General features: G+C 38.6%; 4 protein-coding genes across 4 annotated transcripts; all 4 read right to left on the reverse strand.

The window, feature by feature from the left end:
* Nucleotides 1-27,379: 27,379 nt before the first annotated feature.
* Nucleotides 27,380-28,999, reverse strand: LOC141719048 (patatin-like protein 1). The gene is made up of 5 exons (XM_074521432.1): nucleotides 28,812-28,999; nucleotides 28,520-28,707; nucleotides 28,253-28,409; nucleotides 28,000-28,161; nucleotides 27,380-27,907 (listed from the first exon to the last, which is right to left on the reverse strand). The coding sequence occupies exons 1-5, from the start codon at nucleotides 28,968-28,970 to the stop codon at nucleotides 27,380-27,382; spliced, it is 1,194 nt and encodes a 397-aa protein (XP_074377533.1). The 5' UTR covers nucleotides 28,971-28,999.
* Nucleotides 29,000-37,196: 8,197 nt separating this feature from the next.
* LOC141718865 (uncharacterized) lies at nucleotides 37,197-37,709 on the reverse strand. Its single transcript, XM_074521241.1, has one exon. It carries the CDS (start codon nucleotides 37,707-37,709, stop codon nucleotides 37,197-37,199), a length of 513 nt encoding a protein of 170 aa, XP_074377342.1.
* A 922-nt stretch (nucleotides 37,710-38,631) lies between these two features.
* LOC141718866 (uncharacterized) lies at nucleotides 38,632-39,384 on the reverse strand. The gene has a single exon (XM_074521242.1). The coding sequence runs from the start codon at nucleotides 39,382-39,384 to the stop codon at nucleotides 38,632-38,634; it is 753 nt and encodes a 250-aa protein (XP_074377343.1).
* Nucleotides 39,385-48,958: 9,574 nt separating this feature from the next.
* LOC141718867 (patatin-like protein 3) lies at nucleotides 48,959-51,254 on the reverse strand. The gene is made up of 5 exons (XM_074521243.1): nucleotides 51,020-51,254; nucleotides 50,729-50,910; nucleotides 49,961-50,117; nucleotides 49,716-49,877; nucleotides 48,959-49,617 (listed from the first exon to the last, which is right to left on the reverse strand). Exons 1-5 carry the CDS (start codon nucleotides 51,203-51,205, stop codon nucleotides 49,090-49,092), a joined length of 1,215 nt encoding a protein of 404 aa, XP_074377344.1. The 5' UTR covers nucleotides 51,206-51,254; the 3' UTR covers nucleotides 48,959-49,089.
* Nucleotides 51,255-72,089: the final 20,835 nt, after the last annotated feature.

A 72,089-nucleotide genomic window follows, 5' to 3' on the forward strand; every position in this document is an offset into this window, starting at 1 on the left:
GTGAGAAAAAAATTGATGTGTAGGCTGTTGTGAAGTGTTTGTTTATATAGGCAAGAGAATGCCAGGAGATGCAAGGAAATTTAATGCTGACAGGTAGAATTAATTCTACCTCGTCTCCCTAAACTTGGAAGAAGAAAAACAGTCATTGGAAAGGTAAAACAGGGTTTAATGCACACAAGAAACAAGTAAGAATTACTGTGCATGTACGTGTGCCACTATCCCTAATTATAGTGACTGTTAATATTCCGCCTCAACATATTCTGATTTAAAATGAGACAGTTTTTAGATTTTATCCACAAATAAGTCAATTAAAGGATCAAAATTTAATATCAAAACTTAGACTTATATCAGAACTTAACAGTTATCAAAACATGATTTCTTAACTCGAAAAATGAATGCCTATCTTTGTAATTTTTCACACAAATTATGATATAGATTCTTCAGAACTTAATCATCAGTACGTTCAACAGAACTTGTCCTCAGAATTTATGCAATGTGACACATAAACTGTTCATCTAAAATAACATAGATTACCACAGTAATTTTCATCATTCATATGGAGTGTTTAGTGTATGCATTAAGCTAAATATTATAAAAGGAGTAAAGTCTGATTCACTTCAGTACATCTTAGAAATAAGGCATAACTAAAACTTTACTAAAAATCTGTCATTATTCTGAAACCTACTATTGAATGAGTTCATGCTTGAGTCCACCTCAACTTTTTTGTGCTAATTTTGTGCATCTTTTTAAATTCCATTTTACAGTGGCTTCTCAGTGTAAGTGAGTCACGACTGCTTATCAGAATTTATGCTATTATCAGAGTATTTCTCCAGTAATCATAGAGTGTGAAAAGTCACCAAGAAAATATTTTGCTTTTCTGATGCATATTACTTTATACCAGCAATGCACTTGGGTCGTCCTTTCCACATCTTTACTCTAGATCTCAAAGGAGTACCTGATTTTAATTCCTTGATTCTTTTTCTTTTTCTTTTGATAAGTGAGGTTTATCAGCACTTAGTACATTCAACAGATTTACTAGCATCAGAACTTAACAGATGAGAAGCATTATTCTAGTTTGTGACTTAGTAATAAGATAGACAAAGTAAACTCAACTAAGCTCAATATCAGAATTTTCTTGTGTCAATAGATTTCCACATAAATAATTACTTCTAACATGTGATCTCTAGTATATTGAAGACTACTAGGTCAGCATCTAGCACAGATATCCTCATAGGATAGAATAGTTACTTAAACAGACATATCACTATCAGAGTTTAGAAAGTCATATCAGACACCAGTCAGTACTTAAGCAATATTCAATTAAGCACAGAATACACAAAGAGAGTAATTTCTGTAAATACTGATAATAAAGTCTGATGCATCAGAACAAAACTAAGCAGATTTAGAGAAAGAACCTGAAACCATTCCAAGTTCATTTACTAATCTTGTAAAAGTAGCTTCACACAGTGGTTTTATGAAGATATCTGCTAGTTGTTGATCTGTTGGAACAAAGTGCAATTCCACTGTACCTTCATCCATATGTTCCCTTATGAAGTGGTACCTGATGCTGATGTGCTTTGTCATTGAGTGTTGAACTGGATTACCTGTCATAGAAATAGCACTTTGATTATCACAGTAAATAGGGATTTTGAAATATGTTAACCCATAATCCAGTAACTGATTCTTCATCCAAAGAATCTGTGCACAACAGCTTCCTGCAGTAATGTACTCTGCTTCTGCAGTGGATGTGGAAATTGAATTTTGTTTCTTGCTAAACCAAGAAACCAATCTGCCTCCAAGAAATTGGCAGCTTCCACTTGTGCTTTTCCTGTCAATTTTACAACCTGCAAAATCTGCATCTGAGTAACCTATTAGTTTAAAATCTGATTCTCTGGGATACCACAATCCCAGATCAGCTGTTCCCTTAAGATACTTAAAAATTCTTTTCACAGCTTTTAAGTGAGGTTCTCTTGGATCTGCTTGAAATCTTGCACAAAGACAGGTAGCATACATGATATCATGTCTACTAGCAGTTAGATAGAGTAGTGAGCCAATCATACCTCTGTAATCAGTAATATCTACTGATTTACCAGTATCCTTGTCCAGTTTTGTTGCAGTGGCCATGGGAGTGGATGCACTTGAACAATCTTGCATTCCAAATTTCTTCAGCAAATTTCTGGTGTACTTAGTTTGACAAATAAAAGTGTCTTCTTCATTCTGCTTGACTTGAAGGCCCAGAAAATAGCTAAGTTCCCCCATCATACTCATTTGATATCTTGATTGCATCAGTTTGGCAAACTTCTTGCAAAGTCTGTCATTTGTAGAACCAAAGATGATATCATCAACATATATTTGGACCAAAAGTAAATCCTTTTCATGGTTGAGGTAGAACAGTGTTTTGTCTATAGTTCCTCTGTTAAATCCACTTTCCAGAAGAAATTGAGCTAAAGTCTCATACCATGCTCTTGGAGCTTGCTTAAGTCCATAAAGTGCTTTATCAAGTCTGTAGACATAATCTGGATATTTGGAATCTACAAAGCTTGAAGGTTGTTCAACATATACTTCTTCCTCCAATTCTCCATTGAGAAAAGCACTTTTCACATCCATTTGAAAGACAGTAAACTTTTTGTGAGCAACATAAGCCAAAAATATCCTTATGGCTTCCAATCTAGCAACTGGTGCAAATGTTTCATCATAATCAATTCCCTCCTGTTGAGAATATCCTTTTGCAACCAGCCTTGCCTTATTCCTTGTAATTATGCCATCACTATCAGTTTTGTTTCTGAATACCCATTTTGTACCAACAACAGATCTGTTCTTTGGTCTTGGCACTAGGGTTCAGACTTTGTTTCTTTCAAATTCATTTAACTCTTCCTGCATTGCTTGCACCCAATCAGCATCTTGAAGAGCTTCTTCCACTTTCTTTGGCTCAGTCTGAGAAAGAAATGAATTGTAAAGACATTCACTTAAAGTAGTTGTTCTAGTTCTGACACCTGCATCAGGATTTCCAATTATCAAATCAGGTGTATGTGATTTAGTCCACTTCCTTGCAGATGGAAGGTTTCCTCTAGAACTGGATGCTCCCCCATGATCCATGTTGTCTTCATTAACATTTTCTGATGCTCCCCTGAAACTATGCTCTCTGAGTTGGATTCTTCAGAAATTAGATTTTCAGAACTATCAGTACTTAGCTTATTAGAACTTGATGAATCAGAACTTGAAGAGCCAGATGTATGTTCTGATGCTTCTTGAGATGTGGTTATATCTTCAGTATGCTCCCCCTGCATAGGTGCATCTTCCTTTGGTGTAGTCACCACAGTTTCAACGACATCAGAGTTTAATCCATCAGAATTTGCAGTATCAGGATTTAGATTGTCAGGATTTTCAGTATCAGAATTTGAGTCTTCATTTTCAAATCTCAGCTGATCATGATCAATAAAATCTTCAAGTCCAGTAATCTTCTTATCATCAAAAGAGACATTGATAGATTCCATGACCACTCTTGTTCTCAAGTTATAGACTCTGAAGGCTTTTGTGGAAAGTGGATATCCAACAAAAATTCCTTCATCAGCTTTTAGATCAAATTTAGATAGCTGTTCAGGATGAGTCTTAAGAACAAAACACTTACACCCAAATACATGAAAATACTTCAGATTTGGCTTCTTTTTCTTCACCATCTCATATGGTGTCTTTCCTTGCTTGTTAATGAGTGTTGCATTTTGAGTAAAACAAGCAGTCTGCACAGCTTCAGCCCAGAAATAGGTTGGAAGCTTTGCTTCATCAAGCATTGTACGTGCAACTTCAATGAGAGTTCTATTCTTCCTTACAACAACTCCATTTTGCTGTGGAGTTCCAGGAGCAGAAAATTCCTGCTTGATTCCATGGTTTTTGCAGAACTCTTCCATTATCAAATTCTTGAACTCAGTACCATTATCACTCCTTATTATTTTCACAGAATCTTTGACCAATTTATCCAGTTGCCTGACATGATCAATCAAGATAGATGCAGTTTCACTTTTAGTGTGCAAGAAATACACCCATGTATATCTGGTGAACTCATCCACTATGACCATAGCATATTTCTTCTTTGCAATAGACATGACATTTACTAGACCAAATAGATCAACATGTAGTAGGTGATAAGGTTCAAGAATTGATGATTCAGTCTTGCTCTTGAATGAAGATTTCCTTTGTTTGGCCTTCTGACAAGAATCACAAAGGCCATCAGGAGCAAATACTGACTTTGGCAGTCCTTTCACAAGATCTTTCTTGACCAACTCATTTATATTGTTGAAATTTAAATGAGAGAGTTTCTTGTGCCAATTCCAGCTTTCTTCAATTGATGCTTTACTCATCAGACAGATTGCAGAACCATCAGTATTTGTTGAAAGTTGGCTTCATAGATGTTACCACGCCTGTATCCTTTCAGAACAACTTTGCCTGTAGATTTACTTACAACTTCACAGTGTTCTTCAAAGAAATCCACATGATAACCTCTGTCACAGATTTGACTAACACTCAGCAGATTGTGTTTAAGTCCTGAGACCAGAGCTACTTCTTTAATGATGACATTCCCAAGATTGATATTGCCATATCCCAATGTTTTTCCAATGTTGCCATCTCCATAAGAAACACTTGGGTCAGCCTTCTCCATAAAGTCTAATAGCAGGGCTTTATTTCCAGTCATATGTCCTGAACATCCACTGTCCAGAACTAGGATGTTTTTCCTGTTGCCCTGCAATCACAAAGACCACTAATGATTAGTTTTAAGGACCCAGACTTGCTTGGATCCTTTGGCCTTATTAAGTTTGTTAACATTTGCAGCGGATTTAACATCAGAGTTTATGTTAACATTTTTCTTATCAGAATTTACACTATCAGACTTTGAATCAGAACTTACACTAGAAGGAACAATGGGAACTTTCTTTAAAGAAGGTTTAATTTGATAATAATCATAGTACAAACTATGATATTCCTTACAAGTATAAATGGAATGCCATAAACTACCATATTGAAAACAAGGATTTTGTGGCTTATATCTAACAGACTGACTCTTAACTCCTGACTTTGAAGGTAAGGAGTTTATGTTCTTATTCTTCCTGCAAAAAGAAGCCAGATGGTTAGAACTTCCACAGTTATGACACGTTTTCCTAGGAGCTTTAGGAACAGGCTTATAATCATTGCTTTTATTCACACCTTCCTTTCCATTCCTATTTTTCCTAGGTGATTTTACCTTGTTTTCATTCTTAACATCTTTCAGCTTATGCTTAAGCAGCATCTTAGTTATTAAGCCTATGTTTACTTCAGTTGTCTTTTCCTGTTTTAGTTTGTCAGAAGTTAATTCCTTTTTAACTTCTGATTTCTCATTATCAGACTTTACAGCTACAAACTTAACAGGTTTTAACTTTGGCTTTTGTTTAACAACTACAGGCTTAATATCTACAGTTCCTTTATCATTCTTATCCTCTCCATAACCTAAGTCATCTTTCCAGTTTTCACTACTTAATATATTCTGAGTTGTTCTGCCAGAGTTAGTCCAAGTCCTGATAATCTCTCTTTCCTTTTCTAACTCAGTTTTTAGAGATTCATTCATTTTTAGCACTTCATCCCTAAAATAAAAAACATCATCTCTATCTTTCTGAGTTTGATGGAACATAGCTAACTCCTTTTCTAAGAAATCATTTCTTTTCTTACAATCCAGGTTTTCGGAAGTTAATCTTTCACATGTTAAAGTTTGATCTCTATAACTAATAAACATGGTTTTAAGATATTTTCTCAACTCATTAATATCATCAGTATGAAAAGCATAAGTAGTTTGAGGTACCTTTGATTCAGCAGCTTCAGAACTGCTTTCAGCACTTGCCTTATCAGCATTTTCCATCAAGGCATAATTCTCCTCACTTTCAGAATCTGAGGTGTCTGTCCAGTTTTTCTTCTTTGTGACTAGAGCCTTACCTTTGTCACTCTTCACTTTCTTGTAATCAGGAGATATGTGGCCTTTCTCACCATAGTTGTAGCATTTAACATTTGTATAATCTCCTCTGTCAGACTTTCCTCCTCTTCCCTCAGATTTTCTGAAATTCTTCTTATCAGAACTTGCGCCTTTCCTGGAAAACTTTTTTCCCTTCCTGAACTTCCTGTATGCAATCTTTGTGATTCCTTTCACCATAAGAGCACACAGTTTCATCATCTCTTCATCAGCATCTGTCTCAGGCAAGCTTTCAGATTCTGAGTCATCATCATTTTCAGAACTTGATGACTCAGTATCAGACTTTGTGAAAAGAGCTTTACCTTTGTCTTTCCTTGAGGTAGCTGCTTTGGGGGATTCTTCTTCAGCCTTAAGAGCAACTGCCCTTGCCTTTCTTCCTTTCCTCTTGCTTCTTTGTTCCATCTCAAATTCATGAGTCTTGAGCATTCCATAAATTTTATCAAGAGTTGTTTCATCAAGATTATAGTTGTCTCTTATTGTTGTTACCTTCAAATCCCAGCATTCAGGAAGAGCTAACAGGAATTTAAGGTTTGAATCTTCAAGATCATACTCCTTATTAACCAGTGACAAATCATTTAAGAGTTTGACAAATCTATCATATAAATCAGTCAATGACTTATTAGCCTTTGAGTCAAAGTGTTCATACTCTTGAGTGAGTATTGTCTTCCTGTTCTTCTTAATCGTATTAGTTCCCTGACATCTTGTTTCCAGGGCATCCCATATCTCCTTTGCAGTCTTGCAGTTTATTACCCTGTTTGACATTACATTATCAATGACACTATGCAATAAGTGTCGTACCTTAGCATCCTTAGCAATTGATGTGATATCTTCAGCAGTGTAATCACTCTTCTCCTTTGGTACAGTCTTTGCTGCTTCACCTGCAACTGCAACAGCGAGCTTGGTTGGTTTGTGAGGCCCTTCCTTGATTCTATCAAGATATTCTGGATCTGTAGCTTCCAGAAACATGGTCATCCTCACCTTCCATATGACATATTCAGATGGTCTCAATATGGGAACTCTGTTAGGTCTCAATATGTTTGTAGAAGGGGGGTTAAATACAAACAATACCGTTTAATCGAATAAAATGCGGAATAAAAAAGTGAAATAGAATTCAAGTTAAATAAAATTATTATTAAACTTGAAAGGTGTTACAACAACGGTATCGTTTACAAGGGATTAATCTCAAATCAATTATCATAAATCTAGAATAAATTCAACATGAACTTTTTCTATTTTTGCAATAAAAAAGATCAAATGCTATAAGCGATTTGAGATTAAGTTCTAGGGATTTTGATCCTCTAGATTGTTACACAAGAACAAGATAAATAATTCTAGTGGTTTGGATTTAACTTTACAATCTAGAATTTTGATCTTGAATAAAGCAGATGAAAAATGAAATGATTTGCTTTTGTTTCTGCTGTGTTCTTGACTTGTGTGTTCTGTGTGTTATTAGAATGAATGTCTTCTACTTCTTTTATCAAAACAGCCGAATGGAAATGAACTGCAATGACAATCCCTTGGCTCAGCAAGACAATCGGTAGAACTATCTTTAGAGCTAGCAAGACAATCAGAATGAGCTAGCAAGACTTTCGGTAGGACAATCAGATTGTTTTTGCTGAAAATAAATAGATTTAAATCCTATAATAATTCTGGTAAGACAATCCTTTTGAATTAGCATGACTTTCGGTATGACTATTGATTGTCATACCGATTATCATACTAATACAATCAGTTGTCTTGTTGAATTAAAACAGATTATTAAACCAATTTAAATTCTGAAAATTCTTAATATTAATTCAGAATTAATTATTCAATTAATTCAATTAATCAAATAAATTAATCTTTGAAGATATAATTTATTTTCTTAATTAAATTATATGACTTAATTAATTAATAGAGAATTAATACTAATCTTGAGCAACATCCATTCTTCTGTATATCTTCTGAAAATGACTGAAATATATGAATCAATTCCACCACTTCAATGTTGACACTCGATGTACTGTCTGGTTCATGAGTGACTAACTTCCGTGACGTTTCTTCATGCCTTGACCTTGATACTCTTGATTTTCTTCAGACTAAATCCTTGTAATTAATTGATACCTTGACGAGATCTCTGTCACTTGGTTAAATCTACAATCTTGATTTATATCACTGAGGCTTGATCAATTACTTAAGCTTCTTCCAGTAAATCTTCAAGTCTGTAGATGAACAATGTTTCTTAACCCTTTGACAGATGTTACTTTGTGAGATCTCTTCGATGATAGATCCACTATTTACTTATTGCATTCTTATTTGAGTTGAGTTAAATCCTCAAATAAACAAATAGGCTTAACATATGCCTTTCAATCTCCCCCTATTTGTTTATTAGACAATAACAACAAATACCTAGAGGATAACTCAACTAACAAATAAGAAAAAGATATAAACAGTAATGCAAAGTAAATAGCAGAAATGTTCTGGATTATATTTAACATTTTCCAGATTCCAAAAGAAATTTTCAAGTGAATACAAGATAGATGTTCCTCTAGCCTGAATATATAACTACATTAGTCTATCTTGATTCATAAAGCTCTAATCATATTACATTGAGTTTTGAGCTAATTGACTTCAGTTGTCTTCTCTTCTGACTTCACCTTCTTCTAAAACTTGAAGCAACTCCTTGTCAAAGACATGATCCTTTTCTGAAGTGAAGCTTGCTGGTCTGACTGGTTGAACTCCAACTGACTTCAGCTTATTCTTGAACTGATTGTACCTTTTAATATTCTTTTCACAATAAGCTTGAATCAAATTAGCAGCTTGAGTCTTCAACATGGATGAGTATCCAGCAGTTCTTAAATAATGTTCCATCCAGACCAGATGCCTAGCTGAGTAGTCTTTAAGAGATTGTGCATCTAGCTGATAGATTTGAAGACAATAAGACTTAAAGAATCTCACCTGATGAGGATTGTTGACCACTTGAGGACTAGCCCTGCTGGCAAACTCTTTAAGCCTTTCTCGAAGAACTTCATTCAATTCTGAGCTTCTTTTTACTTTTTTGAGAAGAACCCAAATCTCTGACAAAGAACGATTCTCAAACAGATGAAGTGACACCTTGAAAGATCCTTCACTCTGACAATATACAAAAATGCTCATCTCATTTAGGGATCTGTCAAAATCAGCTGTGATCCTTGAGACTTCAGTCTTTATAGCATTCATGTACATGTCATTGTTAGGATTTGAGATTTCCAGCTTGTCAAGAATATGTAGGAACTGCCTATCATTGTTAGTGCTCAGCTGAGGCATATCAAGTACTTTCCTAGCCTCATCCCATTTTTCACCAATATTCAGTCTTACATCTCTTCTCCTTTCTTTGGCTTTAATGTCATGAAGACGTTGCTTTTCAAGAGTTTCTGTTCGTTCAATGCTTTTCCTCATGTCAATGATCTGGGATACCTTTTTGAGTTCAGCTTCTTTTCTTTTCAAGTCTGACTGCTGTTGCTGAAACTCTTTCTCAAAGATAGGATCCACTGTAGCTTCCTCTTCCCATTCTCCAAAATCACTTTCCTCTTCAGCTTCAAATAAACCATCTTTATCTTCCAAGACTGGTTCAGTGGGAATGTCAAAAATATCAAAGTCATCCTGTTCTCCACTGTAGTAGACATCATCAGCCTTTCCTTTATCTCCAGCAGAGGTATCTTTTTCTTTTCCCTTTCCACTACTCCCTTTCTTCTCCCCCTTAGTTGAGGGATCCTCTACTGACTTTCCTTTAGAACCTCCATGTCCTCCATCACCTCCAGAGCCTGAGCCTCCACCAGACGGCCCTTCAAAGTAAGTTCTTTTTTCTTCATTAGGGCAGTGAGAATTCTTGATCATGAAATACAAGTGTTTCATCCCTTCATTGAGATGTTCCATGCCCGTTTCTATCTTTAGAAATCTGGAGGAGTCCAGTGAATGATTCATTTCAACCAGGTCTTCAAGAGAAGTCATTCTTGTATGTAGAGAGCAGAAGTTAGAAATGTCATCAGCTGATAAAGTTGGAGTTTCCTGAATGGAATTGAGCTTTGGTATGACAGTGGTCTTGAGATCTGAGATATCATTCCTGATGAGTGCCAGCTGATTGTTGACAGAGGTGGAAGAAGAAGACCGTTCAACCACTTGTGCTTTGAATGATTTAGCTTCAGCTTGGCTTTTAGCAAGTTCTTCTTTTAAAGCAACAATTTGAGCTAACAGGTTTTCAGTTTCTGTGTCTGTGTGTGCTCTCACCTGAATTTCACTCGTGTTTGGTTCACTCACCTCACGTGCTTGTGTTTCTCTCAATATAATTGCTCGTGAGGAGTCTTGCTGTTGCTGTTCTTCTGTACCTGCAATTAAAATCACCCTAGCCTCTTCAAGAGAGGTCAGTGGTGCAATGGGAATTCGCGATTCCCGATCCTCAGTCAAACCTATCATTTCATGTGAAATAGATGTCTAAATTGCTTCAGGGATAGATTGACAGAGTTGTCCTCCACTTTCTCCAGATAAATCTGCGAGTGGAGAATCCCGTGAGGGAGCCAGAGGTGTTGGATCTGGGAGGGGAGAAAATGACTCTATTAAAGGTGGCTGAGAGTCAGATTTTCCCTCAGAAGCATGTGACTGCTCTTCTGCCGTAACTATGGCAGGCACTGTAACAGACTCTATGTGCACTCCTCGCTCCGTGTCCTGAGTATCATCTACGGGTATGTATGGTTCCATTGTGAGTAATGGAATTGTGCTTGACTCAGTACAAGATGCCATGGCCCTATGGCGAATTTCAATAGATTCATCCTGTTGAGAGGATGTTTCTAGTAACTGTTCAGTGGCCATTTCAAAGTCCATGTCCTGTTGGGAGGACAAGGATGGGCTTTCAGATGCCTCAGTAAATGTTCTTCTTTTCTTCGGAGGAGGCAGAGCTGAGGGTTCATTCACATCCACCAATACACTACTTCCTATTAACCTTCTGGGTAACATTTTAGACAGTGGGGGAGAGGTTGAGATAGGTTGTGACTCTGTGTTTGGCTCTATGACCTGGGATTGAAGCTGTGGTTTTACAACTTCATGGTCAGTCCTATCAACCACTGGGGGTCTTTTAATAGAAGTAGGAATGAAGTGAGAGTGAGGAATTACTACCTGTAATGGAAGAGCATCTGATGTTGGAGGAGCCTGGGTGGCTTGAACCACTGGAGGTTGAGCTTGCTGTTCATGACCGGGAAGATTGAAAATAGGTAAGGGAATATAAGTGGCCATGAAAGCAGATACAAGTACTGGAACTTGCATGAATTTGAAAGTTGTGTCTTGGCGGGTGTAAATCTTTTTGCTTACAGGAGGGGGTTCGGTTACTGCGGAGTTAGCAAAAAGGGCTTTGTGCTCAGTTGTGAGAAGATGATCTGCTATAAGCATGAGAAAACGAGCATAGTAACACGAGACCCTACGATTTGTAGAATGATCACGTAAAGCAGTAGTGAGACGTCTCAAGAGAATGGGTAAAAGTAGTTTGCCAAAATTGATCCTTTGATTGAAAACAACCGCAAGACCAATATACTGCAGAGTGGAAGTGATGTTGTGAAAGTTGGATTTAGTGCAGTTGGCAAACACTTTAGAAAGAGTATCGAAGAAAATGTCCCATTCAGACACCAAATTGGATTTTGAAAGTTTGGTTAAATTGATCACCCCCTGATAGTGAATAGCATGGAAAAAGTTTGAAATATCATTTTCAGAGGGAAAATTACAGAAATTGTCCATAGGAAAATTTAAAGCTCGATTGACGACTGTTTCATCAACCACATACTGTGTGTTTGCCACGGTGAATGAAAAAGATTTAAAATCATCAGCCACAGTAGAGGTTGTGCAAATCAGTCTTAGCAGATCAACATTTAAAATCATATTTGATTTAATAGCAGAGCTAACAATCGAATGGTCATTTAAAAATCTAATCAACGGCTTAAATTTTTCTACATCACATTTATCCGGATTAAAATAACCAACAAGATTATGCGAAACAATTTGGAAATTGAGAGCCATTTAAAATAATAATAAGACACACACTTTCAGAATTTTAAGAATAATATTAAGAAAATTTGAATTATTTAAATTAATTTAATAATTCGAATTAAATTAATTATAATCGAAAAATTTAGACAGAAATGTATCTCGTTAAAATTCTTAACTCACAAACGCAGATTTGAAAAGCCAAAAGACACAAAACAGAAATTAAAATATAAAAAAAAACTGATTTTGGGGAAAAATCGAATTGAAGTAAAAGAAAAGAAAGAAAAAAAAATGGGCAGCACTTCTGTAAGTATATACGTGTGTATATATCACATGAGTGAAGTTTTAGTATGCTGAGTAAAAACTCGAGCAAGGAAGACAGACAATGGAGATGGATTTGATTAAGATCGAGTAGAGAGAGAGAGAGAGAGAGAGCAAAAAACGAGAGAATAATGAAGAAAACTGTTGGAATTTTTTTGAAAAACTGAAGTGAATGATTTTAACAAGACAAAAAAACATTAAATAGACAACTGGTATGACAGTTCGGGATAGTCTTACCGATTGTCATACCGATAGTCATACAAGGCAATTCTGAATATATAACTGGTATGACAATCTGATAGTCATACCGATTGTCATACCAGTATAAAATAAAAGGAAAATATTTATATATAAGGTTTATAACTAGCAAGACAATTGATAGTCATACCGATTGTCTTGCCAGTATAAAACTATACTGATTAACAAAATAAAACACAATTAGACTGAAATGACTTTCAGCAAAATAATTTCAATTGTCTTGCCGATTGTCATAGCAGCATTAAAATCAAAATAAACACACATAAATATATATATATATATATATATATATATATATATGTACTGAAATGATTTTTCAGCAAGACAATTTCAATTGTCTTGGCGATTGTCATTTCAGTAGAGTAACAATTAAATATTTACAGAAAATATTAACAAATATGGAAAACTGAAATAAAGTCTTATATTAATAGTAAAAATTTAGAAAATATTTACAAAAACAAAGACAATATTTCAGAATTAATTATTTTCATTCCAACAATAGATTTCTGTTGAATTTTAGAAAGTAAAATTCATAGAAAAATATTTTTAGTGAAAATAAAATATTCTGAGATATTTAAAATTAACAAGTAGAGTAAATAAAACAGATGAGATAATAAAAAATACATAGAAATAAGCAGGAATGGAAAATGATAAAATAAATTTTCAAATGAATTTTTCATTTATGAAAAATTCATTTGTAAAGTCACTCAAGAACAGATTTCAGATATTCAAAAGTTTAATCACTATAGCTATTCAACATACCCAATTTACCAACTAATTTGGTAAATGTGGATTCATCAAGAGGTTTAGTGAAAATATCTGCTATTTGTTCTTCTGTTGGAACAAAAAATAGTTCAACAGTACCATTCATGACGTGCTCTCTAATAAAATGATACCTGATGTCGATGTGCTTTGTCCTCGAGTGTTGCACAGGGATGTTGGTGATGGCTATTGCACTTGTATTGTCACATAAAATAGGAATTTTGTTCAATACAGAGCCATAGTCTCATAGCTGGTTCCTAATCCACAAGATCTGAGCACAGCAGCTTCCAGCAGCAATATATTCAGCCTCGGCCGTTGAGTTGGAAACTGTTTGCTGTTTCTTGCTGTACCATGAGACTAGCCTGCAACCTAGGAATTGACAACTCCCTGAGGTGCTTTTCCTATCAACAATACTTCCTGCATAATCTGAATCTGTATATCCAACAAGGTTAAAACCAGATTCTTTAGGGTACCAAATACCTAGATTTGGTGTTCCCTTAAGATATCTTAAGATTCGTTTAACAGCAACGAGATGAATATCTCTAGGATCCGCTTAGAACCTTGCACATAAGCATGTAGCATACATAATATCTGGTCTACTTGCAGTAAGATAGAGTAATGAGCCAATAATACCTCTGTAGCTTGTGACATCTACCTTAATGGAGTTTTCACATGGTCCAAGCTTGACAGCTGTAGTTGACGGAGTCCTTGCTGATGAAGAATCCTCTAGATTGTACTTTTTGAGGAGTTCCTTGAGATACTTGGATTGACAAATAAAAGTTCCATCTAACCTTTGATTTACTTGTAATCCAAGAAAGAACTTCAGCTCTCCCATCATGCTCATTTCAAATTTGCTGTGCATTAACTTAGCAAATCTCTTACAAAGATTATCATTAGTAGACCCAAATATTATATCATCCACATAGACTTGGACTAATATAGTATCATTCTTATGCTTTTTAGAAAAGAGAGTTTTGTCTATGACACCTCTAATAAAGCTATTTTCAATAAGAAATTCAGAGAGAGTGTCATACCATTTTCTCGGAGACTGTTTGAGTCCATAGATAGCCTTGAAAAGAAAGAAGACAAAATCCAAATGATCTGGATCTTCAAAACCAGGAGGTTACTCTACATATACCTCTTCATCCAGCTTTCCATTCAGAAAGGCGCTCTTGACATCCATTTGATAAACTTTAAAGTTAGAGAATGCTGCAAATGCCAAAAATATCCTGATGGCCTCTAGTCTAGCCACTGGAGCATATGTTTCATCATAATCAATGCCTTCAGCTTGAGAATACCCTTTAGCTACCAGTCTTGCTTTGTTTCTTGTAACCACACCATCTTCATCTAGTTTATTCCTGAATACCCACCTAGTACCAACAGCTTTCTTGTGTGTAGGTCTAGGTACCACTTTCCAGATTTGTTGACTTTCAAATTGATTGAGTTCATCTTGCATAGCAATCACCCAATCTGGATCAGTCAGTGCTTCCTCAATCTTCTTAGGTTCCATCTCAGAAAGAAATCCTGAGAACAGACACTCATTTTGAGTAGCACGTCTAGTTCTGACTCCAACATCTGGATCACCAATAATCAACTCAAAAGGATGAGCTTTATTCCAGACAGTCTGTCTTGGAAGATTTGATCTTGATGATTCGCCTTGAAATTCATTGGGATGTTGTGTCCTACTAGTTGATCCTTCAGCATCTCCCCCTGAGTTGTTGCCATGTTGACTTGAAGATTCTCCATCAGTAGCAGTGGTATCTCCATTGTTGCCAAAGTTTCCATCACCATTACCTTGAGTATCATCATGATTAACAGGTTCTTCACCAGCAACAACCTCAGGTTCTTGACCATGTTCTGATTCTGAATCTGACATATCATCAAACTTCAGTTTCTCAGAAGGATCTTCAGTTTGGATACTAGGGAGTTTAGTGTCATCAAATGTAACATTGACACTTTCAGTTACTTTGTGTTGATCAATGATATACACTCTGTATGATCTTCTTCCATATCCAACAAAAATACCCTCATATGCCTTTGCCTTGAATTTACCACGACGATCATCTCCATCCTTGAGCACGAAGCATCTGGCACCAAATACATGAAAGTATTTGATAGAAGGTTTTTGTTCATTCAAGATCTCATAAGGATTTTTCATGAAGTCTTTGTTGATTAGAGTTCGATTCTGAGTATAACATGCAGTATTGACAGCTTCAGCCCAAAAGTACATTGGAAGACCTGATTCACTTAACATCGTTCTTGCAGCTTCAATCAATGTACGATTCTTCCTTTCTACCACTCCATTTTGCTGAGGGGTTCTAGGAGCTGAAAATTGTCTGGTAATCCCTTTATCTGTACAGAATCCATTGAGAAGTGAATTCTTCAATTCTGTTCCATTATCTGACCTTATTGCTCTAACAGGGACATTAGAATCTAACTCAATCATCTTGATATGATCAATCACAACTTGTGGTGTTTCATCCTTAGAGTGAAGAAATAAAACCCACGTATACTTGGAATAGTCATCAACTATCACAAGACAGTAATACTTCTTTGACATCGAAAGGACATTAACTGGTCCAAATAAATCCATGTGCAATAATTGCAGAACACCAGTTATGGAAGATGTGTCAGTGCCTCTATGACTTGCTTTCTTTGACTTTCCTTTCTGGCAAGCCTCACATAGTCCTTCTGGGGAGAATTCCAGCTGAGGCAGACCTCTGACCAATTCTCTTTTGACAAGAGAATTCATTATTTTGAAATTGAGATGAGAAAGTCTCTTGTGCCATAGCCAACTCTCATCTGACGATGCCTTTGCATAGAAACAATTGACTTCAGGATTGCTTCCAGAGTTCATGTCAGTTACGAACAGAATTCCTTTCCGGATTCCCATCAAAGAGGGTTTTTCACTTTTCTTGTGCAGAATCTGACACTTCAGCTTGTCGAATAAAACATTGTAGCCGTTGTCACAGAACTGACTAATGCTAAGCAGATTGTGTTCAAGTCCTTGCACAACATACATATTTTCAATGATAACATTTACAGCTAGCAAACAATCATATCCCTCCGTTAAACCTTTGTTGTTATCTCCAAAGGTAACCACTGGGCCAGCTTTCTCAACCACATTTAATAGCAGGGCTCTATCTCCGGTCATATGTCTTGACGATCCGCTGTCAAGAATCCACACTACTGGTTGTACCTGTTTAATGCCCTGCAATACAAATGAATTAGACCTTCTTCGGAACCCAAGCTTGGCTGGGTCCGGCATACTTGTAAAATTGGCCTTTATCAGGCAAAACAACATTCTTAATTTTAATATTCTCAACTTTCTCAATGACTGGACATTTGACCTTGTGAACAGCCTTGACAAATTTCTGTTTAGGCTTAGGCACAAATGTCTCCTTTCTAGCTTTAGGAGGACTAGCAGTCTTAGACCTATCATGCTTTCCATTATTCACATGCTGACGATGAGTAGTCTTATCATTAGAAACATGCTTACCATTAAAATAAGCATACATCAGATTAAAAGCACAAGACATACAATCAGGAACACCACATGCTTTATGAGAGGGATTAACAATAGGCAACTTATGCATGGTAGACATGGCATTTGTGTTATCCAACTCATGTGTGTCTGAGTTAGTCTCAGTTGCTTTCACAACCTTGACTGAAACTTTTGACACACTTGACTTGGAGACAGCTTTCTCATTAGCATTATCTTCAGCACGGATTTCTTCTTGAATAATAAATGAGGTCTCATCAAATGGTTCATCAATTGATTCTTTATAGAGGGGTTCATCAACACCCTTAAGCACATGTGGTACTTCCCTGCCTTTAGCACAGACATGAGGAGGGGAGTTTATGCCTAATTTTTCAATAGCAGCATTGTAATCATAACCTATTCCAGATGTTTGATTAACAACTTGCTTATTGTAAAACTCTTTGGACTTCGAACAAGAATTAAACTAAGCTTTAACCTTAGCCTCAAGACTGGTGATCTTGTCTTTGAGAATAGTTTCAAGTTGTCTATAACAGTCAACTCTATTCTCTAGAAAAGATACTTGTTCTTTTAATTTATCTTGATTAATGTGCACAAGTCTTAATTCATTGACCTCTTTCTCAAGGTCTTTGATTTGTTGATTTAACAATTCATTATCACGACGAGCACAATCTAAGGAACCTCCTAGATGATAAACTAATTCAGCATCAGTAAATTTTACCTCTTTTCTTGACGATGAGGTGTTTGCATTACTAGCCATGAGAGCAAGAATACCAACTTCTTCATCTTCACTGTCAGTATCATCCCAGCTTCTTCCTTTTGCCAGGTAAGCCCTTTCAGATTTACTCTTCTGATTAGAATCTTAAGAGTTCTTCCTAACTTGTTTTGGCTTCTTGCATTCTGTGGCAAAGTGTCCCAACTCATTGCAGTTGAAGCATCGAATGGTGCTCCAATCAACCATCCCTGTTTTATACCCACCATTGCTGGTGTTAGAGGATGAAGATCCACCTTTCTGGAATTTGTTGTAGTTGGACTTGTACTTGAACTTGGGATTCCTTTTGAATCTAACATTTGAGAATCTCTTGACAATCAGGCCATTGACTCATCCTCCAATTGCTCCAGTTCTTCCAAGGAATAAAAATCATCTCCTGATTCATTTGTAGTAGGAGGATCAAATTCTGCTACTATCACATTTTCTTCAACCTTGGAAGACTGTACCATTCTTTCTGACTGTTGAGATTGTTGATGTTGTTGATCTTCAGCTACTAGAGCAGTAGACGTGCTGACCACTCTTCCTTTCCCGTAAACTTCCTTCTGCTGAATCTGCTCCAACTCATAAGTCTTTAACACACCATAGAGCCTTTCCAAAAAAATCTCACTCAGATCTCTTGCTTCCCTTATGACAGTAATTCTATGTTCGAGATGAGTTGGCAGTGTTAAAAGGAACTTTTTGTTGACCTCCCTGATGGAATAGTATTTACCATTAATATTCAGGTTGTTGATCAATGCATTGTACCTCTCAAACACTTCAGTGATTCCTTCTCCTGGATTGGATTTAAAGTATTCATACTCAGAGGTTAGGATTTCTAACTTGTTCTCCCTAACTTCCTCTGTGCCTTCATTAATAACCTCAATAGTTTCCCAGATATGTTTGGAATCTTTACAATTCATCACATGTCTATTCATCAAGGGATCAAGGGAATCTACTAAAATTAATTGAAGGCTAGCATCCAGGGAGGCTTTTTCTTTTTCAGCAGGAGAAAAATCATCAGGATCTTTCACATAAGTTCTTGCTTTGGTAATCACCACATCATTTTCTATTACCTCTGGTACAATAACCATCGGAATTTTAGGACCCTTCTTTAACACTTCCAGGTATTTGGAATTTGCAAATTGTAAAAACAATAGCATCTTCTTCTTCCACATAACATAATTTTCTTTATCGAATAGTGGAATTTTAACGGTTCCAACTTTTTGTGTAGTCATTATGAATTTTTGAGTGAATAAAAAATTCAAGGAGTGAAAGAAACACAAAAGTCTAGGATCTTGATTTGTACGTTAATCAGAAGGCTCTGATACCAATTGTTAGGTCTCAATATATTTGTAGAAGGGGGGTTGAATACAAACAATACCGTTTAATCGAATAAAATGTGGAATAAAAAAGTGAAACAAAATTCAAGTTAAATAAAATTATTATTAAACTTGAAAGGTGTTACAACAACGATATCGTTTACAAGGGATTAATCTCAAATCAATTATCACAAATCTAGAATAAATTCAACATGAACTTTTTCTATTTTTGCAATAAAAAAGATCAAATGCTATAAGCGATTTGAGATTAAGTTCTAGGGATTTTGATCCGCTAGATTGTTACACAAGAACAAGATAAATAATTCTAGTGGTTTGGATTTAACTTTACAATCTAGAATTTTGATCTTGAATAAAGCAGATGAAAAATGAAATGATTTGCTTTTGTTTCTGCTGTGTTCTTGACTTGTGTGTTCTGTGTGTTATTAGAATGAATGTCTTCTGCTTCTTTTATCAAAACAGTCGAATGGAAATGAACTGCAATGACAATCCCTTGGCTCAGCAAGACAATCGGTAGAACTATCTTTAGAGCTAGCAAGACAATCAGAATGAGCTAGCAAGACTTTCGGTAGGATAATCAGATTGTTTTGGCTGAAAATAAATAGATTTAAATCCTATAATAATTCTGGTAAGACAATCCTTTTGAATTAGCATGACTTTCGGTATGACTATTGATTGTCATACTAATACAATCAGTTGTCTTGTTGAATTAAAACAGATTATTAAACCAATTTAAATTCTGAAACTTCTTAATATTAATTCAGAATTAATTAATCAATTAATTCAATTAATCAAATAAATTAATCTTTGAAGATATAATTTATTTTCTTAATTAAATTATATGACTTAATTAATTAATAGAGAATTAATACTAATCTTGAGCAGCATCCATTCTTCTGTATATCTTCTGAAAATGACTGAAATATATGAATCAATTCCACCACTTCAATGTTGACACTCGATGTACTGTCTGGTTCATAAGTGACTAACTTCCATGACGTTTCTTCATGCCTTGACCTTGATACTCTTGATTTTCTTCAGACTAAATCCTTGTAATTAATTGATACCCTGACGAGATCTCTGTCACTTGGTTAAATCTACAATCTTGATTTATATCACTGAGGCTTGATCAATTACTTGAGCTTCTTCCAGTGAATCTTCAAGTCTGTAGACGAACAATGTTTCTTAACCCTTTGACATATGTTACTTTGTGAGATCTCTTCGACGATAGATCCACTATTTACTTATTACATTCTTATTTGAGTTGAGTTAAATCCTCGAATAAACAAATAGGCTTAACATATGCCTTTCAAACTCTGATAGTCTCATATCGGCTTTGAATTTGTGTCTTTGGAGGTTCTTCGGTTTTGGTGGGCTTAGTTGGAGTTTCTGTTTCAGACATGATTGTGTTTGGATCTTAAACTGTTTGTGCGTTAACAGATAGGCTCTGATACCACTTGTTAGGTCACATACACACTGTAGAGGGGGTGAATACAGTGTATAGTACAATCAAATTGAACTTTAATAACTCAAGTAACAAAAAACAAACTTTATTGAAACAATAAATTCTGTTACAGTATAGAACTGTTCTCTCTCAGTGATGAACAAATATTACGAGAGCTGATAGGGTTACAATGAATAATCTTCTCGATTGTGATAACACTTATAGTGTAAACCCTATATCTGTGTTTATATACTACACAGTTACAAGATAATCGCTAATTGATATGGAATATAATTCTGCTTCCTAAAATATATCAATCAGATATCTTTTCTTCCAAATATTCTATTCTTCATAGAATTCCTTCTTCATGCATATCTCTTCTTATGTTTGTCTCGATCTTCTTTCATTTAACCAACTACCTTCCTTATCTGAACGTCCTTCAGTACTTAAGTTCTGATATCCATCTTCTGATGATTATCTCCTGATAATATAAGTACTGATATCCTTCAGTCCTGACTTTCAGTAAGTACTGATTTATCCTGTTTAAGTAAGATCTGAAAACTAAACATAAATCAAATTAGCCATGACATTATCAAATATATCTAACAACAATTTATATAACATTTCATAAATTAATTAAATCAAAAAAAATTAATACACATAAAAATATTAAAATTGTGCACTTAATTCACGAAAAACACATTTATTACAATAATTAACATACAAAATATCATCGATACACACTAATTTTTCGAATTAGTATATTCTTCCCACAAATACTCAATTAATGCATCTCTATCTCCAATATGTGTCTCTTTATTTTTTTTTAAATTTTTAATGAAATAATGTTTTCTCATTATTTTAAGTTTTATTTTGAAAATAAATTTTGTTAACTATTAATTATATTATGTTATTAATTATATAATTAAATAATAAAAAATCAATTTAAAATCTTATAAACTACAAATAACAAAATCATTATTTTACATTAAACCAAGTGATCCAAATTTCACTCCTGTTCACTGATCCAAATCTGTTGGAATGAAATTTTGGATAATGTGCCCTAAATTTAAATTTTTGGATCACCGTTGGATTTGCTCTTAGTCTCTATGTTCTTTTATTCATAATTTAATCTTGCATTATGGTATCTTTAAATATGTATTATGTGTACATGTAAATATTATCTTGGTTAAATTACATTTTAGTTATTCACCTTTGATGCATTTCGCAGAAGATGTTAATCAATGTTAAATGTTTTTAAGTTTTAACGGCAGCCCCTTATTTGCACAAATTTTTATAATTCAGCCATATAATCTGCAATATTAGTAACTTTAGTCACACAATTTATATTTTCGCAGATAGTTCAATCACACATATTATATTTTCATAAAATAATGTACTTTTAATTTAGGTCCACATGCCCACTTGTAAAAAGACATGAGAAAGCTCGACTCCTATAAATATGAGATTAAGGCCTTACTGATGAGAGGTTGGATAATTTAATATTAATAAAAAATTAATTTCTCTGTTTATGATTCTGAAAAGGATTATTACGTATTAAAATATATTAAATTAAACCGATAATCTAGGATCATCAGTTTATTTGAGCTCGAAACATTTTGTTACGTCATTAATTATTCTTGGCTCTGTTAAGTAAAATATACGACTATTGATTTACATTTTTGATTAATAAGAATCCAAAAGAAAATACGAGTATATTTTTTAATGACATTATTTTGTTATAAAAGATTATAATTTACACAGTAGGTTGATAGAGAACCCATAAGATGAAAACATGGACCTTTTAACTAAAGCTAATAATTGATTTAAGAAATTGCCCAATTTCATTAGTTTCGAAGATAAAACTTATGGTACTCCTCTTACAATAATATTAATTCCATCAATTTCGAGGATAAATTGACACTAATTTTTACAATGATATTCTGACTTTGACCGAACTCATATTTTCAGAAGTGAGAAGATTACAGTTATTTGATAAAATTATAGTAGTAGTAAAATTTATAATTACAAGCTGTCATTATATCGTGCACAAATTACCGAGGTTCAAGCCAATTCATCTTTCTTCGTTCTTCTTCAAGCCAATTGACGAAGGTGCACCAAGTATTGCTATTAGGCTCTTGGCTCGATTGCTCAATGCTTTAGATTCAGCAAAGGTTGTTTCGATTTAGTAACTGTAACAGCAAAGGTGATTTATTACTTGTTCAACACTTTATTGGCAGTCTTTAAAATATATGTCCAAACCAAAGTACTGTAATCTTGTTAGTATTGTAATAGCAAGTTTGACAACATCTTGTATTATCACTTGCTTCTATTATCTTCTATTATTTTGAAATAGAATATATAGTGCCTCAAATTCTCAACATTAGAAGAACGAGAGTCCTGCGCCAGCCAGTAGGCAATTGTGCTAGCAGAATGATATAAAGCAGAAAAAATGCACATTCTCCATTTAAGAGAGAACAATCTTACATTCAACCACTTATTGACTAACCCAAATGATGAAATCATTGAAATTTTTCTTCAAATATACTACAAAATGGTTGCTTGACGAAAATCAAATACTAGACCAAGAGGATCTCATACTCCGTTCAAAAACTAACCAGTGCACAATAGCTTCATTTCTAGAGATGCCAGCAAAACTTGGTACATCCATGTCATTACAATGTTCAATGCCAAACTCCAGAAAATTCAGTCAAGGGGACAAAGAAACAAAATCCAGTTTCATCAAACCATTCCACTAATCCTTGCCTGACTTGGAATGAGCAACAACCTGTTCATAAATCCGACCAGTCATCCCCGCCCATTCCGGGGGTACATCACAACTAGCCTCCAGCGCCTTGGTCTATCACGGCACAACATCCACTAGGAACAGATGCAGATGGGAGTTAGATCTTATCAATAAGCATAGAAGTTACAGTTTCCCAACAACTGTTCATGGACAATGCAAAAAACAACAAAAAAAACATGAAGCAAATTTCATAAACCAATAGGAAGTCTTACCAAATGTTTTGCCATTTAAGTAAACATCAGGATAGTGAATCCAGTAATTAGTGTTCCATCTTTTGGATAAAACGCATGCCTGTGCTGCGTATTTAACATCAGGAAGAAATGATAAATAGAATTAGAACATCATCATGTAAACTACTTAGCTGATCCTCCTCCTCCTCCACATTAACTTTCTTATCACGTTAGCTGATCTAAATACACATATAACATTATTTGCACCAAAAAAATAGTTTAAGTTCTTACGTTGAGCAACATATATATAATCTCTGCTGTAGAATCCAAATAAATTCAACCTTTAACTGGAATACCCTTAGTGAAACTCAATACTCAATAATGTTATTGTAAGGTGGTTATTGTAAAATATCTATGTACATGTTCAACTTATCTCAAGCAATTTTTTTTTGTTAAGTTTGGGAATTTTTGCAGCTTATTAAGCAAAATGTGATTCATAAAGAATGCATGTAGCTTCATAGATGCTGTACAACATCACTTGGAAGCTTTCAAATAGATGCACAATTTCAAGTGACAGGCAGGCTGATAGTACAAGGAAATATTCAACAATATGACAACTGAAGTAAGAATTATTTTTGAAAAAAGTACAAGGAAAATTAGAAGCTTATCAATACCGACTCAAAGCATTTCCTACTATGAGTATTATTTGATCGGAGATCTGTAGCAATTTATTGCTGGAAAAAAACACAAAACTGCTACTTCTTTAGTACATCTGAAACCATCAAAACCACAAAGTTATTTTGCGTACGAGAAAATCTCTTATTCGAGCAAATAAAGATGCTTTTTTTCTCTGCACTGTTCTTCTGTTAGTACCTTTTGATCTGTCAAATTGTTTTGAATTCTTCTGGTTCTTGGCTATTAATTTGGCCCGGGCTAGAGGAAAATTATTCGGTCTACTTTTGACATGGCCTCCTACCTTTCCCCTTGAATCATCTGCCTCTCGTGCATTATTGTCATTGACAATCGTATCATCATTTGTTTTGGTTAACTTGATTTCCCTTTTCTGCGCTTGAAACCGTTTTTGAGTAAGCTTTCGACTTTTTTCAGCTAACGTTCTTTCTTCCATGGCCACAGAAACTCGCCAATCAGCGATTGAGGTCTGCTCATGTGCTTCTTTTCTTAGTGCATCGTATTCTGTCTGAGTGAGATTGATTGTGCTATTGTCCGCGTGTGACTGACTGATGTGCTGAATTGCATTGGCAGATGATGCACCAAAAGCTTCTGACTCAATTTGTGTTGCTCTAAGAGTTAGTTCCAATGCTTGAAGAGTCTGTTTTTTCAGAAGGAATACTTGCTTAAGCCTAAATCTTTCTCTATGTTCTTCATCTGTTTCTGACTTGATTTTTTCCAATTCCTCACGTTGTTGATCCAATGACTGGCTTATTTGGTTGATCAATTCTGTGAGTTTGACTTCCTCCTCCTTTTTTGCCCGGATGCTAACAATGGCATTCTGAAGCTGAGATTTAAGCTCCAATATGTCATTTGCATCCTTGGTAGCTTTGTTCTTTTCGTATGAGAGGTCTGTATGGAGATTTTCAAGCTTGTCAATGAGCGGCCTAGAGTCTAACCATGACTGTGTTGCATCATCTTTAGCTTGCTTCAGCTCATTTTTCGTTGTTAGTAATTCTGCCATCTTGATTTCCAAGACATTAGTGATAGGATCAGGTGATTCCCTAGCTTTATTCTGATAATCATCCATTGTTTTGTTGAAATGCCACATTTGATATTTATATAATGTGAGGGTACCGAGTATCTTGTTCAGATTGCGCTACTGTCTAAAATGCCGCAGCTTGTCCTTGTTTTACTGTAAGGTCTGATGCGTTTAGGACAGTCCACATCCGTTTATTATAATATAGAGGTATATTTTGATTGTTTTATGCGAATAGGTGAATCTAAAGAAGGCTTTGTTCTTAACGGCATTCTTGTGAACATCTCTTATCTACTAATTTTATAAGAAGGTGAGGTACATAACAAGTAGTTTCCAGTTGTTTGGCCACAAACTTTTTCTCTGTTACCTCATACTCACCGATGCAATATCTGTATGAGACAGCACTATCCAGTACATTGTATATATTAACTTTTAAAGTAAAATAGCTCTAAATATATATAAAACTAATAGAATATAGATTTGCTGTTAATTACTGTGAAGTGGAATAACTTCCTCTCTTATTTCTTTCATTTATTAGAACGTAATAGATAAAAATGTCAGTTTTGAGAATCGAGAAGGATCTATTTTGCTAAAGCACTGTGACCTTCTCCTTGAAAATGCTAGTCCTTTAGTTAAAATTGGAAAATAGCTTCTTGGAATTTATTTTCCTATCTGTACTAGGATTTTAACTCGCCAAGTATCCAGATTCTCTTTCCTTGTCTGCACCAGAAAATTCCCTACATGTGCATGTATAGATGTATTCTTTACCATATGTCAATTTTTTATCCACTACTACATTTTGACACATCTATTAGTTGTTGTTGGCTCCTTCTATCTTCCTCATGGACTAACTTGGACCGAGCATTTACATTATCTAAATCCTCTTTTCCTGTGCATAACTCTTAGCTCTTGTTATTTCATCTTCAATCATGATTTCCCTTGATATAATATCAGGCGATGAAGCTCTTGAAATCTCTTTAAATAAAAGTCTCGCCTTTCCTGTGTTGCAAATCTTTGTTCTGTGGATGCAGAAACACGCCATTCTTGAAGAAATGTATTTTCAACAGCTTCCCTTGTCATTGCATCTAAATCTTCTTGAGTAAGTTGAACTGTGGTACTATCCCTCTCTGACTTGGCGATATTCTCAAGTGCTTCTGCAGCTGATGCCCTAAAACATTCTACTTCTAGTCTCAATGCTCTATGAGTTAGTTGCAACGCGTCACGAGTTTGCCTTCTAATCATAAGCATCTGTTTCAGTTCTTCCCTTTCATGACGTTTTTCATCACTTACTAATATGACCTCTGCCAATTCTTCCTGTGTTTCCTCTAAATCATCATTTATCTCATTGATCATTTTTGTGACATTGAGTTCTTCCTCTCTTTTGGACTTAGTACTCAGTTTAGTGGCTTCAAGTTGAGATTCGAGTTCTGAGATGATAGTACTAGACAATGCTGACCGTTTATTTGCAACTTCAACATCTGTTTCTATCTTCTTAAGCATGTGAATCAGATGCCTGCAGTCGGACCACATGTCTATGGCATCTTCTTTTGCTTGATTGAGGTCTTCCATTTTCTTGTTTAACTCTGCTATCCTGGCCCTCAATACTATGTCACTACTATTTTTTTTAACATGTGTTGCGTTATCTGAATACAGAGATATTCTGTGATGATTGCAGGACTCCATCTGCTCTTCCATACTGTTACGGTTACTATTATGTTATGCTTGCTCTTCTATGGTTTATATGGTGTAACTGTCTATATATGCTTGCCTTGCAATTTTGTCTGGCTCCATAGTAATATTAACAACTGTGGTGCAGAGTGAAAAGGATTGTGCTATATGTTTGGATTCATGGAAAAAAGACAGCGTTATTAGCGAGGGAGATTTATTCAAGTCCTTATATCTGAGATTTTCAAGTTAAAAGGCTGGCACAACACAAGAAGACACCGAATATACAGCTAATTGTATTAAACAGACAAACCGACCTGAGTGCAGAGCAGAAACTGGTACATATTTCGCCAATAATAGGGAGAAGTTTACTATGTATGCTGTTATCAAACTAACAGGTTGAATTTATCCACTTCTAATTGGGAAAGAGAAAGAATCTTTTTTTAGCTCGGTTCTTAATAATGTTTACTAAAGTGACAATATACCCTAAGATCAAATATCTGATTAAAATGAAAGCATGATGCTCAACTTTTAATTTTTCATAGAAAACAGGAAATTATGAAGAAAACATATGACTGGCCACCTAATTCAGTGCTCATTGTCTAAAATTAAACAACAGAAAAGTACAATAATCATCCAACTCAACTGCTATTTTGTTGACGAAAACAACAATCATCCCGTTGACTAATTAGCTATCCGGATCTTCCTTTCATCTGAAAGTAGCTTGGCAAAGCGGGTTAGAGCATCAGAATTAGTACCTTCTCCCACCACGGGCTCAAACGCTCCTGTATCAATATTCACCCTGGCGACTGACTTCTCCAACAGCTTCTTTCCTATGTCAGCAAGGGCCTCCATATTTGCTGTGGTTGCTATATCAACTGAGGTCGTATTCCCTATAAGATTATCATCCTGAATGCGTAGATAATTTTTCTCAGCTCCAAGGGCTTGAAATAGTGATGAAATTTGGATGTCGACCATGTCAGTGCTAGAAGCGCTATAAACATCAATCAAAGGCGTGGCACCCTTATCAAAAATCCAATTAATTGGACTCCATTGAGCCACCATGGTGGCAGTGTACTTGTCCTCAAACTTAGCTGTACCAGTGCCAAGTGATATTACTAATATCTTTGTAGTGTCCATCGGTTTGATATCCACATTCTCAATGTTTCCTTTCACGATTTCATTGAATATATGTGTTATAGCCACATGAGTCTGCAAGTGTTGTTTCAACAACGAAAAATATGTTTAAAGTTGTTTTAATGTTACAAATTTTACCAATAGGTTCTTGAGTACAGTAATATTACCGGATTGTTAGCAGCAACTCCACCATCAATGAGATTGTAGCTGCGCGTCTTTCCATCTTCATGTTTAGTCTCAAAGTAGTGTGCAGGTAAATACGTGGGAGCTGCAGATGTGGCTATGCAAACATCTGCTAGCAATGCGTTCTTGGATGTTTTTACTTTGGCCTGATAAAAAATTATTAATATTTTTAGCTCTGCATAAATTATTCACTGTCAAGCATACAAAAAATCTAGTATTATTGAGAGATTGGCATACATCGCTAGTAGAAAAGATCATCGGTTGAATCAGTTTGATGTCAAAAGTTGGAATGATCACATTTGTAAGAGTCTCGTTCATGGTGATGTTGCCTAATATATCCTTAATTGTCGATCTTAGGTACTTCCCGTCATACTTTGGCCCTGTAGCGGAGGCACTACAAGGTAAATCACAAAATTTGGTTCATCAGTAGATTAATATATGGCTTGACAGTCAACTTGGTTAGTTTAGCTTTCCCTCTTATCCATGAATATAATTAGTTGTTACCTGTCCTGTGGGAATATTTTGGGTCCATTTTGGAAATAGAACTTGTTAATGTCTTTGGCTGAAAACATAGGCTGCTTGTTATTATGTTGATCAGGAGCTGTGAGCATTGCGGTTACCAGGCCACCTGTGCTTGTACCAGATATCACATCAAAGTAGTCTGCAATTCTTGCATTTGGCCCATCCAGCTCCTAAACATATATAGGTAGACGATATATAAATAATCAAACCATAGTTTGATGTAAATACTAGACTACAATTGATGCAATATCATACAGCATGCACAAGAAGGAACCTGAAGCTTGGACTCGAGAAACGCGAGAATGGTTCCGGGGATGATGCCTCTAATTCCACCTCCATCAATGCTCAGCACTGTTACAATATTACCTTTCGTTTTAGTTGTTGGTTTATTTGCAAATCCAAGTGCAGTTGCTAATGCTTGTAAGAATTCCATTACAAAAACTCCTGTCTTGCCTCTTCATGCACTCTTTCATGTTTTATACTCTGAAAACCAAAGAGACAAACAAGTTAAATATTTGAATATTACTCCCTCCGTCCCAAATTATTTTTCCCATTTTGACTTTTTTGTACCGTTCATGATAAGCGATTGACATGATAAGCGATTGACTACTAATTTCCGTCTAATTTGTAAGATCAAACATAATCATGAGTGATTTTGTTGAATTCGTATTTATGTGTATTTTAATACAATAAAGTTTTTATATTTAATATTTATACGAAATTAAAGATATTAACAATCAAAATTATGCATTGACAAACGTGTACAACATAAAAAGGAAACGTTTTACATAAAGAGGAAACGTTTTTATGGACGGATGGAGTAATAATTAATATTAGGTACAGGTGCTAATTTTTGTTAGTCATTTTTAAGTGCTACTCCTTTTTGCTAGTCATTTTTAATTCTCTATACATGTATGTTTCGGCATGTGTCCTGTGTAAACAAGTTCTACTCCCACATGCATATCTTGATTGGATCAAACGTGGAAGTCCCGTATTCTCTTTTGGGAAGCAAAACAAATTTTCAATTTCTCTTTTTCATATTCTAAATAAGTTTATACCGGATGGCTTACAGATTTAACAATATTATCAAGAAATGTTAATCATATTCTAGGTCGAGTTGTTAGAATATTAGCCACGTTCCTAAAGTCTAATGCATGACTGAATTACCTTCTGCGAAGAACATGAAAGACTAGGCACTTTCCAAATTTAAATAATCCAGGGATAGGATTAGTTAAATTGTAGTTTAGTGCTTGTTAATATTAGCTGTAATTGCCTTCGTAAGCTGTACTTAGCCGCCCTATGTCATATGTGACTCTGCTTACATTCCATATAAGGTCAGCACGGTATCGTTTACTTTTTTGTAACAACTTCTTTTTTAACACCATTTATCAGTTTCTTATAAATCATGAACTAATTATTTAATCTAATTTGTTGGATCTACATTAACGAGCTTGTTCGCATTCGAAGATAATTTTACAAATAGCAAATATATACCTGTTAAAGACAACCGTCCTGCAGGTCCTGAACACAAAAATAAACTTAATCATCTCCAGACAAGAGCTTGAAGTAATATATGAAAGTTGAATGTGATATACATGCATGCATATGGTGCTCGAAAGGCTATACATTACTGCTGATGAAAGTTTTTCTGTATACATGTGTTACAGGCACCCGAGTGTGCATGGAACCTAGTTTCTACAAATAATAGTTAGTTATAGCTTGATTCATTATATATTGCAGCTCTGGTCAAACTAAATTACAGGATGGTTGCAGTACCATGTTACAGTTACTTCTTATCAGAAATCTTGTGTTATCAGAGTAAAGATATATCTCATGCTGATTTCAGGTCTCCGTTTGCTTTTCCGTAGATTACGCTATGGCCATGTTTGTTTAGGGGATTATCTGAATATAAGTGCCTACTATGTTTTCTAGACTTTGTGTTTGTCTCAGTTTAACTCGATCATTCTCTATTGGAAAAATAGAGTATTCTCTGTTGTGTAACTTGACAATGATTTGCAGAAGTCTACCATTCATGCTCTGATTTGAGCTTTGTTGAGCTAATTGATAGAATTCCAGCTGTACATTCCTCACCAGCTGTATATTCCTCCACAACAGATTCTCCACATCAGCACAACAACAATTCACCTTATACTTTGTCAAGTTGTAGATAGGATTAGACATCTTAATTATTCTGTATATATTAGCAATACTTAGTTACAAATTAGTTAGTTAGATTTCTATCGTTTTCAGCTTACTCTGCAAGACTCTCTCTCTCTGATGTAATTGTTTTGTATAGTTTTGGTTATCCATTAATGGAGTTACACACTTTCATCTTCATCACTTCTAAACTGCAACTCATAACATGGTATCAGAGTTAATCCGATCCGTTACTCGTCTTCATCTCACCCTCCTGCATCAAGTAAGATCGTTACATATTTTTCGTGATTCATAATTGTTTTGTTGTGATTGTCATTTCGTTACAAACTGTTTGATTGTTGAAAATCAGTTTTTCTTCGAATCAATTTTCTGTTTGAGATTGTTATTTGTTTTGTTTTTGATTCATCCTAAATCTCTCTAAATCTCTCATCGATTAAAACCTCTCTAAACACCTAAATCTCTCCAAACATCTAAATCTCTCTAAAAAAAATCATTGTAATCTCTTCAATTAAGCTTTTTCTTGATCTGAATCTCGAAAATCTCTTTCTCTAAGTTGTAATCTACTCTTGAATGCTTTAATCATGGCGACTCAAGATGAAAATCACACAGAATTAACATAAGATCCTTCCACTGTCTATTACTTGCATCCTTCTGATAATACCGGAATGAAGTTAGTCACTGTTGACGGAGGAATTTGTGAACAACAAAACTTGAGGTTCGTAGCCGAAAACAAGATCTGTGATGGCGGTTCTTCTTCGGAAACGTGAACAGTAACCAACGGATCCGATGAACAGTATTCGTCGGAAAATATGAACAGTGTTTGGTAGTGGTGATTATTGGGGGCTGAGATTGCTTAGGGTTAGTGGTGGCTCCTTTGCGCTCTCGCTTCTGACCCCTTACAATTTGCCTACGTACCCCTATTTATAGGGGATCAAGCCCACGTAGTTCTTGGGGAACAAGAAACCTAATGGGCTTAGATTTCTTATCCCGAGGCCCAGTAGGAAACCCACTGGAAACCGTCTTCTACTAGCTTTAGGAATGTCCGCCGATGAGGCCCAACCACAAAGGCCCAAGGCTCGTCCGTGGCTTCGAGACTTCACGGATGAGGCATCTTTTTGGCCAAGGATAACCCTCCGCTACCAGCTATTTCTTTAATCCGTGGACGCAGGTATAGCCGTGGTTCACCCCAAATGTTGGACGCATCCTTGTCCTCCGATAAGAAGCCCCTACCAGATTGCAGGACAAGTGATCCCAAGTTTTTGGGTGCAAAGTGCAGGATCCTCCGAAGTCTCCCAACGAGGACACCCGTTGACTACAGAGACAGAGCTCCCAAAGCACACACCAGATTTCACCCCACATCCCCAATGAGGACACCCATTGACTACAGGAGGAGGCCTTCAGTCCAGGCATACCCATGGAGGTCTCTGACCACGGACACCGCCTTTCCTGTAGATGTGCTACAGGAAGGAGTTCTTCAATAGAGTACCTGCATCAAATAGGTTAGTAATAATAATCTCCATCTTCCTTGAATCTTCCAAAGACTTCATCCAAGTAGCATGTCAAAGTTACATTATGTGGCAAGTAGAAGTTAAGGGCGCGCCCAACCATTTCTGTATGTTGGCGCCGCCTTGTGTCATCAGCCTTTGACCTCTTCTTTTGTCATTCTATATTATAGGGCGCGCCATAAATTATGCACCGTTAGGGCTTGCCCTAACTTTATCCAAGTAAAGCCAAGGTATGAATCTGTCAAAGTAATCATGTCTGAGTAATCCGTCCAAGAAGCCTTTCTCACTTAGGGCGCGCCCTAAGGCTCACCATGGGACAGAATTCAATCAAGGAATTCCTCACCCCCTCTTCAGTAATTGGGCGCGCCTCCCCACTACGTTTGAGGGCGCGCCTTTAAAGCATGGTAACCACAACTATCAATCAGCTATTCAGTCAATGTGGCGCGTTCTTAGGGCGCGCCTTCTTCTTTATGGAAATTCAATCTTATCTTTTCTTAGATTTTAGGCGTTTCTCCTTCGATTTTGCCTATTTTATCAATCTCAATCTGAATATTGTTTATACCAACTTTTGGGCATAACATATACCCCCAAATTCCATATGTCATTAAGAATGGGATTGGAATTCTTCTTTATCTTTAACAAAATATGTATAAACAATTTTCTAGTACTACTTACTGGGGCGCGCCCTAAACAGGGCTTGATCTGTTTAGAGTTCTTACTTTCGCGCATTCCGAATTTCAAATTGCCGTCAAACTTATGAGGCGCGCCTTCAAGAGGGCGCGTCCTAAAATTTGAAATGATTCAAAACGGTTTTTCTTATTCTTCGCGAATCGTGATTGACATGACAGATTTGACAGCTATCCTTTTTACCTATAAATACAGGTCACCGTCAGTCATTTTCATTTTTACTTTTACTCTCCCCTTTCTCTTTCCTCACCAAAAGCTTCAACTCCAGCGGCGAACTTTTGCTCAGATTCAGCCTTCTCTGTTACCATTCTCCCGATCTTTTCCAGTCAACTTCTTCTCCATTCGAAAAGGTACGAAAAGCTTCTTATATTTCTGAATTCCGTTAAGTAAATCACATTGCATGTCATATTACCTTTTCATCTCCCATTTTTGTTCTTGATAATATACATAAAATGATGTATGTATCTGTGTATTTATATGTATAACTCCGAATTTTGCTGTTTTAGATCCAAAATCATTGGGTCTAACTTTTAAATTTGTGTTTTTGAGAATTTCAATCGTTACCTACAATCTGCACATGACCATCTGTGCCTTTAGAATTTACCAGCAACTTAGGACGTGCCCTATCTTTAGCTTCTAATAATTTGCACATGTCCATAACAAGGCGCGCCTGTTTGTAATAAAACACATCCTCACGAACATGCTAGGATTTTCTTTATGGTGCGCCTTCTCATGAGAAGGCTCGTCTTTTGTGATAGGATAATTTTAATCCTACCCCCTTTATTAGAGCATGGTATCTTTTCAATACCCTCCTTTCACTGCTCTTTAGTTTTCCTTCTTCCTAATTTATGAACTGGGCGCGCCTTCAATCTTTCTTTTGGTTTTCTTGACAGCTGGAAGACGAGGGCGCGTCCTCTCCACTTACTTCGATCCCCAGCCTCCAAACGCTCATCATACCCCTAAATTTCTGAATCGGGTGGCGCGTCTTGTTCAAGACTCCAAAAAGGGTACCTTGATGGCAGACTCTTCAGACAGTTTTTCCACGGACAATATCCCTTTATCTCGTAGACATGGAAAGCAGAAACTGGTGCAAAAGGATAGATCCCCAGCCCCACTTAGGACAGAACTGGACGATGATGACTGATTCGAAAGTTTGAATGCCGATAGGTATAGGGGTGTTGAGAGGGGTGTCAACGTAGGTGCTGGACCTTCCAAAGTTTCCTACAGGGCTGTTTTTCCAAGCCCATCTCCTCAACAAACACAGGGCGCACCTACTTCTCCTAATTCTGAAGGCGCGCCTGAAGAAAAAGCATCGCCGCTTCGTGATGAAGCAGATTTCTTTGATGAGGATTCCTTCCAGTTCTCTACCTCTCCTAAACCTTCTCCAATCCCCTTCTGACACTGGGAAGTTTCTAAACAGCGAATTAGACTTTGATTGGGATGATTTCGAGCCATGCAATGAAGCTGTGAAGAAACGTTTCAGGATGGAGCATGGGAAGCTTTTCTGCGTGGGCCTGTCCTCAGCTTGTTCAGATGAGCAACTGGGATGGCTCATGGAATTTTATGACATGGAAGGTATATGGGCGCGCCCTTTAAGCATGATGCGGCCTCATATATTCAACTATGGGAGGAACTTCAAAATCCCTAGAATGGTGATCAGCCCCAAGCTGGTATCTTTGGGTATAGGCGCGCCCTTACATCCCTACCTTAGGGAAGTGATAGAACTCTATGACGTGGCTCCACTCCAACTTTCTCCCAACAGCTACAAGTTTATTCTGGCTCTGTTCATCCTCTATACGGACTTGGGTTTCCCCCAGCCTTCAATGGCTGAAGTCACTTATTTTTTCAACCTAAGAAATCCTGACCATGGGTACTACTACTTGGTTGTAGACAAGCAGCACAACAAGAAGGGTTTTTCCTCTGGCAAGCTTAGCCATGAAAAAGGCTGGAAGGAAAACATCTTTTACTTGTATGACCTTCCCAGATTAAGGATAAGATTCAACAAGTCACCAAGTAAGGGCGCACCCTTTCTTTCTTTTCCTTGCATTATTTCTATGTTCTTTCTTCCTTTTCACATCTTTATACTTTTTCAGACAGACCAATGACCAAACCACTTAAGGGCGAGCCCAAAAAACGAGCTGAAGCCCTTCTTAGAGTGGCTGCTGACAGGTGGAACTTAAAAACCTTAGTCACCCGGACCAACTTGATGCGAGTAGGAATCCTTTCTGACCAAGTAGGAACAAAGTGAAAATATGTAAAATTTAGGAAATGTGCTCCTGTTTCTTGCGTCATTGACCTAGATAGTGAAGAAGTGGCTGAAGAAGAAGAAGAAGAGGCAGAAGACAGCTCTTTTCAAGGCCAAGATCCTTCAGGTTCAACCATTGCACAGTCTAGAGGCGCGCCTTTCTATAATTGGCGCGTCCTAGCTTTTTTTTTTAGCTTTTGTATTTGCATACTAGATATAAATCCTTGTTAATGTGGTCAATCTTTCCGCCCCTTAGGGCACGCCCTTTCACTCTAGGCGTAGCACTTTATACATGTTTATCAATGTTATCTTTATCAATTGCCTTTATTTATTACTCTGTTCAACAAATCTAACTGTCACTTTCAATTAACATGTTCTATATTTTATGCAGAAATGGCTCCTCCAAGAATCCTCAAATCCTTTGGGGCGCGCCCTGGTGACAAACCCAAGCCTAAGCCAAAGAAAGATGCTCCTGCAGCACAGGCATCCATCCCCACTCCAACTCCTATCCCTCAAACAACTCCTGTCCTGAAAAGGCCCGTGATTGACCTCACAGATAAACAGGGCACGCCCAAGAGGCAAAGAGCAGAGGGTGCACCGTCTGGCTCATCTGCTGCTTTGAACGCTCTTGGCCCCATGGGTCCCTTCACGTTTCAGATGTAGAAGTGGAACAGTGGCAAGCCATGGATTTGGGAGATGCCGCTCGTGCCTCTATAAAGGCATCTTGCCAATTGTTCATCCACTCCACCCGAGTGGTGGACAAGCTTCTTGAAGAGGGGGCGCGCCTAGAGAGGCTGCAGAGTGATAATAACATTATGAGGAACACCCTCAAAAATAAAGACTTTCTGCATGCCAAGGACATTAAAGCTAAGGACTCTGAAATCTCTTTTCTCAAGGATGAGGTGGCCAATCTTACTTCTCAGCTAGAGATTGCCAACAAAAAGGCTACCTCTCTCCACACTGAGCTTGGTGGAGCCAACTTGAGGATTGAGTACCTTGAGGAGCAACAGAAAATGGGCTGGCCTGATGAGAAGAGGGAAATGGCTGATGAAGCATTTGCCAATGGTTTTCACTTCTACAGGGTTGGTTTTGTGGCCAACGACCCTGATTATACTTTCGAGAAGTTTGGGGAAGAGACATTTGCTGAGATGGTGGAATTTAAGAAGGAGCGTGCTGCTGAAATCAAGGCAAGGAGGATAGAACTTGGGTTGGAGGAGGAAGAAGGTGAGGGCGCGCCACGAGAGGAAGTCCCCAAGGACGCGCCTGAAGCTGATCCCACTGTTCCTCTTCAAACTATTCCTCCAACAGACCAGTCTCAGGACTTCTGAGGAGCCAACCCTCTTTTGATGCTGTGCAAAGTTGTACGACTTATTTTTCTGCTACTCTTTTACTTTTGCATCATGACATTTCGTATGGCTCAATGTTAATTTTTATCTTTTCCCGTATGCATAAAAATTTGTTAAGGCACTTTGATTTTTCCTTGGCCATTTTATGTTTCCATGAATTATGTAACTATAGGGCGCGTCTTTTAACATATTTTCGGGTGTTTTTCATTTTATGTGATCTCAAAATTGTCCCCTTTCTCGTAACATTTTAGCAATGAGGGCACGCCTTATTTCTTTTGTAAATAACACATACTGTTTCTTATCAGTAATACCTTTACGATATTTTACTCAAGTGTCAGTCCAAGGGCGTCCCTTAAAATGCAGGACTCTTACCTTAGCTCATTTGGCTAGCCATATGCATACTATGTTATAAATCAACAGTTATTCGATAGGGCTCGCCTTTGCTATTTTTCAAATGAAAATTTTTCATGTCAAGCAGATAAAGCAATTTAAAGTAACTTTTTCCTTTTATTGATAATGCGCTCTAGTGTATAAATTACAACAGTCCCATGGCTATTATGCTCTATGGGGAAATTATTTGAAAATTTTCTTCCTTCTGCTAGTTCCAAAGTTTGCAGTCACATGTACTACCCCCCTAGGCTAGGAGGAATTTATTTGCTACTAGTCTATTACATATGAATTAAGCAAAAAAATAAGGGGGACACAGCCACACCCTACTTTTAATACTTCCGTAAATGTTCTGCATTCCACGCTCGAGGAATAAGTTTACCATCCAGATCTTTCAAGCGATAGGTTCCCTTCCAAAGTATAGCTTTGACCTTGTACGGTCCTTCCCAATTAGCTCCAAGCACCCTATGCTGAGCTATCTTAGTGTTAGGCATGACCTTTCGCAACACAAGATCTCCAACCTTGAACGACACGGACTTTACCTTTTTATTGAAATACCTTGCGATTCTCTGCTGATATGCAGCAAGCTTTAATTGAGAGTTCGTTCGGGCTTCGTCTAACAAATCCAAGTGAAGCCTCTGGTTAACTTCTGCATCTTCCTCAACAAACACGTCTCTCTGGAGAAATCCAGCTCCTACATCCACGGGAACCATGGCTTCATACCCATAAGTCAGCAGAAAGGGGGTTTCTCCTGTGGTCGATCTAGGGGTCGTATTGTAAGACCAAAGGACCATGGGCATCTCCTCTGGCCAGTCTCCTTTTTTCTCTTCTAACTTTGCCTTCATGGTATGTTTTATGATCTTGTTTATGGCTTACGTCTGACCATTACTCTGCGGATGATAAACTGCGGCAAAGTCCTTTTTGATTTTCAAGTCCTCACAAAGATTCATTAACTCTTTACTATCAAACTGCTTCCCATTGTTCGAGATGAGTTTATAGGGGATACCGAACCTACATACTATGGAATTGAAAATAAAATCCCTTATCTTCTTTGCCATGATCGTGGCTAGTGGCATAGCCTCTGCCCATTTGGTAAAGTAGTCCACAGCTACCACGGCGTACTTCACCCCCCCATTTGCTTTGGGCAACTCTCCAATGAGATCAATTCCCCACATGGCAAAAGGCCAAGGACTTGCCAATGAGGTAATGGTAGATGCCGGGGCGTTGGAATAGTTGGCAAATCGCTGGCAACGATCACAAGCCCGGACAAAATTGAAGGCATCTTCTCTCATAGTTGGCCAGTAGTATCCTTGTCTGAGTACTTTTAATGCCAAGGAACCACCCCCCGAGTGATTGCCACAAATCCCTTCGTGCACCTCTCTGAGAATATAATTTCCCTCTTCCATATCCACACAACGTAACAGTGGCTGGTTAAATCCTCTCTTGTATAATACTCCATCATATTCGACATACTTTGCATCCTGGTACCGAATGCGTCGAGCCTGTAGTTCGTCTGCTGGTACAGCTCCTGTCTGAATATAGTTATAAATGGGGGTCATCCAGATTTCTCGTGGGACTTCTTGCATCTGAAACACCTCTACCTCCGGAATACTTGGGATTTCCTGGATTCCCAAAGGGATTTGTCCAAGTTGAACGATGTCCATCTGTGACCCCACTTGGCCAAAGCATCCGCATTACTATTTTCTTCTCGCGTGACACTTTCTAGCCTGGTACTTAAAAAAAATTTCAATAGGCGTTACGCACATCTCACTCCGTCAGAGGTCCCCGGGCCTGGAAACCTCCGTTGACCTGGTTCACAACTAATTTGGAATCGCTCCGGACTATTAGATTCATGGCCCCCACCTCCAGAGCTAGTTTCAGACCGTTGATCAAAGCTTCGTACTCAGCATCATTGTTAGTAGCATAAAACTTAAAATGGATAGCACTCATCAAACAGTGCCCTTCCGGAGTGACTAAGACAATCCCGGCACCTGATCCATTATTGTTCACGGCCCCATCTACATGTAATATCCACCAAGGGTGCGGTAGTTCCTGCCTCTTTTCATCATGAGAACTTCCTTGCGAGGTAGGTTCCGCCAACACTATGGCCTTGTCATCAACTTCTGCATCGAACTCAAGTATGAAATCAGCCAGCGCTTGTCCCTTAATTGCAGTGCAAGGACAATACTCCAAATCGAATTGTCCTAGCTCTACTGCCCATTTTAACATTCTCCATGACGATTCAGGTTTATGTAGAATATGCCGAAGTGGATAAGCGGTGCGAACTTCTATTCGGTGAGCCTGAAAGTATGGTCTTAACTTTCTTGCCGCAAGAATGAGAGCGTACACCAGTTTTTCCATATTGGTATACCTGGTTTCCGCATCCAACAACCTTTTACTCACATAGTATACGGGCCACTGGTGGCTTTCTTCTTCCTTTACCAACACCGCGCTGACGGAGTACTTAGACACCGCCAAGTAAGGAATCAATGTTTCTCCGTCTTCTGGCTTGGCCAACATCGGAGTATTTCCCAACTGCTCTTTGATTTTCAAAAAAGCCTCTTCACACTCAGGGGTCCACTGAAAATCCTTCCACCTTCCTTCGATTGCCTTGAAGAATTCTTTGCACCTATCTGATGACTTTGAGACAAATCGATTTAGGGCCACAATCCTTCCTGTCAGGTTCTATACTTGTTTGACGCTGGTGGGAGATTTCATGTCTAGCAGAGCTTTGATTTTCGCCGGGTTAGCCTCAATCCCCCGGTGGTTGACCATGAATCCTAAGAATTTCCCTGACTCCACACCGAACACACACTTCTGCGGGTTTAGCTTCATCTTATATTGTCTCAGAATATGGAACATTTCAGCTAAGTAGGCGATGTGGTCTTCCACCCTTTTAGACTTTACGAGCATATCATGCACATATACTTCCCTCGTCTTCCCAATCTGCTTCTTGAACATTTTGTTTACCAATCTTTGATAAGTGGCACCGGCGTTGATCAGACCAAATGGTATTCCGATATAGCAATAGAGCCCTCTATCGGTAATAAAAGAGGTGTGCTCCTGGTCAGGCTCATAGATAAGAATTTGGTCATACCCGGAGTATGCGTCCATGAAGCTGAGCAAGGCATGTCCTGCTGTGGCGTCGACCAACTGATCGATTCTTGGTAGGGGAAAACTATCTTTCGGGCACGCCTTATTCAGATCGGTGAAGTCCACGCATGTTCTCCATTTACCGTTGGGCGTTTTTACTAACACCGGGTTTGCTAGCCACTCTGGGTAGAAGGATTCTCGAATTAGTCTGACGTCCAGGAGTCTCTCTACTTCCTCTGCTAGGGCTATAGCTCTCTCTCTCCGCTTACAGCCCTGCATTTTTGTCGAACCCCTTTATGCTTGGGGTTGATATTCAATCGGTGGCACATTATCTCTGGATCAATTCCTACCATATCAGAATGGCTCCATGCAAATACATCAAGGTTCACCAAGAGAAATATTGAAAGACCCTCCTTCAACCTTGGTGCCAACTGAGATCCTATTCTCAAAACTTTACTCGGATCTTTTTATCAACAGGGATTGCAATTGTATCTTCTGCTGGCCCCATCTTCTCCCTCGGCATTGGTATTCGGGGATCTAGGTCAGGCGAATTATGGATTTCATTGTCTTGTAGAGAAGGCGCATCCCCTTTAGGAGGAGCGTCGACTTCTTTAGAAGGCGTGCCCTACATATCAGGGGCATCAACTTCCTTGGTATGTTTTGCAGGTAAGGGCGCTCCTTCAAGGAGAAGGGCATCTACCTCACACTTGTCCTGTTCGAGGCTTTGCAAGACATCAAATCTTCCTTCTAAATGTTCCCCATTGAAATCTGTTAGGACTATGGTGTCCGATACCTCATATTCTTCCAACATCTCAATTCTGATTGTGTCTTCCAAGTACAATATTGTTGGGGGCAGCCCGGAGGGATGTTCATCTTCTTGCTCAACATAATAGTGGACTCAGATTTCTTCGATTGGTTGCTCAATGCTCTTTTCTTGATCTTCATCCGAAGTATCTTCGGCGTGGGAGTCTTTTCTAAAGCCTCTCATAGCTTGCCTGTAGCACTCCCGAAAGTCATACTGAGAACCCTTTATACTTCTCACCCCATTTGGCGTTGGAAATTTGATGGTTAGGTGGTGGATTGAAGTGATAACGCTCATCTCCCGCAGAAAAGGTCGTCCCAGCAACACGTTGTGGGATGATTCATGATTCAGGACCTTAAACTCGAACATCTTTGTTACCGACAGTGGGCTTTCCCCCAAAGTACATGGCAGCTGAATCGATCCCATGACTCTAGCTCCTCCGCCAGAAAAACCATAGACCCACGAGTCTTCCCCCAACATTTCCCGATCAGGTAGTCCCATCTTCTTGAAAGTGCTGTAGTAGAGGATATTTTCCGAGCTTCCATTATCCACGAAAGCTCTATGGACATTTTTGGTTCCGATCTGGATGGAAATAACCAGCGCATCATTGTGGGGATGATGTACCCATCGGGCATCTGCTTCTCTGAAGGTGATATCCATGGACTCGCCCTTAAATACTTTGGGCGGTCGAGTTTCCACCCTATGAATGTCTGTGAGAGGCCTGAACCGGGCTTCCCTAGCGTATCTTGCCAAGGCTCGGTTACTGCATTCCATCCCTGTATCTCCCCCGTAGATTGTTCGGATACTGCCATCCCTGACATATTTATTTTCCTCCAGGGTATCAATGTTCGACCCGCGCGGGGCTCGCCTTTCTTCTTCCTTTGCTCTGTCATCCTTGTGCTTCCTTACTTCCTTGACTACCCATTCACCAAGGTATCCTTCCTTGATAAACGCTTCGATTTCATCTTTTAAATGTCAGCACTCATGCGTGTTATGTCCAGATGATTCATGATATTCGCAATACTTTTTCTTGTCTTTGCTTTTCCATGATTATAAGGCTTCAGGTTTTCTAAATTGCCCTCTATTTTTGTTTACTTCGAAGTATGATCGATAGATGCGGCCAAGGGCGTCTACCGGCTTGTTCTGTAGTCATAGTTTGAGGGAGGACTCCATCCCCTCCTCGTGCTCGCGGTATTCACCCGGTCTGGGCTTCGACTGCTCCTTCTGTACCTTGGGCTTGGAGACCTATCCCTCTTTCTTGCTTTGCTTCTCTTACTTGAGTGTCAAGTCGGTTGCACCTCTGTCAGAGATTGTTCTATAGCTTTAAATGATTCTACCAAATCAAAGACATCTGCTAGAGTAGCCGGGTCTTTCCCTTGTAAGTGCTTCCAAAAGTCCGAGCCAACCCTTAATCCTGCGATCAAGAAGCTTTTCAGGGCTTCGTCTGATGCTCCCCTCACGCTGGTAGATTAAGCGTTGAACCTTTTGAAGTACGATGTCAAGCTTTCATTTTCCCTTTGCCTAACATTGGCAAGAGTTGTGACAGAGGGCGCGTATCTCACTGCGGCTTGGAACTTGGTTAAGAACAGAGTTTTCATCTGATCCCATGAGGTGATCACTCCTGGACTGAGCTTTTGAAACCACTGCTGGGCACTTTCTCTAAAGGTTGCTGCCAAGAGACGGCATCGAGCCAAGTCCGGGACTTGGTACACATCCATCTCTATATTAAAACGACCCAGGAATTCCACCGGATCTGAGTTTTCGTGGAAACGAAGATCGCTAGTAGTGTTGCGATACCCGACCGACAACTGTGCCTCTCTTACCGCCACCGAGAATGGGGAAGGGATTTCAGCTGTGGTCGTCACTCTGCCTTCCAGGTGGTTAAGTAGCCTTTTTAGATCTCCCACATTGAAAGTTCCCACGCCTGGAATGGTCTGCATTTGAGGCTGCGGACCTTGGGGTTGTAATGGAGGTACCTCCACTTGATTCCCCCGGGGAGGGGCTTGCTGCTGGTTCGTGTTTTGGGCGTCTTCGGGTATCACAATTACTTCGGGATTCCGTCCTTGATTTCTCCCTTGATTTTCTTCTTGACCCTGGCCGCGGCCTCGAGCCGTACCGCGATCATAGTTTTCTACGTCTCTGTGATCATCATGTTCCGCATAGTCATAGCTGTCTGCTCGATTATTCCAACGGGAATCAAGGTGATCGCGGTAATTGTCGTGACGGTATCCCTCTAAGTATCTACCTCGGCCTGCTCCAACGATCGTTTCCATACCCACGCCCATATCGATCCAGCGATCTGCGGGGATGAGCTCTCTCATGATCGCGGTGCCGCTCCCGATTTTCCTGGGAATTCAGGGGCACACGCGTTGGATCGCGGTACCGCTCCCGATTTTCCTGGGAATTCAGGGGCACACGCGTTGTATCATGGGGTGTCACATCTCCACGATCAGCTTCTTTCTGCCATTCAAGTAACAACATTCTTAAATCATCATCGCCCAAGCGGATCCCCAAGCGATCTTTCAAAGCTGCGAAGCCCCGTTGTTGATTCTCCAGCATCGACTCTGCCTGTCGGCGTTTCTCGAGACTACGGTCAGACCGGTGCAGATGGATAGCTCTTTGGTTATCCGCCCGCAGAATTTCCCGACCATCAGCATCTTCTTCCACTAGCTCGATGATTGGGGACATGTCATTGGAATAGTCCAGGCGCCACAGAGTTATCGACACACGCCCTCCTTCGGTGCAGCCATGGCCGGCTGTGGCATCCCTATCAGTCATGGGTGCTTTTCCAGGTACGTGAGTTGCATGTCTGCGGCGAAGACCCCTCCTGGCCTTGCGTCGCTCCATGGTGCTCAACTTTGAATCGAAACCATTCAAAGCATCGCCCATGCGATACAGTTGTTCCAACAAGTCGGCGTTGCTGATGAGTACAGGCGGCTGTCCCCCAACGTCCGGCGTAGGACGATCAGTCATTGGTGGAATGTAGGGTTCATATTCATAGCCATGATCAGAATCTTCTTCAGAACTTCCATCATAAAAACTTCCATCACGATATTGAGACATCCTTCCTCCCAGATGCAGATCTTGATTAGCCCCCTCCTTCTAGCGCCAATTTGTTTATGGAGGAATTTGGGAACAACAAAACTTGAGGTTCGTAGCCGAAAACAAGATCTGTGATGGCGGTTCTTCGTCGGAAACGTTAACAGTAATCGACAGATCCGATGAACAGTATTCATCGGAAAAGATGAACAGTGTTTGGTAGTGGTGATTATTGGGGGCTGAGATTGCTTAGGATTAGTGGTGGCTCCTTTGCGCTCTCGCTTCTGACCCCTTACAATTTGCCTACGTACCTTTATTTATAGGGGATCAAGCCCACGTAGTTCTTGGGGAACAAGAAACCTAATGGGCTTAGATTTCTTATCCCGAGGCCCAGTAGGAAACCCACTGGAAACCGTCTTCTACTATCTTTAGGAATATCCGCCGATGAGGCCCAACCACAAAGGCCCAAGGCTCGTCCGCGGCTTCGAGACTTCACGGATGAGGCATCTCCCTGGCCATGGATAACCCTCCGCTACCAGCTGTTTCTCTAATCCGTGGACGCAGGTATAGCCGTGGTTCACCCCAAATGTTGGACGCATCCTTGTCCCCCGATAAGGAGCCCCTACCAGATTGCAGGACAAGTGATCCCAAGCTTTTGGGTGCAAAGTACAGGATACTCCGAAGTCTCCCAACGAGGACACCCGTTGACTACAGAGACAGAGCTCCCAAAGCACACACCAGATTTCACCCCACATCCCCAATGAGGACACCCATTGACTACAGGAGGAGGCCTTCAGTCCAGGCATACCCCTAGAGATCTCTGACCACGGAGACCGCCTTTCCTGTAGATGTGCTACAGGAAGGAGTTCTTCAATAGAGTACCTGCATCAAATAGGTTAGTAATAATAATCTTCATCTTCCTTGAATCTTCCAAAGAGTTCATCCAAGTAGCATGTCAAAGTTACATTATGTGCCAAGTAGAAGTTAAGGGTGCGCCCAACCATTTCTGTATGTTGGCGCCGCCTTGTGTCATCAGCCTTTGACCTCTTCTTTTGTCATTCTATATTATAGGGCGCGCCGTAAATTATGCACCGTTAGGGCTTGCCCTAACTTTATCCAAGTAAAGCCAAGGTATGAATATGTCAAAGTAATCATGTCTAAGTAATCCGTCCAAGGAGCCTTTCTCACTTAGGGCGCGCCCTAAGGCTCACCATGGGACAAAATTTAATCAAGGAATTCCTCACCCCCTCTTCAGTAATTGGGCGCGCCTTTAAAGCATGGTAACCACAACTGTCAATCAGCTATTCAGTCAATGGGGAGCGTTCTTGAGGCGCGCCTTCTTCTTTATGGAAAGTCAATCTTATCTTTTCCTAGATTTTAGGCGTTTCTCCTTCGATTTTGCTTATTTTATCAATCTCAATCTGAATATTGTTTATACCAACTTTTGGGCATAACAACTACCCCTAAATTCCATATGTCATTAAGAATGGGATTGAAATTCTTCTTTATCTTTAACAAAATCTGTATAAACAATTTTCTAGTACTACTTACTGGGGCGCGCCCTAAACAGGGCTTGATCTGTTTAGAGTTCTTACTTTCACGCATTCCGAATTTCAAACTGCCGTCAAACTTATGAGGCGCGCCTTCAAGAGGACGCGTCCTAAAATTTGAAATGATTCAAAAAGGTTTTCCTTTTTCTTCGGGAATCGTGATTGACATGACAGATTTGACAGCTGTCCTTTTTACCTATAAATACAGGTCATCGTCAGTCATTTTCATTTTTACTTTTACTCTCCCCTTTCTCTTTCCCCAGCGGCGAACTTTTGCTCAGAACCAGCCTTCTCTATTACCATTCTCCCGATCTTTTCCAGTCAACTTCTTCTCCATTCGAAAAGGTACGAAAAGCTTCTTATATTTTTGAATTCCGTTAAGTAAATCACATTGCATGTCATATTGCCTTTTCATCTCCCATTTCTGTTCTTGATAATATACATAAAATGATGTATGTATCTGTGTATTCATATGTAGAACTCCGAATTTTGCTGTTTTAGATCTAAAATCATTGGGTCTAACTTTTAAATTTGTGTTTTTGAAAATTTCAATCGTTACCTACAATCTGCACATGACCATCTGTGCCTTTAGAATTTACCAGTAACTTAGGACGCGCCCTATCTTTAGCTTCTTATAATATGCACATGTCCATAACAAGGCACGCCTGTTTGTAATAAAACACATCCTTACGAATAGGCTAAGATTTTCTTTATGGCGCGCCTTCTCATGAGAAGGCTCGTCATTTGTGATAGGATAATTTTAATCCCACCCCCTTTATTAGAGCATGGTATCTTTTCAATACCCTCCTTTCACAACTCTTTAGTTTTCCTTCTTCCTAATTTCTGAACTGGGCGCGCCTTCAATCTTTCTTTTGGTTTTCTTGACAGCTGGAAGACGAGGGCACGTCCTCTCCTTTTCACCTTTTCAAGAATTTTCTCATAAATTTGGGAATCTATTCGCCTACAAACACTTACTTCGATCCTCAGCCTCCAAACGCTCACCATACCCCTAAATTTCCGAATCGGGTGGCGCGCTTTGTTCAAGACTCCAAAAAGGGTACCTTGATGGCAGACTCTTCAGACAGTTCTTCCACGGACAACATCCCTTTATCTCGTAGACATGGAAAGTGGAAACTGTTGCAAAAGGATAGATCCCCAACCCCACTTAGGACAGAACTGGACGATGATGACTGGTTCGAAAGTTTGAATGCCGACAGTTATAGGGGTGTTGAGAGGGGTGTCAACGTAGGTGCTGGACCTTCCAAAGTTTCCTACAGGGCTGTTTCTCCAAGCCCATCTCCTCAACAAACACAGGGCGCACCTACTTCTCCTATTTCTAAGGGCGCGCCTGAAGAAAAAGCATCGCCGCTTCGTGATGAAGCAAATTTCTTTGATGAGGATTCCTTCCAGTTCTCTACCTCTCCTGAACCTTCTCAAATTCCCTTCCGACACTGGGAAGTTTCTGACAGCGAATTAGACTTTGATTGGGATGAATTCGAGCCATGCAATGAAGCTTTGAAGAAACGTTTCAGGAAGGAGCACGAGAAGCTTTTCTGCGTGGGCCTATCCTCAGCTTGTTCAGATGAGCAACTGGGATGGCTCATGGAATTTTATGACATGGAAGGTATATGGGCGCGCCCTTTAAGCATGATGCGGCCTCATATATTCAACTATGGGGGGAACTTCAAAATCCCTAGAATGGTGACCAGCCCCAAGCTGGTATCTTTGGGTATAGGCGCGCCCTTACATCTCTACCTTAGGGAAGTGATTGAACTCTATGACGTGGCTCCACTCCAACTTTCTACCAACAGCTACAAATTTATTCTGGCTCTGTTCATCCTCTATACGGACTTGGGTTTCCCCCAGCCTTCAATGGCTGAAGTTACTTATTTTTTCAACCTAAGAAAGTCTGACCATGGGTACTACTACTTGGTTGTAGACAAGCAGCACAACAAGAAGGGTTTTTCCTCTGGCAAGCTTAGCCATGAAAAAGGCTGGAAGGAAAACTTCTTTTACTTGTATGACGTTTCCAGATTAAGGATAAGATTCAACAAGTCACCAAGTAAGGGCGCACCCTTTCTTTCTTTTCCTTGCATTATTTCTATGTTCTTTCTTCCTTTTCACATCTTTATACTTTTTCAGACAGACCAATGGTCAAACCACTTAAGGGCGAGCCCAAAAAATGAGCTGAAGCCCTTCTTAGAGTGGCTGCTGACAGGTAGAACTTAAAAACCTTAGTCACCCGGACCAACTTGATGCGAGTAGGAATCCTTTCTGACCAAGTAGGAACGAAGTGCAAATATGTAAAATTTAGGAAAGGTGCTCCTGTTTCTCGCGTCATTGACCTAGATAGTGAAGAAGAGGCTGAAGAAGAAGAAGAAGAAGAAGCAGAAGACAGCTCTTTTCAAGGCCAAGATCCTTCAGGTTCAACCATTGCAGAGTCTAGAGGCGCGCCCTTCTATAATTGGCACGTCCTAGCTTCTTTTTTTTTTTTTAGCTTTTGTATTTGCATACTAGATATAAATCCTTGTTAATGTGGTCAATCTTTCCGCCCCTTAGGGCGCGCCCTTTCACTCTAGGCGTAGCACTTTATACATGTTTATCAATGTTATCTTTATCAATTGCCTTTATTTATTACTCTGTTCAGCACATCTAACTGTCACGTTCAATTAACATGTTCTATATTTTAATGCAGAAATGGCTCCTCCAAGAATCCCTAAATCCTTTGGGGCGCACCCTGGTGACAAACCCAAGCCTAAGCCAAAGAAAGATGCTCCTGCAGCACAGGCATCCATGCCCACTCCAACTCCTATCCCTCAAACAACTCCTGTCCTGAAAAGGCCCGTGATTGACCTCACAGATAAACAGGGCACGCCCAAGAGGCACAGAGCAGAGGGCGCGCCATCTGGCTCATCTGCTGCTTTGAACGCACTTGGCCCCATGGGTTCCCTTCATGTTTCAGATGAAGAAGTGGAACAGTGGCAAGCCATGAATTTGAGAGATGCCGCTCGTGCCTCTATAAAGGCATCTTACCAATTGTTCATCCACTCCACCCAAGTGGTGGACAAGCTTCTTGAAGAGGGGGCGCTCCTAGAGAGGCTGCAGGGTGATAATAATATTATGAGGAACACCCTCAAAGACAAAGACTTTCTACATGCCAAGGATATTAAAGTTAAGGACTCTGAAATCTCTTTTCTCAAGGATGAGGTGGTCAATCTTACTTCTCAGCTAGAGATTGCCAACAAAAAGGCTACCTCTCTCCAAACTGAGCTTGGTGGAGTCAAGTTGAGGATTGAGTACCTTGAGGAGCAACAGAAAACGGGCTGACCTAAAATAAAGCACATGATTAATGTACTACTATTTGAAGAAACTATGAGAACATTATTGTAACATTTATTTATTTAAGATGGCTCAAATATTAACCTATAATAAATTTTTAAAATATTAGAGATGTACGTAGTTCATAATTTAAGTTGATTTTGATGAAAAGGCTAGATAGTAGTTATTGAGTTATGATTTAAATATGTGATTCCATTAGCGAAAATGAAGTAAAATTTTGCTGTAACGAAAGCATGGCACATCACTTTTTATTTATTACAGAACACCTAATACAATTACAAGGGGGAAAGTGACTGCTTCCCTAAATGAAAACTTACTGTACTTCTTAGAGGTAAACAAGAGAAAAGAACAAAATAATCAAATTGCTATATTTTCTGGGGAAAACAACAATTATCCCATTGATCAGTTTGCTTTGCGGATCTTCCTCTCATCCGAAAGTAGCTTGGCAAAGCGAGTCAGAGCATCCGAATTAGTACCTTCCCCCACCACGGGCTCAAATGCTCCTGTATCTATATTCACCCTGGCTACTGATTTCTCTAACAGCTTCTTTCCTATGTCAGCAAGTGCCTCCATATTTGTTGCTGTTGCTCTATCACCTGAAGTGGTATTTCCGATGAGATTATCATCCTGAACACGTAGATAATTTTTCTCAGCTCCAAGGGCTTGAAATAGCGATGAAACTTGAATGTCGACCATGTCATTGCTTGAAGCACTATAAACGTCTAACAAAGGCGTGGCACCCTTGTCAAAAATCCAATTGATGGCACTCCATTGAGAAACTATGCTTGCATTGTACTTCTCCGCGAACTTGGCTGCACCAGTTCCCAGTGAAACAACTAACATCTTTGTAGTGTCCATTGGCTTGATATCCACAAACTTAAAGTTTCCTTTCAATATTTCATTGAAAATTTGTGTTATAGCCACCTGAGTCTGAAATTTAGTTTCAGTTAATAAAGATTAATTCGTTTAGATAGATTAATTTTACCATACAACCTAAATTAAATTGCCCTCAAGTAAGGAAATATTACTGGATTGTTTGCAGCAACTCCACCATCGATAAGATTAAATTCGCGTGTCTTCCCATCTTCATATTTGGTCTCAAAGTAGTGTGCTGGCAAAAGAGTGGGAGCTGCCGATGTGGCTATGCAAGCATCTGCAAGTAATGCATTCTTTGATGATTTTACTTTTGCCTGCAAAGAAATTTTCCAAATCAAAAATCAATATATGAAAACACATATCGAAAATGAAAAGTAATGTAAGGAGATTGTCATACATCGCTTGTAGAGAACAAAATCGGTTGAAGAAGTTTGATGTCAAAAGTTGGTATGATCACATCTGTAAGAGTCTGGTTCATGGTCATGTTGCCTAATAACTCCCTTATTATGGATCTTAGGTACTTTCCGTCAAACTTCGGCCCTGTAGCTGAGGCACTGTAAGAAACAACAAAGAACTGGTTTCATCAGTTCATATATAAAATATGGCTTGATTGTCCATTGTATTGCTTTTATCGTAGGAAGCAAGGACACGGGTGCGGGAGTGCGGGTACATAATGCGGGGATACGTCGACGAATATAATAATTCGGGGATATTGCTGCAGGAGGTATATTGGGAGAAATAAACAAAAAAACTCATACATATTTCATGTTAAACATAATAAAACCTACTAACAAAATTAAAAATTGTATGAAAATTGAATTAAATGCATCATTTATAAATCTAAAATACCAAAATATAAGTAAAAAAATTTAGTTTATGCAAAAATAAATACGATAATCAATACTTTTATAGTAACTAATAAATATGGATATTTAATTTGGTGAATGTAGTTAGCTAAAATAGATTTTAACTACAATTTTTGAAGACTAAACTTCTTATTAGTAGTGTGGAAGAATCGGCGTGTCCGATACGGGATATGTGTGTCCAAGTATCCGATAAGTGGAATCGGCATGCGACCGAAGTGTCCCTGCTTCTTATTTATCCCTCTGGTTAATGAGTAAAGCATGGTGAAGAGAAGCAAAGGGGTAGGAAGTTTTATACATACTTGTCTTGTGGGAATATTTTGGGTCCATGCTCAAAATAAAATTTGTTAATGTCTTTGGCAGCAAAGAGAGCCTGGTTATCTTGATCAGGAGCTGTGAGCATTGCAGTTACCAGGCCACCTGTGCTTGTACCAGATATCACATCAAAGTAGTCCGCTATTCTTGCATCTGGTCCATCCAGTTCCTGAACATAAATGTACATATTATCAGACCATTAGTCTGTACAAGTTTAAAATTTAATAGCATATACTGCATAATTCTATAGCATGCAACTTGTGAAAGAAGAAAAAGACCTGAAGCTTGGACTCGAGAAAGGCGAGAATGGTTCCAGGAATGATGCCTCTAATGCCACCTCCGTCTATACTCAGCACTGTCACAGTCTTTCCTTTTGTTGTCCGAACAGCAGGCAGTTTAGTTGCACATTCAAGAGCAGTTGCCAATGAAAGGAGTAATGCCATTACCAATAATCCTGTCTTCATGCTTTCTTTCTTGTTTTAAAGTCAATATCCAAAAAGGCGAAGAATCCTAATAAATACTTAGATATTAATGAATGAAGCTAGTAAGAACAATTATGTTCATTATATAGAGAGGTGTTTGGGCGTGTGAAAATGTTTGTTAGGCTGGTTCGATTCCCACATACAAATCTTGATTGAGTATAAAAGCCGAAGTCTCGTGTTCTCTTCTGGCAACCGAGGCAAATTTTGAACATCTTATTTTATTACTCTGTATTATTTGTAATCTGTATGGTATTGAGTTGACCACAGCAGCATTGCAAATTTAGTATTTGAAATTGTTTTACACGCCTTAGAAGTCGTTTGGCATAAAGCAAATACATCAGTATTCCCAGTATTAGTAGGTTTTTAATATATTCTAGTTTGTCGCAACTGTTTGCTATGGATGGTCTTAAAGCCCTGACTCCTCGCCTATTTGATGAATGTTTTAGCTGGTTAGTCGGTCTGTTTTTAAAGGCTCAGAAGGGGCTCTCTGTATTCGTATGATTTGTATCTCCAATCTTTTAAGCTTGTTTATTATCAATATATGATGCCTTAGCAAATAAATCATTGCTGGCTAATCTGGCCTTAGCAAATAAACCATGGATAATAATGAACAAGGCATCATGTATTGATAACATCCAATTAGAATACTATTCCTATCCGTGAGGTTCAGTTCGGACATTAAGAAAAAATATAACTTATTGAGAAAAAAGTAATAAAAATAGATAAAGTCAGTAAAGTGGTGAGACCAATCAATTTTTAAGGTATATAATATGTATATTGGAAGAAAGTAGAAGATGTGAGTTGATATAGTTGGATTTTATTGATAACTCCTGGTGGCGGGGCCGCTCCTTCGACGCCGTGCCTGGATCCTTCGCCGCTGTGGTGGGGTTCCTATAAAACAACACCGGAAGGGGGGTTTGGGTCCCGCGGCGCCTCCGGTATGGGAGTAAGAACTCGCTTTTGGGGAAGATGAAGATATATATGAATGAATGGTTGTTGTGTGTGTATATGAGTGGGAGAGAGTGATTAACCTCAAAATATTACCTACTTGGGCTATTTATAGCCCAAGGATAGGGTTTTGGGGTTGGTACATTTAAATCATAGCCATTGGTTCTGGGAGCGGAGAACACCTGGTTGGAGTGGATGCTTTACACGTGTCAGTGCGGGACTGACTGATGAATGTTCTGAGGATCCTCTGACACGTGCCCTGAATATTCCCATGATTGATGTGTGACAGTTGTCACCATCATGTGCTTGGGCCAGTGTCTCACGTGCTGAGATTTATCAAGGTTGGGCTTGCGGGACTGGACCAGTCAGGACTGGCAGTGTGCAGGACTAGACTGAGTTGGGAGTCCGGGACTAGCCCTTCCTGGAACTGCGTGGAGTTAGGAGTCCAGGACTAGCCCTTCCAGAAGCTGTACGGAGTTAGAAGTCCAGGACTTGCCGTTCCGGGAGCTGCATGGAGTTAGGAGTCCGGGGCAAGTCCCTGTAGGAGCTATATGCACTATCATGTGCCCCCCACTCCCTTATGCAGATTTTCTGGACGGGGGAGTAAATTTTGGCTTGTTTGAAGAACATGAGCTTTTAATTGCTGTGTTTAGAAGGATTTGTGATTTTCTTGCCCCCCAGTCCGGATTGCGTTGAGTTCAGCCAACCAGGACTAAAGTGGTTGTCTTTAGAAGTATTTGAGCTTTTCTTGCCCCTAGTCCGGATTGAGTTGAGTTCAGCGAATCAGGACTAAAGTGGTTGTCTTTAGAAGGAGTTAAGCTTTTCTTTCCCCCAATCCGGATTGCGTTGAGTTCAGCCAACCAGGACTAAAGTGGTTATCTTAGAAGTATTTGAGCTTTTCTTACCCCCCACAGTCCGGATTGCGTTGAGTTCAGCGAATCAGGACTAAAATGGTTTTCTTTAGAAGGAGTTGAGCTTTTCTTGCCCCCAGTCCGGATTGCGTTGAGTTCAACCAACCAAGACTAAAGTGGTTGTCTTTAGCAGGATTTGAGCTTTTCTTGCCCCCAGTCCGGATTGCGTTGAGTTCAGCGAATCAGGACTAAAGTGGTTGTCTTTAGAAGGAGTTGAGCTTTTCTTGCCCCCAGTCCAGATTGCGTTGAGTTCAGCAAACCAGGACTAAAGTGGTTGTCTTTAGAAGGTTTTGCGCATTTCTTATCCCCCAGTCCGGATTGCGTTGAGTTCAGCGAATCAGGACTAAAGTGGTTATTTTTAGAAGGAGTTGAGCTTTACTTGGCCCCTAGTCCGGATTGCGTTGAGTTTAGCCAACCAGGACTAAAGTGGTTGTCTTTCGAAGGATTTAAGATTTTCTTGCCCCCCAGTCCAGATTGTGTTGAGTTCGGCGAATCGGGACTATAGTGGTTGTCTTGTGAAGGATTTTGAGCTTTTCTTGTCCCTTAGTCCGGATTGCGTTGAGAGAAGGAGTCCGGATTTGGAAGGATTTTGAATTTTTCTTGCCCCCAGTCCAGATTGTGTTGAGTGAAGTAGTCCGGACTTGGAAGTTGAAACGGTTTTGGGGATTTCCCCCCCCAATGATTTGAATTTTAACAGATGTAAGAAATGTCGAGAGATGTGCCTCATCATTATTTGTATTAATTATTGTTTTGATGGGCCGTCCAGATCTTGCCACGTGGCGAGGGGGTTACGGTTTCGTCGTGCCTAAAAAAGGCACCCCTGACTCTTTCTCTTTCTTTTTATTGCTTCTCTAATTTTCTTCTCTCGCATTTTCTTCTTGTTTTCTCTGAAGCTTTTCCGGCGGTTGTTGACGGGAGAAGTCGAGGTTATTGGTTCATTTGTTGGTCGTCCTCAAGCCCTCCGCATTCTTTATCTCTGTGAGTTTTTATTACTTTCCTTGTTCCTCTCCTTTAGTTTGTTGTCTAGTTTATGTTTTGTATTGCTGCTGTAGTGTTGGTTTGTTTGTTGTATTTGGTTTTTGGTTGAATTCTTGTGTATATATCTGTATGTGTGTTTGTTTTTGTCATATTTTGGTGTTTGATTCTTGGTTAATAGTGTTTCTGGAATTTGGGTTTTTTGTTTGGGTCCGGACTTGGTTACCTAGTCCGGACTGATGGTTTAGTGTTTGGTTTTTTGTTGTTATTGTGGGCTTTGGATCCTGAGTCATGGGTTAGTTTTAGGGGTGGGTAGTCCGGAGTTGTTAGGTCCCAATGTGTTTGTAGAAGGGGGATTGAATACAAACAGTACCGAATAATCGAATTAAATGCGGAATAAAAAATGTGAAATAAAATTCAAGTTAAATAAAAATATTATTAAACTTGAAAGGTGTTACAACAACTGTATCGATTACAAGGAATTAATCTCAAATTAATTATCACAAATCTAGAATAAATTCGACATGAACTTTTTCTATTTTTGTAATAAAAAGATTCAAATGCTAAACGCAATTTGAGATTAAGTTCTAGGGATTTTGATCCGCTAGATTGTTACACAAGAACCAGATAAAGATTTCTAGTTGATTGGATTTAACTTTACAATCTAGAAATTGATCTTGAAGTTGCAGATGAGATGAAATATTTGTGTCTGCTTCTTTTTCTTTGTTCTCGAGTTCTGTGTTCTTGATTGGATGATTATTTTTCTTTCTGCTGCTTCTATGTCTTTTTAATTCATTCAACAGAATTGAATTGAACTGGAATGACAATCCTATAGCTGGCAAGACTTTCGGTAGGACAATGGATTGAACTACAATGACTTTCGGTATGACAATCAGTTGAACTAGCAAGACTATCTCCTTCCCAGTAGAACTTTCGGTAGGACAATTGAAATGACTTGGCATGACAATCGGTATGACAATCCTGATTGTCATGCTAGTTCATTTTCAATTGTCTTGCTGATTTAAGACTGTTTTTAATCCAATTTAAATTTTGAAAATCCTTAATATTAATTCTGAATTAATTAATCAATTAATTTAATTAATCAAATAAATTAATCTTTGCAGATATAATTTATTTTCTTAATTAAATTATATGATTTAATTAATTAATAGAGAATTAATACTAACCCTGAGCAGCAACCAATCTTCTGAATATCTTCTGAAAATCACTGAGAATTATGAATCAATTCCACCACTTCAACGTTGACACTCGATGTACTGTCTGGTTCATGAGTGACTAACTTCCGTGACATTTCTTCATGTCTTGACTTTGATACTCTGATTTTCTTCAGATTAAATCCTTGTAATTAATGATACTCTGACGAGATCTCTGTCACTTGATTAAATTCACACTCTTGATTTATATCACTGAGGCATGATCAATTTCTTGAACTTCTTCCAGTGAATTAATTCCTCAAGTCTGTAGATGAACCTTGTTTCTGAATCCTTTGACAAATATTACTTTGCGAGATCTCTTTTGACGGTAGATCCACTATTTACTTATTACATTCTTATTTGAGTTGAGTTGAATCCTCGAATATACAAATAGGCTATGACATATGACTTACAATCTCCCCCTATTTGTTTGTTAGACAATAACACACAAATACCTAGAGGATAACTCAACTAAAAAATAAGAAAAAGATATAAAAAGAAATGCAAAGTAAATAGTAGAAAAGTTGTGGACTAGATTTAACATTTTCCAGATTCCAAGTAGATGTTCCTCTAGACTGAACATATCTTCAAGTAGTTTCATTTTCATTTGTACAACCAAATTTTCTGTTGAGAAGCCCATATCTCTCTTGCTTCTCCCCCTATGAGAATCAACTGATTAAAGAAGATCACCTTCGTTTACCACCTCTCCCGTATAATAGGATCCGCAGATAAAAGCCAATGGTACTCCCCTTTTGAAAACAGCTTCTTCCCTTACTAGAAAATCACCTTGTGTTTACCACCTCTCCCGTACAATAGGATCTGTAGTTACAAACAACAATGGTGTGGTGTAGTGTACATGTTGGATCTTTTTCTTACTCCCTGCTATTTCTCCCCCTTAGTTGAGGAATCCTCCAAACTATTACTTAAGCTTTTATCTCCCCCTTAAAGAAGGAATGTATGCCGTCGTCTGAAGGAGTTCTCATATTTCACTTGGTTGGAAAAGAAATAACAAGTAGTTTCTCTTTCTTCATCACTGTGAGTGTGTGATTCTGTTTAGTGTACCTCACATGTGTTTCACTCTTCTCTCCACTCGTGCTTACACTCATTCTCACAAGTGTATCACTCTTCTCTCATAGCTCCATAATCCAGCTGTACCTGCAAGGAAAATCACCTTAGCCATCCTTAAGGAGGTCACAGGTGGTGCAATGGGAGTTCACAAATCCCCATCCTTGTTAAACTCATTAGATGAATCTGAGTCATAATCTACAAGTTGCTAGTTTTCTTTTTAGGGTTCCAGACTTGAATTCTGGGAAGGTAAACAATGATCCAAATAATTTAGCATAAAGATCAAAGTTCCCTTCTAATGTCTGTGAAGATATTTCCTTGTGACTCATCAGGTAATATCTGAATCATTGTCAACAAGTTGCCGATCTGCGCCTATGTCAGATCCACTATCCGCAGATGAATCCAGGGGATTTAAGCCTGGGGAGGTAGACACTGACCACTGACATATGGCTTTTGGATCAGTATCCTCTCCTAACACCTGTAAAGGCAATTGGTCCATTAACGAACCTTGAACAATTGAATCTGACCTTAAAATGGTCGAAACTCTTGTTTCTGTCAACTCATCCTTTGTGTGTGTAACCTTTCCTTGTGCATTAAGAATTGTTTATGTTTGAAGTGGTGACAGTACATCGGATACCCTGGCCGACAGGCAAATTTCAATAGATACACCCTGTTGAGAGAATGAATCTAGTAACTGTTTTTATGCCTTTTCAGCCATTACATCTTTTTGAGAAGATGTATGGGGGTTAGCAGTTGTCTCGGTTTAAATACTACTCATCTATGTAGGAGACAGAACTACTAGGTTGACTACAGAACCTTCCTTATGTGGTGCACTAAGGCACTATCTCCCTCACGCTCATTCATACTACATTTAGTGGTAAGAGAGTGTTGGTTGGTTCTGTTTTTGTGTTTGTCTTTACAGTCTGGGATAGACGTTGTGGGTTTTCAACCTCATGACTGTCAATGAAAGAAAGTCATTGGAGACTGAACCTGTAACACAGAACATATGGTAATAGAGAGAAAATGATTTACAATAGTGATTTCAAAAGATTTTACATGAAATAAGAAATCACTAATGTAGAAAGAAGTTTGATTTTGTTTTTCAATATGAATGAGTTTTTGATAAAACATTGATCACTTAGGGTAAAGTCTAAGTAATTCTCATTCATGTCAAAAGCTTACAAATATCTGCAACATAATGTTAACAATATATCATTGACAGATACTTGTCAAGTACTTTAGATACTAATTGTTATGTTGCATAAAACAATACAAATAATAATAATAAAAACAAATATCAATGAATTAAATACCAAATATCTATCAACAAGATATCAGCATTCAATATCATATATCATACAATATTTACAATTACAAAAAAATACAAATAAAAACTTATACAAATAAAGCAAAAATATAGAAACTATTTACAAGTTCAAGATAACATTACCAGCTTGCAAACAGCCATATCCCTCGGATAAACCTTTGCTGTTATCTCCAAAGGTAACCATGGGGCCAGCTTTCTCAACCACATTTGATAGCAGGGCTCTATCTCCGGTCATATGTCTTGATGATCCACTGTCAAGAATCCACACTACCGGTTACACCTGTTTAATGCCCTGCACTACAAATGGATTAGACCTTCTTCGGAACCCAAACTTGGTTGGGCCCGACATTCTTGTAGAACTGTCCTTTGTCAGGCAAAACAATATTTTTAATTTTAATTGTCTCAACTTTCTCAATGACTGAACATTTGACCTTGTAAACAGCCTTAACAAATTTCTATTTAAGCTTAGGCACAAATGTCTCCTTTCTAGCCTTAGAAGGACTAGCAGTCTTAGACCTATCATGCTTCTTGTTATTCACATGCTGACGAGGAGTAGTCTTATCATTAGAAACATGCTTACCATTAAAATAAGCATACATCATATTAAAAGCACAAGACATACAATTAGAAACACCACATGCTTTATGAGAGTGATTAACAGCAGGCAATTTATGCATGGTAGACATGGCATTTGTGTTATCCAACTCATGTGTGTCTGAGTTAGTCTCAGTTGCTTTCATAACTTTGACTGGAACTTTCGACACACTTGACTTGGAAACAACCTTCTCATTAGCAAGATCTTCAGCACGTATTTCTTCTTGAGAAGAGGTCGCATCAAATGGTTCAGCAATTGATGGTTTATAGAGGGGTTCATCAACACCCTTAAGCACATGTGGTACTTCCCTCCCTTTAGCACAAACACGAGGAGGGGAGTTTATGCCTAATTCTCCAATAGCAACATTGTAATCATAACCTATTCCAGATGTTTGATTAACAGATTGCTTACTGTAGAACTATTTAGCCTTCGAACAAGAATTGAAATAGGCTCTAACCTTAGTCTCAAGACCGGTGATCTTGTCTTTGAGAATAGTTTCGAGTTTTCTATAACAGTCAACTCTATTCTCTAGAAAAGATACTTGTTCTTTTAATTTGTCTTGATTAATGTGCACAAGTCTTAATTCATTGACCTCTTTCTCAAGGTCTGTGATCTGTAAACTTAACAGTTCATTATCACGACGTGCACAATCTAAGTTACCTCTTAGATGATAAACCATTTCAGCATCAGAAAGTTTTACCTCTATTCTTGACGATGAAGCTTTTCCATCAATATCCATAAGAGCAAGATTTCCTTCATCTTCATCTTCACTGTCAGTATCATCCCAGCTTCTTCCCTTTGCCAGATAAGCCCTTTCAGAGTTCTTTCTTACTTGCTTTGGCTTCCTACATTCTGTGGCAAAGTGTCCCAACTCATTGTAGTTATAGCATCTGATGGTGCTCCGATCAACCATCCCTGTTTTGTATCCACCACTGCTGGTGTTAGAGGATGAAGATCCACCTTTCTGGAATTTGTTGTAGTTGGACTTGTACTTAAGCTTGGGATTCCTCTTGAATCTGACATGGGAGAATCTCTTGATAATTTGGGCCATTGACTCGTCTTCCAATTGCTCCAGCTCTTCCAGGAATAAAAATCATCACTTGATTGATTTGTAGTAGGAAGATCATATTCTGCTACTAACATATTTTCCTCAGCCTTGGAACACTGTACCATTCTCTCCATTTGTTGAGATTGCTGTTGTTGTTGACCTTCAGCTACAAGTGCAGTAGATGTGCTAATCATCCTATCTTTCCCGTAGACTTCCTTTTGCTGAATCTGCTCCAACTCATAGGTTTTCAACACACCATAGAGTCTATCCAAAGAAATCTCACTCAGATCTCTAGCTTCTCTAATGGCAGTGATTCTATGTTCAAGATGAGTTGGCAGTGTTAAAAGGAACTTTTTGTTGACCTCCCTGATTGAATAATATTTCCCATTTATGTTCAGGTTGTTGATCAACGCATTGTACCTTTCAAATACTTCAGTAATTCCTTCTCCTGGATTTGATTTAAAATATTCATACTCAGAGGTTAGGATCTCCAACTTGTTCTCCCTAACTTCCTCTGTGCCTTCATTGATCACCTCAATAGTTTCCCATATGTGTTTGGAATTTTTACAGTTCATCACATGTCTGTTCATCAGGGGATCAAGGGAATCAATTAAAATTAACTGAAGGCTGGCATCCAAGGAGGCTTCTTCCTTCTCAGCAAGAGTAAAATCTTCAGGATCTTTAGGATAGGTTCTGGCTTTGGTGATCACAACATCATCTACTATCACCTCCGGTTCAATAACCATCGGAGTTTTTATCCCCTTCTTTAACAAGTTTGAATATTTGGGATTTGCCACTTGTAAAAATAAGAGCATCTTCTTCTTCCACATAATATAATTCTCTTTATCAAATTGTGGAATTTTAACGGTTCCAACTTTTTGTGAAGTCATTATGAATTTTTGAATGAATAAAAATTCAAGGAGTTGAAAAATCACAAAAGTCTAGGATCTTGATTTGTTCGTTAATCAGATGGCTCTGATACCAATTGTTAGGTCCCAATGTGTTTGTAGAAGGGGGGTTGAATACAAACAGTACCGAATAATTGAATTAAATGCGGAATAAAAAATGTGAAACAAAATTCAAGTTAAATAAAAATATTATTAAACTTGAAAGGTGTTACAACAACTGTATCGATTACAAGGAATTAATCTCAAATTAATTATCACAAATCTAGAATAAATTCGACATGAACTTTTTCTATTTTTGTAATAAAAAGATTCAAATGCTAAACGCAATTTGAGATTAAGTTCTAGGGATTTTGATCCGCTAGATTGTTACACAAGAACAAGATAAAGATTTCTAGTTGATTGGATTTAACTTTACAATCTAGAAATTGATCTTGAAGTTGCAGATGAGATGAAATATTTGTGTCTGCTTCTTTTTCTTTGTTCTCGAGTTCTGTGTTCTTGATTGGATGATTATTTTTCTTTCTGCTGCTTCTATGTCTTTTTAATTCATTCAACAGAATTGAATTGAACTGGAATGACAATCCTATAGCTGGCAAGACTTTCGGTAGGACAATGGATTGAACTACAATGACTTTCGGTATGACAATCAGTTGAACTAGCAAGACTATCTCCTTCCCAGTAGAACTTTCGTTAGGACAATTGAAATGACTTGGCATGACAATCGGTATGACAATCCTGATTGTCATGCTAGTTCATTTTCAATTGTCTTGCTGATTTAAGACTGTTTTTAATCCAATTTAAATTTTGAAAATCCTTAATATTAATTCTGAATTAATTAATCAATTAATTTAATTAATCAAATAAATTAATCTTTGCAGATATAATTTATTTTCTTAATTAAATTATATGACTTAATTAATTAATAGAGAATTAATACTAACCCTGAGCAGCAACCAATCTTCTGAATATCTTCTGAAAATCACTGAGAATTATGAATCAATTCCACCACTTCAACGTTGACACTCGATGTACTGTCTGGTTCATAAGTGACTAACTTCCGTGACGTTTCTTCATGTCTTGACTTTGATACTCTGATTTCTTCAGATTAAATCCTTGTAATTAATGATACTCTGACGAGATCTCTGTCACTTGATTAAATCCACACTCTTGATTTATATCACTGAGGCATGATCAATTTCTTGAACTTCTTCCAGTGAATTAATTCCTCAAGTCTGTAGATGAACCTTGTTTCTGAATCCTTTGACAAATATTACTTTGCGAGATCTCTTTTGACGGTAGATCCACTATTTACTTATTACATTCTTATTTGAGTTGAGTTGAATCCTCGAATATACAAATAGGCTATGACATATGACTTACAGGAGTGGTTACTCTATTTTTGGTTTTTGTTTTGGCTTTTGAGCTATGGTTCTCCGGACAGTTTCCTTTTGACTTTGAATAAAATTGAACATAGGGTAGTCCGGACCATGTAGCTTTCAAGATAAAATAAACTGTAGGGATTTAGACTAACCTTTATAACTTGTTTTAGGTTTATAGTCTAGACTAAAACTCGCGCGAAGGCATATATTACTTGCTATCTGGGGCCGTCTGGTTCAGATTTAGAGACTCCCAGTGATTCTTAACGAATTGAGATGGGGAAGAAGGCTTCCACCTCAGATTCCGAAGCTATAACCAAGCTTTCTATAGCTAAGATTTCTTCTAGGAAGGTACCTTGTAGTCCAGAGGGTTTGTGGGTTAAGACCCCGGGTTACTTCATCACGAAGAGCGATGAGATAGATAACAACTTCTACTACATGAGTATTAGGGCCGAGTACGCTAGATAGCTCAATGCGGGTCCGAGGCCTTACAATAAGGAAGAATTCGACAGGAAGTTCGTTGGTAGTATAGTGGCCAAGGAGCCTTATGAGTTGAAAGAGTAGTATGCTGCTCTGGACCATGCGGCACAGGATTCTTCAATCTGGGCTGCCTTCCAGCTCGATCCCCGGATTGAATGGAGGTGGCCTGAGCCCGGAGAGAGGATATATCACAGGCCGGCTGATGGGTTTGTTCCGGTATGGCTGGAGCATCTCCGGTCCGGATGGAATCCGCACTGGCACTTGTTCCTTAAGCACTTGTGTAAGTATGTGTACAAGATTTATCCGATGCAGATAACGCCGAATGGTATAAAATGGATGACCTAGTTCATTGCTTCCTGCAACCAGTTCAAAGTTCATCTGACTTTCAAGTTATGGCATCATATCTTCCACTTGGTCCGGTCTAGCCAGATGCCTTTGTATGAGCTTCGGTTCCGGGCTCCGGAGTGCGGTTATGGTGGCTCTTATAGGCCCGTAATTCAACAGTCCTCCTTGAAGCACTAGAATGTAGAGGTAATTATGTTGAGGGGTTTGGATTTGCATTATCTCCCATATATTGCTGCTGATGGGGTCCGGACTCGGTTCCGCAGGGATGTACTCCGGGGAGATGCCATTCAGATGGTTTTTACTTTTTGTGAATGCTTGGGTTTTCAGATGACACGTGACATATTTATGATGTACATAACTATGCATAGGATAGGGTGTAAGTTATCTGTTTTTTATCTCCGGACTGCTTATATGTTTTCTTGTCCGGACTTCTCGTCTGGTTTTTTCTAGTTGTAGTTCTTCGTGGTTTTTGACTTGTGTTTTTGCTTTGTTCTTTGGCAGGCTTACCGCACTATAATCCGGATATGTCGTCTTTGGCATACAGTGATGCACTGAAGGGTTTGGGAAAAGCTTTCAAGCTGCCGAAGAAAGCTGCTGTTGGGGGTCCGGGTCTAATGCTTCTGTGGAGGAGGGTTCCCAGAGCAATGTCGTGTCAAGGCCGGAGGCTGATGTTACTGAGACGGTTCCGGAAAGGGATGTTGAGTTGGAAGTTGGTGATGAGTTCGAGAACCTTGAGGATCTTGGGCCTATTGGGGAAGTTCCAGATGTTGAGTTCGGACGAAAAAAGAAGAGGCTCCGGACACTTGGGACAAAACCTCCCCGGGCTGAGAATTTCGAAGCTGGTGCTGGGTCCGGAGCTGGTAGGGGAAAAGGGTTGGAGGATGAAAGTCCGAATGCAGGCAGTCTGGAGCTGGAAGTTAAAGTTGCTCGCTTCATGGCCGGAATTCCTTCGGAGGTTGATTGGAAGAAGATGAACCTGGCCGGATTCGATGCGACTATGAAGGAATGCTCCCGGATCTGGGGTCAGGTATATTGTCTTTACGTTCTTGTTTCTTCTATTCTTTTTCCTTAGAATAGTTTTCTAAGTACTCTATTTTCTGCAGCTTGGTGGCTATATGGCCGGCTGTTAGGGCGAAAACACGCGCTAATATTCACGCAAGTATACGCGTTCGCAAGTAGTATAAGATATAAATAAGATTCTTTCCCATAGAGATTGGTTTAGGTTAAGTTCAATTTATGCACCTATGCAACAATGTAAAGTTATCGCTCAATGATAAGACAAATAACAAATTGGGTTTTTATTAAACTAAGAGATTATACTAAATAACATTAACTAAGAGAATTGAGGTTGAATTACTATATATGACAAACATGGGATTCTAAATTCATTAAATACTTCATTCAATAGCCTTTTCATTCTTAACCTTAGCATGCGATGGTGATGACACTAATCAGATAACACGAAACTGATAAACGCCAACTTTCGTTGCACAAGTACCATTCTACCAGACATCCACAAAAGAGATAGAAGCTGAATAGGCCCCAATTATATTGAGACCCTATATGTCTATAGAATTTGACAACATAATGGTTTAATCATAAGTTATCTATAATGATTACATAGGGCAAGTAAAACGGTTAGAGTTACCTACGAATCATGCATACACATACATGAACATATGCTAGCATGGAAAGTTCTAAACCTCTATATTCACTGTCGCTTCAATAGAGATTAACACGTTATCTTATATGTTAGCTACGCACATAAGACGAATAAGCATAACCAATACTAGGATATCAATCAATCACCACACACCAAGATATCGGAACAATTTATTTAGTAAAATCCATAAGTAAATCCGCTAGAATCCCACGACAACGATTAGTTCATAATTGAACTCATCGTCACCATGGGTTCCAATGAAAGCATGGTATAAAACAAGATCTTAATAAACTGAATAATAATCAAAGTATGAATAAACGAGATCTAGGTTCAACAAGAACGAAAACGAGCATCCAAAGTTACAACTAATTCAAAGAATCACAAGTTGAAAATAAGATCTTCTTTTTCGAAGTTGTTTTGTGCTTCTAGGTCTTCTCCTTGGTATCCCAATCTTCCCGGATGATGAAAACCCTTTTTTTAAGTATATATACGCCCCTAGTGGACCTGTACCCTTAAAATCGTCAAATTTCACTCAAAGAAGGCTTTTTCAGCGAAATCAGCGTCAGCCACGGCTCGGGCGGCCGCCTCAGCTCTCCGGGCGGGCGCCTCAGCTCCCGGCGGCCGCCCCACATCCCGGGCGGGCGCCTGGAGCCTGTTTGGAAAAATTTCTGATGAATCTTATTTTGGCCATAACTTGAGTTCTACTTGTCAGAATTAGGCGATTCAACTGCCCACGCGAAGCTAACAAGATTCTCTACAACTTGACAATGTCCTTGGCTTCCAAATATGATCACTTTTTATCATATTTCCTTTAAAATCTCATTTCTTCATATAACTGATACCTGAAATGCAATAACACATAAACACATCAAAATACCAACAACTTGAGTCCAAAACACCAATTTAAGCTTGTAATAAAGTATTCCAAGTGGATATAAAATCCACTTATCACACCCCCAAACTTGAATCGATACTTGTCCTCAAGCAAAAACAGACTCAAAACTATAAAACAAACCTAATGCATGAATGCAACTACGTGAATGCAACTAAATGATAATGCAATCGATCCCCTCAGAATAACCATAACCAAATGAATAAGCCAATGCCTCTAAGAATGAAATGACTTTAAACAGAGCTCGAATAAATCCCACAAACCAACTCACAAACCAGAAACGTGTGTGTGTGGAATGCTCAACAGATATCTCTCGATACTAGATCAATAACCATAACTTATCTATCATCGAAATAATCAAAAGTTTATAAACAGAATAGACAATAAACGCATTATGACTCACAACACCTCCATTCTACTAGAGTAATACAAGGATTCACACTATTATTGAACACATAACAAAGATGCTTATTTGACCGTGCAATGAATGAGGTCCCAAAAGACTTATGCAATAATACCCATGTAGCGAGCGTTAGGTTAGCGGATCCCGGACTATAAAAGCCTTAGGTCACTAGGCACAAAGTCCCTTAGAACTTAATAACTCGAGTATTAAAGAGCTCGCTCTTGATCAATTATGCATAAACACATACTTTTTTCTTTCTTTTTTTTTCTTTTTTTTCAACAATTTCTGAATGAGTGCGTTTCACTCCATCTCATTCAACCCTAGACTACTCATAAAAATATGAGCCGGCTACTAGCCATTTGATGCCTAGCCTTACAACAACTAGCAATGAAATCCAAGTTTTTTTCCGGATAAAAAAAACAGTGTTTTTACGTTATTATGAGAATATCACAAATTCTAAATATAACCAAGTGATTAAATCTCAACAACAAACAAGTATGATCATGATCTAGATCAAAAGCAACCCTATAAGACTTTGTGAAAATATTTGTTTCTGGCATGCAAATCAATTCATTAAGACTTAAATATCCCTCTATTTGTCATCACCACACTGAAATCAACATCAACTTATCAAATATCATAGTTCATCTTAAGGGATCATGTTAAATATGCATGCAAATGCAACTATATGAAATCACATAAAAATAAACAAATATGTCCTAAATGAACAATCATGCAAAAATATGAATGAACTACAACTAAACATACAATATGAATCTATATGAATCTATATGGACACACACTACTAATCCTTACATTATTACCCCCAAACTTAAAATTTTCAATATCCTCATTGAAATAATAATAAGGATTTCAGGCATACCTAGTCTTCGGAAAGATCACCCTCTTCAGGTGGAGGATCAGGTGGTCAATCAACCTCGCCACTAGTGTCTCGGAAAATAGTACCGAAAGCGTGTGTCAAATCTTCAGCAAAATGATGGTGAATGTCGTGCATGGCCTCCATATACCTAGTTACTCGCCTGTACTGCTCATCACCAACACCAGTCCTATCAACTACCTGTGGCGCATGAGAAGAACCCTCTGTAGGCACTGGAAGATCGGTCCAGCCACTCTCTAAATCATCAAAAATATATCCCAACCCCTTATCATGGGGTGCACCTAAGAATGAATAACTCAAGTGATCTGGCTTTCGGTTGAGCTCAAGTATGGGAGCTTCTTGAATAAATGGTTCAAAACACTCCTGAGAAATTTTCAGCTCTGCTAACCCAAGAGAATCGAATGGCATATCCAACTTCCTCTTCCACGGAGGTGCATTCAAAACCTGCAGTTGCTCTACTTTAAAGCACTCCTCTTTAGCTGTGGGTAACTTTATTTCCTTGAACACATTGAAAGTGACCTTTTGATCGTAAAACTTTATCGAAAGCTCTCCTTTTTGCACATCGATCATAGTTCGGCCTGTAGCCAAGAATGGTCTTCCCAAGATGATGGAAATCTTCTTATCTTCCTCGATTAGTTCCTCCTCTACTTCCTTCTGCACATCTTCTTCAGCCAAAACTTCAGATTCTAGAACTTGAGACTTTTCAAGCTCTTCGTGTTGCTGAATTTGGGGGCTTGCAACCTTTCTAGACCTTAAGGTGATGGCGTTCACCTGTTCTTCAACTTCCCTCTTGCCTGGATTGGCTTCTGTATCACTAGGAAGCGTTCCTAGTGGTCGAGTCAATAAGGCATTAGCAATTTGCCCTATTTGGTTCTCCAGAGTCTTAATAGAAATAGTTTGGCTTTGGTATATAAGAGCCTGGTTTTTGCACATAAGCCTTAACTCCTCCAATTCAGATTTTTCATTCGAAGATAGACCTGCATCATGATTTTGTTGTTGAATTTGGAGTTGTTTTTTGGTGAAAATTGTTGCTGAAAACCAGGAGGGTTGAATAGCTTATTTCCAAACTGCTGGAAGATAGACCCCTTTTTTTAAGTATATATACGCCCCTAGTGGACCTGGACCCTTAAAATCGTCAAATTCCACTCAAAAAAGGCTTTTTCAGCGAAATCAGCGACCAGCCGCGCCTCGGGAGGCCTCCTCAGCTCTCCGAGCGGGCGCCTCAGCTCCCGGGCGGCCGCCCGACATTCCGGCCTGGCGCCTGGAGCCCATCTGGAAAAATTTCTGATGAATCTTATTTTGGCCATAACTTGAGTTCTACTCGTCAGAGTTAGGTGATTCAACTACCCACGCGAAGCTAACGAGATTCTCTACAACTTGAAAATGCCCTTGGATTCAAAATCTGATCACTTTTTATCATATTTCCTTTAAAAGCTTATTTCTTCATATAACTGATACCTGAAATGCAATAACACAAAAACACATCAAAATACCAACAACTTGAGTCCAAAACACAAATTTAAGCTTATAACAAAGCATTCTAAGTGGATATAAATTCCACTTATCAACGGCTCTGCTTCTCTACTTATAATGAGCTTAAGGATGCCTAGACTGATATTTCTGATAAGGATACTGAGATTGGACAGCTCCGGGATCAGATCATTGTCAAGGATACTTCCTTGGCTAGACTAAATAAGCATCATAATGATTTCACGACCCAGCCTGAGAATGCTGAGAAGGAGGTTACGGATTTAAAGTCTGACTTAGCTGAGCTCCGAAAGTAGCTTTCCTCTGTAAGGTCGGAGTCTGAGGTCATTGAAGAGTTCAAGAAGTCCGAAGAGTATGATAAGGCGATTGCGAATGCCAGTACTCCGGAGATTGGCCGATGTTGAGTTATTGTTGAAGGACACATCAAGACTGATCTGGAGCTGAATTGGGACAGCTTTGTTGAAGAGTTCATTAAGGCTAAGCAGAACATTGAGGCTGGACTCGTTGATCCTGAGCCCTTCGATGGTCCTTGCCCTATCTTTCTTCCTCCCAATGTGTCGGAGTCCTAATTTCATCTGAATTGTAATTTGATGTTGCAATGAGACTTTTAACCATTTGTTGTTTGTAATTTTCGTACTTTGCTCCGGGCTGACTTTTAGTCCGGTTCTGTTTTGAATGTTTTCCTTTATCGTTGTTATTCTGCTTTGCTATTTTATTTTCTTTTTGCCTTAGAAATTTTATCTAAGTTGTAGTTTGTTCTAGTCCTGACTGGTAGTTTGTCGGAACTAGTGGTTAGCTTTTTTACTTAGAAGATTAATTCTAACTAAAAATGGTTGCGCTAGTCCAGACTAATAGCTTGTCCGGACTAGTGGTGGCTTTTTAGTTAGAAAATTAATTCAGTAAAAATGGTTGCACTAGACCTGACTAATAGCTTGTCCGTACTAGTGGTGGATTTTTAGTTAGAAAATTAATTCTAAGTAAAAATGGTTACACTAGTCTTGACTAATAGTTTGTCCGGACTAGTGGTGGCTTTTTAGTTAAAAAATTAATTCTAAGTACAAATGGTTGCTCTAGTCCTGACTAATAGTTTTTCCGGACTGCTGGTGGATTTTTAGTTTGAAAATTAATTCTAAGTAAAAATGGTTGTACTAGTCTTGACTAATAGCTTGTCTGGACTAGTGGTGGCTTTTTTTAGTTAGAAAATTAATTCTAAGTAAAAATGGTTGCTCTAGTCCTGACTAATAGCTTGTCCGGACTAGTGGTGGGTTTTTAGTTAGAAAACTAATTCTAAGTACAAATGGTTGCACTAGTCCTGACTAATAGTTTGTCCGGACTAGTTGTGGCTTTTTATTTAGAAAATTAATTCTAAGTACAAATGGTTGCTCTAGTCCTGACTAATAGCTTGTCCGAACTAGTGGTTAGCTTTGATAAATATATAAAGGAAATACTTTTCATTAATCATTCATACAAAATATAAGGAGAAACAAATTTGTTGCTTGCATTATTGGCTACAAGATTTTGGTTGCTTTGTTTGTTCTCCTACTGGTAGAATTTTCTTAGCTTTAGTCCGTGCCAAGTATTTGGGACTTTTGAGCCATCCATGTTCAGGAGTTTGTAGGTTCCTGGCCTCAGGACTTCTTTGACCTTGTATGGTCCTTCCCATTTGGGCATTAGCTTTCCAGTGTTTGTGGGATCTGATGCTTCTGTGTCTCGAAGGACTAAGTCTCCAACTTGGAAGTTTTTGATTATGTACTTCTTACTGAAGTGCTCTCTTGTTTTCTCCTTGTATTTTTCCATCCTTTCTACAGCTTGGTCCCGGACCTCATCAATTAGCTCCATGTTTGTTCTGATTCCTTCTTCATTTGCTTCTTCTTCAAAGTTTATTGCTCTGTGAGAAGGAGATCCCACTTCAATAGGAAGCATTACTTCTGTGCCATAAACTAGTTTGAATGGAGTTTTTCCTGTGCTTGTCCTGGGGCTTGTCCTGTAGGACCATAGTACACTTTGTAGTTCTTCTAGCCATTTGCTTTTGCTCTCTTTGAGTCTCTTTTCTATACCTCGGAGCACGATTTTGTTGGTGACTTCTACTTGGCCGTTTCCTTGGGGATATGCTACTGATGACTTTTTGTGCTTGATCCCGCGCTCCTGAAGGTAGGACTCGAATTCTGATCCGATGAATTGGGGTCTATTTTCTGATACTAGGACTCGTGGTATCCCGAACCTCATCAAAATATTATCCATAAACTTTATGCAGTCTTGCTGATTGATTGTTCTCATTGCTTTCGCTTCAACCCATTTGGTCATGTATTCAATTGAGACTAACAAGTACCTGAGATCTCCTTTGGCCAGGGGAAAGGGTCCCATGATGTCAATACCCTAGACAACAAAGGGGATATGTGATAAGACTGAGGAGGGTAGGACTGGGCTGATCCGGGACACATTGCTGAAGAGTTGGCATTCCTTGCATTTTTTCACGAACTCTATTGCATCCTGATGAATAGTTGGCCAGTAGTAGCCTTTTCTTATGATCTTATGAGCTAGGGCCTTTGCAGACATGTGATCTCCGCATATCCCTTCATGCACTTCCGCCAAACAGTCCTTTGCCTCCTCCAGGCCGACACATTTCAGGATAGGAGATGAGAAAGTCCTGCGATAGAGTAATCCTTCTTCGAGGAAGAACTTGGCTACTTTTGCTTTTAAACTTTGGGATTTTCCTTAGTCTTCAGGGAGCTCTCCTTTCTCCAAGTAGTTGATGAAGGGAGTCATCCAGTTTTGGTTGCTTTCGATCTCCGAGATTTCTCCGGATTCAATAGATGGTTTGTGGAGTTCTTCGAAGTAGACTGAGCAGTCCAAATCTGATGAGTTCTGGACTAATTTGGATAGAATATCGGCTTCTTCATTTTCTTCTCGACATATCTGAAGGCTTTGGTGGTTAGTTAATGAGGCTAAGTAACTTTGAACCAGTGCTTGGTACTTCGCCAGAATAGGGTCCTTTGCTATGTATTCTCCATTTGTTTGCTTGACCACTATCTGAGAGTCGCTGTAGATTTTTAAGTCCTGGACCCTCAGAGCCCTGGAGAGCTTTAGTCCTGCAATCAACGGCTCATATTCTTCCTGATTGTTTGTTGCGGGGAAGCCGAAAGATATAACTGTTTGAATCGTGAATCCTTCAGGACTTTTGAGTATGAGTCCGGCGCCCGACCTTTCGCTTGTTGAAAAACCATCTACTTTCAAGGTCTAGGCTCCTGGACTTGCATCTTTTTATGGATCCAGATCCATGTTCATTGGTTCAGGCTCTTCTTCTGGGAAGTTACATTCGATTATTAAATCTACAAGTGCTTGAGCTTTAATAGCAGTCCTGGGAATAAAGCTTAAATTGAACTGGCTCAACTTCATAGCCCAATTGACAACTCTTCCCGAGACATCTGGCTTGTGAATTATCTTCCTTAGGGGCTGATTTATCACCACTCTGATTTCTCTTCCTTGAAAGTAGTGCCTGAGTTTTCTTGAAGTTGTGACCAATGCGAAGGCAAACTTCTCCAATCTTGGGTATCTTGTTTCTGCGTCTTTGAGTACTTGGCTTACATAGTAAACTGGTTGTTATTTTCCATTCTCTTCCCTGATTAGGGCAGCTCCCACGGCTTGTGCTCCTGCTGACAAGAGTTGTGGATATGTTGTGAACTTGATGATTTCATTAACAAAACAACTTAGTAGATTTTACTTAGTGAAAAATGTAACACTCGACGGATAAGGAATATAGTCCCAACGGATGACTCAATATAGTCCCGACGGTTGATGATTTATTATCCATCGAGTGAGTAGCTTGTGTAATAATGAGTCTATAGCACATTTCTGTATACACCTTATTTAGATTCTGTAGTAGCACTCAAGTCATGTTGACTTTAATTAGATATGCAGAATAGGTTGATTAATTGTACATAGATGATGTCTTGTAATTCTGCGTAAATGAAATGAAGTCAAGTGCCAGATAGCTACCCGACGGATAAATAACAATGCCACTCGACGGATCATCAACAAGGCAACCCGACGGATGATCATGTATGTAACACCCCCAAATCCGGGGTCGGGGATCCGGGTTGTCACGAGTTCCATTTCCCTTAATAACATCCAATCTTAATAATTACTCAACTACTCTGTACTGTGACCCCACAATAAACACACACACCACACGTTATAGTCTCAGAGATGAACATCCAAAAAAATAATTACAAGTCCTTATATTCCACAATTATCTGCCAATACACCTTAAAAGGTTTTCTGAATAAATTTACATTTCTTTGCCATTATTACAATTCATAAATATACATAA

This window comes from Apium graveolens, chromosome 4 (assembly GCF_009905375.1).
Source record: "Apium graveolens cultivar Ventura chromosome 4, ASM990537v1, whole genome shotgun sequence".
Taxonomy (NCBI): Eukaryota; Viridiplantae; Streptophyta; class Magnoliopsida; order Apiales; family Apiaceae; genus Apium; species Apium graveolens.

Excerpts from the sequence above, each read along its gene's own strand:
- LOC141719048 (XM_074521432.1), bottom strand. The coding sequence starts at position 28,970 with ATGGAATTCTTACAAGCATTAGCAACTGCACTTGGATTTGCAAATAAA. Across the intron at positions 28,410-28,519 it reads AAAATATTCCCACAGGACAG|TGCCTCCGCTACAGGGCCAA; the intron begins GTAACAACTAAT and ends TTTACCTTGTAG. Across the intron at positions 27,908-27,999 it reads GAGTTGCTGCTAACAATCCG|ACTCATGTGGCTATAACACA; the intron begins GTAATATTACTG and ends CAACACTTGCAG.
- LOC141718865 (XM_074521241.1), bottom strand. The coding sequence starts at position 37,709 with ATGAAGGCAAAGTTAGAAGAGAAAAAAGGAGACTGGCCAGAGGAGATG.
- LOC141718866 (XM_074521242.1), bottom strand. The coding sequence starts at position 39,384 with ATGTTGGCCAAGCCAGAAGACGGAGAAACATTGATTCCTTACTTGGCG.
- LOC141718867 (XM_074521243.1), bottom strand. The coding sequence starts at position 51,205 with ATGAAGACAGGATTATTGGTAATGGCATTACTCCTTTCATTGGCAACT. Across the intron at positions 50,911-51,019 it reads TTCTCGAGTCCAAGCTTCAG|GAACTGGATGGACCAGATGC; the intron begins GTCTTTTTCTTC and ends ATTTATGTTCAG. Across the intron at positions 49,878-49,960 it reads TTTTGTTCTCTACAAGCGAT|GCAAAAGTAAAATCATCAAA; the intron begins GTATGACAATCT and ends ATTTCTTTGCAG.